At 44.2% G+C, this 60,948-nt stretch overlaps 1 protein-coding gene across 1 annotated transcript; it reads left to right on the forward strand.

The window, feature by feature from the left end:
* The first annotated feature begins 22,096 nt into the window (after positions 1-22,096).
* On the forward strand, positions 22,097-59,168 carry Lancl1 (LanC like glutathione S-transferase 1). The gene is made up of 9 exons (XM_057761484.1): positions 22,097-22,489; positions 26,082-26,199; positions 39,586-39,793; positions 49,379-49,514; positions 50,049-50,195; positions 52,326-52,508; positions 54,246-54,422; positions 54,956-55,028; positions 55,554-59,168. Exons 1-9 carry the CDS (start codon positions 22,409-22,411, stop codon positions 55,628-55,630), a joined length of 1,200 nt encoding a protein of 399 aa, XP_057617467.1. The 5' UTR covers positions 22,097-22,408; the 3' UTR covers positions 55,631-59,168.
* The last annotated feature ends 1,780 nt before the right edge of the window (positions 59,169-60,948 follow it).

Raw genomic sequence — 60,948 nt, forward strand, 5'->3', positions numbered from 1 at the left:
AGTTGAAGAGTGGGAGGAGTGAGAATATGAGCAAAGATCATGATGGTGACACCCACTGAAACAGTCTACCTGAGCTAATGGGAGCTCACCAGCTCTAGGAGGACAGGGAAGGAACCAGCATAGGATCACACAGACCCTCTGAATGTGAGTCACAATTGTATGGCTGGGGCATACTGTGGGGTCATTGGCAGTGACACCATAATTCATCCATACTGCTTGTACTGGCTTTTTTTGGAACCTATTCTCTTTGGGTGGATGAATTGCTCAGCTTAGATATGGCAGGGAGAACCTTAGACCTTCCCCAAAACAATGTGCCTTAACCTCTCTGAGGAGTAGATGGGGGTGAGGTGTGGGGAAGTTTGAAGGCATGGGAGGAGGAGAGGGAGTGTGAACTGGAATTGGTATGTAAAATGAGAAAATATTGTTTGCTTTATTTTTAAAAAATAAAAGAAAAATAAAGATTAGAAGGACATTTGGGAAAGTGTGACTCTATAGTCCACTAAGACTTCCTAAACTTGATAGAAAGATTTTTCAGTAATCCCAATTGGTAAAACTTCTCCACGATTTTTTTGTTATTGCCTAGAAAATATGCTCACTATTTTACTAATTTCTGTAGATTTGATATTCAATTATAAATGACAAATTACAAGAATAGGGGTCATGAAAAGAGAAGATAGACATAGTTACAAACCTAAGTTTTTAACCCACCTTTCCCAAGAGATCGTCCTATTATTGTTTATAAGATGGATGGGAGCTGTTGGTTTATTTCTCCTCCCAATGTCTCCCGAATCTCCGAAGGCAATGGTTCCTGCATACACAAAGCAATCACTATCACAGCAGGCACAGCGGAAGCAAATAGAAGAGGCAGACAGCATGTTAATAAGGGGACTATTGACAAACTGCAGTTTTTCTAACCTGGGAGAAGAAATGTGGCCATGAACACGCTAAACCTACACTCAGAGTTAGATCTCTTACACTGTGGGTCTGATGGTAAATGATGAAATATAACAGATACCCTAGCCGGGCAGTGGTGGCCCACACCTTTAATCTCAGCACTCAGGAGGCAGAGGCAGATGGATCTCTGTAAATCTGAGTCCATCCTGGTCTACAGAGTGAGTTCCAGGACTGCCTGACACCCTGTCTTGAAAATCACACACACACACACACACACAAAGAGATGCTCTAGCTTGGCTAAGGCACTGGATAATTTGCACTGACAACCGACTCGTCTCCCCTCTACGATAAAGGTACATTCTTATCTTATGATTTCAGCCCAAAAGTAAAATCATTCCCAGAATGTGAAAATTATGAGTCATTCCCATTTTCTTTTCCTTTAACCTTGGAAGATAGCCAGACTGTGTAGCTAAAAAGAATAATGCAAGCAAGCCAAAGACAAAGGTTATGGGGCAAACCGGATATTTAATAAAGAAAGGAAAAGGTCATTTCAATGCAGATTCAATTAGTTTCGCAGCCAAAGGTTCCCCATAGGTGCCCAGCACAGACCTGTGAGTTGTACTGAGTGAGCAGAAGATGCCCTTTTTCTGAAGAACTGGGACATGTCCCCATGGTCCACGACACAGGCAGGAAAACTGATTTAGTGGCCTAATTCCATTCTCAAAATTTGAAACTCAAGTATTGCCTTGGTGCCTTCTGGGTATTTTTCTGACATTTCACTGAGGCTGAATTGTTCTCCATTTCCCTTTCTACAAATTGATATGAATGGCTGGAGCACAAACATGTGTAAAGGTAAATTTAAATTCCAAACACTTGAACAAGTAAAGCCAAACTGTTGGGGGAAGGAATTTGTAAGAGGCAGAAATCAGCTTTGGTTATAAACTCACCAAGGCCAGCTGGCCTGGGTCTGAAAAAGCATGGGATAAAACTGGACTTGAAGAACATAGCGGACAATGAGGGCTGCTGAGAAGTCAAGAACAATGGCACTGGGTTTTGATCCTACTGCATGTACTGGCTTTGTGGGAGCCTAGGCAGTTTGGATGCTCACCTTACTAGACCTGGATGGAGGTGGGTGGTCCTTGGACTTCCCACAGGGCAGGGAACCCTGATTGCTCTTCGGGCTGGCGAGGGAGGGGGACTGGATTGGGGGAGGGGGGGAAATGGGAGGTGGTGGTGGGGAGGAGGCAGAAATCTTTAATAAATAAATGAAATTTAAAAAATAAATAAATAACCTAAAAGGAGACTAGGTAGTGATGCTACAAACAGCGCTCAGAGAGAATCGAGGATATTTTATCGATCAGGTTGATGTCAACAGACAACGGAGTGAAGCAGCTATTTCATCACCACCTGCCCTCCTTCCCTAATAGACACTGTTTTCCTATCTTAATAAAATCGCTTTCATGACCAGTTCAGAGAACCCTATTGTACTCCACCCCAAAACAGATATTTGTGAACTACTAAGCTGAAATGAGATGCAGATGATTCAGATTGAGTCTGCTCTGTGACAGGGTACATCGCACCTCTGGACTATCTAGATTTAATAAAATCGCTTTCATGACCAGTTCAGAGAACCCTATTGTACTCCACCCCAAAACAGATATTTGTGAACTACTAAGCTGAAATGAGATGCAGATGATTCAGATTGAGTCTGCTCTGTGACAGGGTACATCGCTCCTCTGGACTATCTAGATATAAGACAGAAGAGCCGTTCTTCCTATTTGCCCTAGTTAGCTTCAGCTATTAACTTACCTGTGGGAGTCTCACGTGAGGGGGTTCCCGGATCAGAATGGACTGTGTCCATGTCTGTAAAAGAATCTCTTGAGTGATGATTGGCATGAGAGGACCCCATCCACTGTAGGCAGTACCGTGCCTATGCAGGAGTGTTTGGACTACGTAAGAACGCTGGCTGGGTGACTAGAGAATGAGCTATCATGCTGTCTCCCTCCATGATTTCTGTTTCAGGTTGCTGCCTTGAGTTCTTTCTCTGCCTTCCCTCAATAGCGAAGTGTGATCAGCAAATGTAAGCCAAAATAAACCCTTCCAAGTTGTTTTTGGTCAATGTTGTAAGCAAGGGTGCAATAAATACACCACCAAAAGATCCACTTGGTTATTTGGAAGAAAAGAGAGAATAGCGATAAGCTCCGGTGGTGTCCAGAGCAGAGAGAAAAGGAAGCAGACTGGACATGGTTGTGGTTAAGGAAGCAAGAATAGCAAGCACGAGAATAGTGATAATAGCAGGGGCAGGGGGAGAAACCTTGTCATCATGTAGAGAAGAAGGGGAATCTAGGAGGAGAGATGCTGGCTGGACTTTGAGATGTAAATCAAGCACTGAGAAAGTGTGACTAGGAGATGAAGGAGCCTGGAGGTCAGCATGGGCTTTGATATGTTGATATGATGACAGATATATATCACTATAGAGTCTTTCATCCCTGCTGCCAGAGGCAAGAGAAATGACTACTTTAGGTGGATGGGAAAACTTTTCATAAGTCCCTGAGAAATGCTGGCTTTTCTCTAACTACCAGAAATCCTTCCATAGTCCAGCTTGACTGAACCTAGATTTAATTTTGGATTAGGCCAATAGGCCTTCCCATTTTAGGGAGGAGGCAAATAATGGGCTACCCTATAAATCTGACAAGTGTTGTATCACAGCAATAGCAAAGGAAACTAGAACACTGTTGAACATCTCAGTGGCAGATGACAAGAAAGTATGTCTTTTATATATTTTTTTTTAATGCTGCAAGATCCCCAGCAGCAGTAGGCAGCAGAAATGCTGTAGGTCCCAAATGGTGGTAGCAGGCCATGGGGCAGCACACAGTGGACCCTGGGAGCAGCCAGTCCCAGGCAGAGATGGCTGCCAGTCCCCAAGCAGTGGCTGGTCCCAGGTAGGGAGACACATGGCGGGCGGGCAGGAGACAGAGACATGGATAGACACGACATGCAGAGTGAGGTTGAATATTTATTTAGGGGGTTATGAAGGGGGAAGGGAAAAGGGGGGCAGAGAGAGAGAGAGAGAGAGAGAGAGAGAGAGAGAGAGAATGAGAAAGAGACAGAGAAGGGGGAAGCAGAGAAGTGGGGAGAGAGGCAGAAGCAAAGCTGCCTCTCCGAGAGGAAGATGGAAAAGAGAGTGAGCTCAGGCCGGAAGTTAAAGATCAGTCTGCCTCAGTGGATGGGGAAGGGAGTGGGCGTGGCTTGTCTCTTAAAGGGACCAGGGATCAAAACCATAACATTCCCAGGTCTTCCTTATAATAAAAAGCAGGAGCTTAGACACCACAGTTTGAAGGAATTGGGGCGGCAAATTCTCAAAACTGATTCCTGCTGATTTGTGGGCGTCGTCTTGGGGGGGGAACTTGACAGAAGGCTGGGTGCTAGCCACATCCTGGCATAGCTGGTTTCTTTGTTTTTGACCGGTGTCTGTGGCATGGAAATGTCTGGTGTCAAAAAATTGGACCAGGGAACTCAGGAGGTATCTGACCTGTTTAAGGTGGATTCCTTAATTTGGCTCCCTAGAACTCACAAGAATTTTTTGGGTTTGTGAAAACAGAGGTTTTAGACACATACATTGTATAATGACTGTGACATATTTTGCACAATGAAAAGTATTTTTAAGATTATGAAAAGCATCATGAGAGGGAAACTTGATCTGAAATTTGTGTGGTGAGTCTGTTTTTTAAACTGGCAAAACCTCTCAGCTATCAAACGGTATTAGAGATCTTTGAGAAGGATAAGATTTTACTTGAGTTACTGATTTAAAAAATGACAGAGAACTTACTTGGTTGGCACCCAGAGCTACTCTTCTGGGTCCTCCATGGTCGCTGAAAGTTACACTTGACCTTTGCTGGTTAGCGCCAGGCCTGCCAGGCTCCAGAAGACCCTGTGGGCTAAGAAATCTGTAGGAAGACAGGCCTACCTTGACCTGAGCAGCTAGGCTGTCTATTCCAGCGATTCCGTCCATGTCTAGAGGTTTAGACGAAAGGCAGTTCTGTCCAATGGTCAGCGCTCTGCAGTCAAATGTTCTGCACCCATTTGTCTTCTGTCTTCTTTGGAGGAAGCAGAGTGTTGCTGCTAAGGAGCCAACCTGTCTCTTCTTGTTATGAAAAGTTTTTTAAAAATTAAATACTTAAATATCACATTCCCCAGATCTCTGAGCAGTTGAGGGCTGTTTATTAGGTATAGCTGCAGCATAGAATCTGTCTGGAAGGTTGGGTCTGAGCTGGACTACACTGGCTCTTAACAGGTAAGATCCACACTCGTAAAAAGACAGAAAGAAAGAAAAAAAACTGCTTGTAATATAAGATTAGTGGCAGAACTGACAATGGTAGAGAACAGCTTAATATTAAATATAAGGCATTTTCGTAAGAGACTTTAAAGTACATACCAGTTTAAAATATGAGACTTATGATTTTGTAGTCTGAAATAAGATGTAATGAACAATTGTTATACACAGAAAGAGTGAACAGGAATTGGGCAACGTGGATGCCTTTGATGGGCCCTATCATTGCACAAAACACATGTAACAGAATTAACAAGAAGATTTCAGTGAAAACCAGGGGGAAAGGCAGGGTATATATAAGAAAAAATGGGAGAGCTTAGTCACATGACCTGGCTCTCAGCCAAGATGGCGATAAAGTCACCTGACCCACCTGGCCCTCCGCCAAGATGGCGACAAAGTCACCTGACCCACCTGGCCCTCCGCCAAGATGGCGACAGCCACGTGTTGTATGAAAAACATCACAATTTTTGAGCTGTAAGGATTTTAAGCTTAATGAGAGGGACCTAAATGAGTGATCTGTTCTGTTGCTGAGCCGCCATGATATAACAGAAGCCGCAGGGGGGAGGGCAAAAGGTTGGAACACAAAAAAAACTGTACCATGCCAGTGCTGGAATTGAAAAAGCTGGCTGGAATTTTAAAAGCCATCTTAGTGCCTACATATTTGCCTGTACGGTGGTAGTAATTTGACAATTTCTGTAAAATGTCGGGATCAAAGGTGCCGTTAGGTGGCCATTTACAGTTTTTCTCTAAGGTATATTGGAGCCATTTTTTGAACAGAGCTGGATAAGTGTGGAGGTCTGTAAGGAAGGTATTAAAGCATGAGGCTGCAGGGCGTCCAAAGGGCATCCCAGCAGGGAGGTTGGAGTTATAGGTCTGGACGATTTGGCTCCCATGGTCAAGACTGTGAAAACACCCACAAAAAACAGCGGCACCTCAAGACTAAAATGAGAACGGCTCCCTGTTAAGGCGCGATGCAGATGGCACGAACACTTGGGACTCGTGAACAGGCGTCCACGTTTCACGAGTGGGGTGCTAATGGCCTAGCTGAATTTGGGCAAATTACTCAGAAATCAGAGGCCAGGCCACACCGTAGCGGTGTGCTGCACCATAGCTGCAGTTATGATGAAAAGAAGGAAGAAAAGGAATGAAAAAAGAAAAAGAGGGAGAACTGGAGACCCTGGGCCTCCAGGCATGGGTGAGCTGAGGGGCTGACTAAGGCCATGCTGTCCCAGGCACGGGCTTAACCAAGGATGCAAGCCGGAAGTGAATGCCAGCGAAGGGAACAACTGAGGCCCTGAAGGCCGTGGTTGGGGGAAGTTCCCCCAACCCTAGAAACACCAGGGGGTTGCTGAGAGCTCAACGGTCAATTACCCAGGTTAAAAGGGGCAGTTAGGCTGGCCGAAAGAGGACACTCATGATTAGAAGCTGGTGTTGTTCGTAAGAGTCGCGCCCAGGCAGATGGAACACGTGGGTCATTGTAAAGAAGATCTTTGGTCCTGATTCTGCCCCAGGAGGGAGCTCAGAGTCCCAGATGGTGCCTAAAGCTGGAACTCCGGCCCTGGGTGGAAGTCTGGGACGGGCCAATTATTCGAGTCATGGCACCAATTTTATAATTATTTTTTAAAAAATTCTGCAAGACTCCTGGCAGCAGTAGGCAGCAGAAATGCTGTAGGTCCCAAATGGTGGTAGCGGGCCATGTGGTGGCAGACAGCGGGCCCTGGGAGCAGCCAGTCCCAGGCAGAGACGGCTGCCAGTCCCCAAGCAATGGCTGGTCCCAGGCAGGGAGACACATGGCGGGCGGGCAGAAGAGATAGACACAATATGCAGAGTGAGGTTAAATATTTATTTAGGGGGTTATGAAGGGGGAAGGAGGGACAGAGAGAGAGAGATAGAAAAGGAGAAAGAGACAGAGAAAAGGGGAATCAGAGAAGTGGGGAGAGAGGCAGAAGCAAAGCTGCCTCTCCGAGAGGAAGATGTAAAAGAGAGCGAGCTCAGGTCAGAAGCTAAAGATCAGCCTGCCTCAGTGGATGGGGAAGGGAGTGGGCGTGGCTTGTCTCTTGAAGGGACCAGGGACCAGAACCATAACAATGTCTATAGGCTAGCAAGAAGCAGGTAGTGGAGAGCCCCATAGCTAAAGTTCTAACAGAGGAAAATTGTAGTGTGTGGCTCAGTAGAGAAAGCTACACAGTGGCCTGTAGCTACACAGCGGCCAATAACAGTCTTGTTGTTGTTATTGGGCTGCCAGTCCCCAAATCATTACGCAGAGACTTATTGTGAATTATGAAAGCTCAGCCTTAGCTTAGGCTTGTTCCTAACTTGTTTTTATAACTTAAATTAACCCCAATATAAAAGGGGGAAGAAGGCAACAAAAGGCTTCTTTAACATGATACAAAAGACAACTCGAAGAGTTAATTGCTTCAATACTTTGGGCCGTCAAGCCACTAATCCATTCATTAGCATTCTGCTGCTTAGGCAGTGAAGTCACCCTAAACAAAATATCCTGAAGCTGCGCAGCCATTCCCTAGGTCAAACCTCCCACTGCAGAAGAAGGAGCAGAAGTATGCTTGCTTATCCTGATCATCTATCAGGATAAAGTGGATCTACCTGTATGGGCCACCGTAATGTCAAAAGAACCAATTAACCACATCCTAGGTCAGGATGTGTAGCTCTGGTTATTGTTAAGTTGGGAACATAGCCCCAGCCCCTGGCCTGGGAGTTATATTGGTCTGGACTCCAAATCCCCCCCCGGGGGGGGGGGTCAGGACCACTCCCACAGGGTATTTAAGTGGCCTTCTAGAGGAGAAACATGTGGTTTGGGGGTCTGCATGGGCTCCCTGCTGTCCTGTCTCCCAGCCATGCCCTTGGCCACCAGAGAGCATCATCCTTAATAAAACGATGGGCAGTTTGATTTGGTTTGATTCGACCTAATTGGATTTCTCGCGCTGGCGGAGCTGCTCTATTCTTATCAGTTATCAATAACTTTGAACAATCTCAAACTCTGTGGACATTCAGACAAGGTAGAAATAGGCTCACATTTTTTGGCCTCTACATTCCCTAAAAGTCCATGTGTTAAAATCTTGATGCCCAGAGCAGTGTCTTCTGGGAGGCCTTAGGCCATTAGAAATGTACCCTAGAAGAGGTTCAAGGTATTCCAGGATCTTACTTTTCCTGTCTATGACTTCTAATTCATGGCATCATGACATAAGCAATTGGCTCTGCTACATATTCTTGAAAGACCCCCAGTGCTGGGGAGACTCAAGTCTTGGGATAACACGACCCCCCCAGTAACTCACGAGAGACCATCCTTGCTGCAATCACACGAGGTTTAATGATGAGATGAGACGGGAACCAGTGCACTGGGGCGGAGACTCATAACCCACACAGGGGAAGAGTTTGACCCCGAGTGACCTGGAGAAGGGGTTTTTATAGGAAGAAACCACAGCCCAATAATCCGAAAGGGGCAGGGAGGATGTCACAGAAAATCACAAGGGGTCAACTCCCTGCCTCTTAAGATCACTCAAGATCATAATCAGCTAGTTTCTGAAACACATTATTCCAAAAATACCAGTGATAATCACAAGGGGGAAACTCCCTGTTTCTCAAGATTATTCTCAAGATTACTATCTAACTTTATCTTCAGCTAGTTCCTGAAACACAGTCACTGAACTGGCTAATCCTGGATTTCTGATTCTTCTCTTCCTGCTTAGATTTTTTGGCTATTTTCTTCCTGCTTGGGGGGGGGGGGGTCTGGATTTATCCATGTCTTTCATTCCCACCACAAAAATTAAATAAGTTGAAGAGACAGTGTTTAAACTATGATCTAAATCCACCCTTATTTCTGGAGCATCAGATCTAAGCTCTCAACCATGATTCTTTACCAAAAGAAGAAGAAAAATAAGTCTGAAATACAGAGAAGGGTGGCTTGGAACCCTCCCATCAGGTAGGAAAGACCGGAAGCCACATGCGTAGGTGAGTTCACCAAGGAGAGAACAAAGCGCAAAGTGGACGGAACTGAGAACAGGTAGAGGGAAATCATGCTGTGACAAAAGCAGCCTGAAGAAAAAGAGACAATCCACGAAATCAAAATCTCAGTGCCAGGAACCAGTCATCCCTTGTGAGTCATCGGCCAAGGAGACCCCAGAGTCTCTCAAATCACCATTCCCCATTCTTCTTCATTGCCTGTCACAACTAGATGGTAAAATCATAGTACTAAAAACACCATGCACTTTGGTTGTAGAACAGAGAGATCGACAGCATGGACCAGGAAACTCTTACTGCTGGCTTGATTTCTAGCGCTGAAAGACGCTACACAGACTGCTGGGAGAAAAGACAAACATGGTCTTACCCAGGGCTGAACCACGTATGCTACACCACTGACCTGCAAGACTGCCCACTGGTGCAATAATGGCATGATGGTTGTGTGGGTAACCAATGGCCTTCTGACTGGATCTGAGGCCTGCTCCCTTGCCTAGTCATAGGCCCTGTGGGGAACCTACCTATGTTATGCTAAATGGCCATGTGGTCAGATTCCCTTATAATCTGTGCAGCTATTTCATGTCAGAGAAGCTTCTTTTTGCAGTGGGCAGTAGTGAAAGTAGACTCGTAGCTGGTCAGAGTGCTGAGAATACGTGACTCTGCGTGCTCGAACGTGGATAGGGCATCTATGTCAGCATCACACCCCTGCAGGTTCAGCCAGCATCCAGGAAGAGGTAGCAAGAATGCTATGAAATGCCATCTTCTGGACTAGACATGGCTATTGTACATATACACTCAAAGCAGTTGTAAATATCTATACAAGATCAAACCAGGTAGAATTCCAGAAAAGATAAGGAGGAAGTCTTAAGACCTCACTCCTATCAGAGGAGTTATCGACAGTTGATGGTTGTTTGGGGAAAGGAAGTCATTTTTCTTCGGGAGTATGGCCTCGGGTAAATTGTCCATGCCCTGTGGATGGCTACACCCCAAGCACAAATGAGTTGTACTAAGTAAACTCAGCAGGCAGTTATTTTAAAATAACCAAAGAGCCACACAATTATGAGGGAAATATTTTTGGGAAAACCCAGGAGTAACAGATGGTAGATATGATCAAGAAAGATTGAATACATGCATGAAATCTTCAAAGAATAAATAAAAACAGTGTTATTTACTGCATATATGTATGTATATTTATAATATTTTACATATATAAACAGGAAGAAGACAAAACCAGAAGGAAGATGAAAAAGAACCTGGAACCTAAAGAAAGAAATGGCTCCACAAACCTAAGTGTGTGGCTTCTTTCCTGCTTTATTCTTACATTTCTGTTCTCCCCAAATCTTTAGGAAAGGGCACCAGCACTGCATGCTGTAGTCACAGGATAAGTGAGATGGCCTCTTGCTCTCAAGGAGTTTAGGATCCAAGAGTAACAGAAATAAATGCAAAAGCAGGTAGCACTTGCTGCAACAGAGGTGGGTCCTATATTCAGAGTTAAGGTTCAGAGAGAAAGGCAATAAGGAGACCAATTTGGAAGAAGGTTTAGGAACTCTTGGTTTTGTTTTGTTTTGGTTTTTTTTTTTTTTTTTTTTTGGTTTTTCGAGACAGGGTTTCTCTTTGGTTTTGGAGCCTGTCCTGGAACTAGCTCTTGTAGACCAAGCTGATCTCGAACTCACAGAGATCTGCCTGCCTCTGCCTCCCGAGTGCTGGGATTAAAGACGTGCGCCACCACCGCCCGGCATTAGGAACTCTTTTGTATCAGAAGTTTTGTAAGTCGTACCCCAGAGATTCTGATGTAATTGCTCTACTGCAGGACCCTGTACGAGAAACTTAAAGACTTCTAGATAATTCCTATGTGTAAACAAGACTGACCCCCACTGCGTCAGTGGGTAGTTGATTTAATGGATCTCAAACAGCTACGCATGAGATTGTTTTAATGATGAATGGAGGTAGATAGAGTGTTTGGCACAGGACAAGGTCCTTGGACACAAGCTGCTGTTATTAGGAAGGGACTATGGGCCATGACCCCTTCTTGCCTTTTCATGTGTCTGCCAACCACAGTGAATGTTCTGAAGGTTATGAGTGTTTGGATATAAAGACTGACAGCAAACCTCCGCTGCCTCCTCAGAAGCCTCCGGCTTGGCAGCAGAGAGATGTGTTATGGAGCCTCAGTCCTACAATGGAAAGGTGTGGAGCGAATTGTTCTGCCTGAGGTCCAGGGAAAGTCACAGAACTCCCAGAAGACTTGTCCTGGCTCGTGCTTCTCCACCCTGCTAGCAACATGTTTGAACACATGGTTGAGAGATATGCTACATTGAAGAGAGAAATCCTGGGGAAAGGAGAGTGGAGTTGAAACTTAATTAACTGCCAAAAAAAGATGGGTGGTGCTTGCTGGGGCATGCCTGTGCCTTTAACCCTAGACAGAGCAGGCCTGGCTAATCTCTGAGTTCAAGGCCAGCCTGGTCTACAAAGCAAGTTTCAGGATGGCTAGGGCTACACAGAGAAACCTTGTTTCGAGAAAAAAAAAAAAGTTAGGAATGACCCTTCTCTGAGGTGTCTAGGCAAAATATGCAAAATACTGACCAGAAGTACAGGCTGGCTTAGGTTAAAGGAAGGACACAAGACCTTCCCTCACTTCCTTCCTTTTGCTCTCTCTCTCCCTCCCTTCTCTTCCTTTCTCTTCCCCCTCTGCTCCCTCGGTCCCTCTCACTCTTCAGTTCTCTTGCTTCCCTTGTCTAGAGAATACTTCAGGGATTATGATGTGCCAGATGTAACCTGGACATTAGTAGTTCACAGAACTTCAGCCTATTATTTATAGCCATGATTTTTTTTAAATATTCAAACTATACTCTTTCACATTCTTCTCTCTTTTTCTAGAACCAGAATGTTTCAAACTCTAGACAGCACGAGAATTACATGACTACCTAGCCTCGTCTACAGTTCTTGCCTACAAGAAATTTATATGCAGATTTTCCTAATGCAGAGTCAGTTCAGTCCCCCAGGACAGAAAGTCGGAAAACCTGTGTTACAAACAAGTTTGAATGGTGACGATCTATGGGCTTCAATCCCCAAGAAGAGCAAGTGCTGTGAGACCCTTTGGAATCTTTTCCTCCTTTTCTCAGCCAGTCCAGAGCACAGCCTTGAAAGCAAGCTTTTGTGGCTCAGCCCAGGCACTGAGCTAATGGAGGGAAAGGTCCTCACCGCAGCGTGGCCTGGTGGATGCCTGTCAGTCAGACCTACAACACAAATGATTCAGAACTGACATGACATGAGGTAACAAAGTGACCAGCAGATTCTTAAGTCTCCTCCCTCGTCTATGAGCTCTATTTCCAGGCACACATGGCCTTACTGAGGCCACTCCTTTGACTTCTCACCATAAACCTTAATGTGAGCCCAGTTACTTACCTTGACATCTGACCTTTTGATTCTTATAGCAAATAGAAGAGAAAAAAAGTTTAAATAACATGTCTATTGGGAAAGCTAGGAGTTTTTAATGTTTTCTTTTAAGGGCTGAGAACTGCCCACTGTGAGGCCAGTCTGTAATTTCACATGAAGCACTGTAAACACTGCGGGCTCCACCTCAGCCAGTGGGACAGGACACATCTCAAACTGGAACAACCTGAGGGTGAAGAGGGAGCACTTCACAGCATGCTGCGTGAGAATGGAAGGAAGCAAAGCAGTTTATCTACTTAGTGGTTTCTGGAAGATGCAGCTCAGTGAGCAAAGGTACGTGCTGCCAAGCCCAAGAGCCCAAGTTCAGTCCACAGGACCCATGCAGAGTAAAGGAAAAAAAGAAAAAGAACAAACTCCCTCAAATTATTCTCTAACCTACACACACACGCACACGCACACACACACACCATAAATAAATGTAATAAAAAGTTACCTGTAACGTTTTCAGATTGTGAGAAGGATTGCAGGTATGAGTCCAGGGCCATGATGGTTCTTCTTCTCTGGCTTGCTTATATATGCCATACATGTAGAAAACAAAGGTGTGTAACCTCAACACAGAAGGGAAACTTCTCTCTTCCGGCTTTAAAGACAGGAGCTGTGGGTTGATCAACATCCCTTCTAAAGGGTTAATCCAAAGTGGAAAAAAACTGTCTAAATGTTCGAACATCTTCAACAAACTTTCTGTACTCAAAATACTTTTAATTTTAATATTTCTCCCAGAGAAGCCCGAGCGCCCCTGGGTTTCATGTAACAGGGCTCTCACCCAGCAGTTACAGGCACAAGAACCCTGTCAGCACACTGGTGACAGTCCTGATGAGGCAGGGTTGTCTGTACCATAGGAAACACTGTCTCTGGGAAACTAAAAGTGCACTGCAGTGTACTTGGTGAACATCTTACATGCATGTTTCCTGTGTGGCCAACTGCACTGCCCATCATTGGGGTCAGTAAGTGGGCAAATCAGGAAGCTGATGCAGTTGTACTTAACCCCAGCTGGATATTAAACCGACAGGACACTGTTAGTACAGTTAGACTTAGATAACTGCTATTTTAGGACTTTTGGAGCTGAAAAGATAATAGACTATTCTTACAACAAGAAGAAATCAGGTGGAAGGGGGAGAATAAAAGCCATTGGCTGTGGTGTGTGTGTGTGTGTGTGTGTGTGTGTGTGTGTGTGTATGTGTGTGTGTTGTAGAGGAGATGTTTCTGAAAGAGGAAATAATATGGGTCTCATGGTCAATCTCCTCCCGTAGTTCAATGACAGAACTAACAAAGTTCAAGGGGATGCACCATAGGCAGCCACAGTGCCTTCAACAAGAGCAGCACAAAGGTGGGGGGGGGCACAGAAACGTCACTGTGATGCCCTTTTGCTAGCAGACAGGTACTATCAATTATTACTTCCACCGTCCATAAGATACTACTATCCACAAAGTAGGCATTTCCTTTGTACATCAAAACTAGACCTCCTTTCATAGCTGCCTGGGTAGCAGTCACAGCCATGTGGCTTGATGCTCACCAGTAGAGACATGAAGGAGGTAACAGATTCCACAACCAGCCTGCGCATGCCCGGGTTTGCCTGGCCTCCCCTCAGTCTGGAACACAGATGAACCTCTGACCACCATGGACATTAAGGCAAGGCTAACACACTGAGGGTTGAACAAGAAAGCAGAAATCTACAATCCTAAATGGTGACATGGAACAAAGCTAACAAAGCGTAAACTCACAAAGGTTGTAAACTGATGTATTAAGGGGTGCAAAGAAAAGAACAAACTCACAAATACAGAGTAGAACTAAACCACCTCTGATCCCATCTGTCTGCCACGTGGGTCTCCAGCCACACCAAGCACCAGCCAGAGTGAGAGAGCCAGCATGCTTTCCCTTCCAGTTATTAGTCCTCAGGTAGCAAACAAGGCCACACCCTAACGCCAGTACCCCAAAGCTATTGGCAGGATGAGTTCCCACAACAACTAACCTAAGATAAGTGCATCATTCTCTCCTTCCATGATGTGCCTGAGGTCCTGTTATGCCCAAGTTTCTGGTCCCCAAATGAATTTACAGAGCTGGATTTCCAATGCAAATTACATGAGGGTTTTTTTTTTTTTTAATAATATTCAAACTCGAGTTTGGGCTACACTTCCACCACGCCAACGCAGTGGGTGAGGGAAGGGCAGCTCCCCAAACCCTGGGAAGGGGAAAACTTTTATAGGGGAAATGCCGTCATCAGGGAGTTCAAGTTCTGTCATCTTGGGATTGGGTGAGGAATACATAGGATAAAGTAGCTTCTAAAACCATTGGTCAGTTTTTGAGCAGGAGAACCTAACAAAGAGCCACAAATTACTGATAAAGTATCTTCAAGGACAGGATGCCTCCCAAGAATATCTGGACCATGTTAAATTTTATGGCCCCTGCTCCCTGTCTTCTTAATGGGCCATTTTTAGGGTATCTGTTCAAATTTCTGCTATGGCAGCATATTTTTGGAGATGAGATAGCCCCCCTCAGCTCATTATATGTCTTAAGAAGAAGTTCCCTCTTTAAAATGGAATTTGCGACCTATCTATCCTCCTGCAACCTCAGTGGAACTCTGAAACACAACTTGCTACAATACAGAGGGGACCAAGAGGTGAGTGACCAGCCACTCAGCAAGAAACCCCACTCTCTAGGACCTCCATAGTGGGGCAAAATCCCGGGCCCCTCCCCCAACTGTCTCTGTTTCTCTAGTCAGCCAGGAGGAGTTTCCTGCAGGTAGAGGCTGCCCCAATACCCACCCTCAACCACTGGACCCCCGCAAATTAGAAACCACATCGGGACCCCAAACTCTCCTATTTCCCGGCAACCTCAGTGGAAATCTGAAGTACAGTTTGCTATAATACTGAGAGGACCAAGAGGTGAGTGACCAGCCATGCAATGGGCCTCTAGGCCCTCCATAGTGGGGCAAAAGCCCAGGCCCTCCCGGAACTGCATCAGTTTATCTAGCCAGCAGGAGAGTGTCCTGCTGAGAAGACCCAGAGAGAGGACAAAGCGAGGAACTATAAAGCACAAGCTGTGACAGCTCAGAGTGGACCAAGAGAGTGACCAGGAGACCAGACTAAGAGAGACCTTAGACACAGACATTGACAATACAGAGCAGATCAAGAAGAATTCACAAGACGCAGACAGTCACTGCAAAGATTGGACCAAGACACAAAGACACTGCTGGCATCAACTGAGGGAAGAGATCGGAAGGCGCCAATGCAAGAATTCCCCCAACAACCTAAAAAGCAACATGGTAACACCAGAACCCAGTGGTCACACAACTGAAGACTTGATCATCCTAGCCCAGAAGAAAACAACTTTAAACATAACTTTATGAAGATGATGGAAACCTTTAAAGAGAAAATGAAAAACTCCCTTAAAGAAATAGAGGAAAAGACAAACGAAAAATAGGAAGAAATTAATAAATCCCTCAAAGAAAACCAAGAAAAAAAATCAAACACATGAAGCAAACAGTTCAAAACTTAAACACTGAAATAGAGTGAATAAAGAAAACACAAACAGAGGGAATTCTGGATATGGAAAATCTGGATAAACGAACAGGAACTACAGAGGCAGCTATAACAACAGAATATAAGAGATGGAAGAAAGAATCTCAGGTGTTGAGGATACTATAGAGTAAATCGATTCTTTGGTCAAAGAAAACATTAAATCAAAGAAATTCTTAACACAAACATCCAGAAAATCTGGGACACTATGAAAAGACCAAACCTAAGAATAATAGGGATAGAAGTAGGAGAAGAATTCCAGCTCGGAGGCACAGAAAATACATTCAACAAAATCATAGAAGAAAATTTTCCTAACCTAAAGAAGGATATCCCTATGAAGATACAAGAAATTTACAGAACATCAAATAGACTGGACCAAAAAAAAAAAAGTCCCCTTGCCATATAATAATCAAAACATAAAACATATAGAATAAAGAAAGAATATTAAGAGCTGCAAAGGAAAAAGGTCAAGTAACATATAAATGTAAACCTATCAGAATTACACCTGACTTCTCAATGGAAACCATGAAAGCCAGAAGGTCCTGGGCAGATGTGCTGCAGACTCTAAGAGACCATGGATGCAATACCCAGTAAAGTTTTCAATCACCTCGATGGAGAAAACAAGATACTCCATGACAAAAACAGATTTTAATAATACATATCCACAAATCTAGCTCTACAGAAAGCACTAGAAGGAAAACTCCAATCCAAGGAAACTAACTGCACCCACAAAAATACAGGCAATGGGTAACCTCACACCAGCAAAATCCAAAGAAGGAAAACACAAATAACAGGAATTAACAACCACTGGTCATTAATATCTCTTAATCTCAATGGACTCAATTCACCTATAAAAAGACACAGGCTAAGAGAATAGATACAAAAGCAGGATCCAGTCTTCACACTTCAACCCTCAAAGACAGACATTACCTCAGAGTAAAGGGTTGTGACAAGATTTTCCAATCAAATGGACCTAAGAAACAAACAGGTGTAGCTATCCTAATATCTGACAAAATAGACTTCAAACTAAAATCAATAAGTCAGAAGAGATGGAGAAGGACACTTTATACTCATAACAGGAACAATTCATCAAGATGAAGTCTCAATCCTGAACATCTCTGCTCCAAATACAAGAGCTCCCTCAAATGTAAAAGGAACATTACTAAAGCTTAAATCATACATCAAACCCCACACACTAAGAGAAGGAGATTTTAGCATACCATTCTCTACAATGGACAGGTCAACCACTTGTACAACCACTCTGGAAATCAGTATGGTGGTTTTTCAGAAAATTGGGAATCAGCCTACCTCAGGATCCAGCAATACCACTCTTGGGATTATACCCAAAAGATACTCAATCATACTACAAAGACATTTGTTCAACTATGTTAATGGCAGCATTATTTATAATAGCCAGAACCTGGAAACAACCTAGATGCCCCTTAACCAAAGAATGGATAAAGAAAATGTGGCACATCTACACAATGGAGTACTACTCAGCGGGGGAAAAAAATGACATCTTGAATTTTGCATGAAAATGAATGGACCTAGAAAACATTATCCTAAGTGAGGTAACCCAGACCAAGAAAGATGAACATAGTATGCAGTCACTCATAAGTGGATACTACCTATAAACAAAGTATATTGAGCCTATAGTCCATGACCCTAGAGAAACTGAGTAACAAGGTGAACCCAAAGAAAAACATATATAGATCCTCCTGGAAAAGGGAAATAGACAAGATTGCCTGACAAAATTGGGAGTAAGGGGTGTGGGGAGAAGGGAGGGTGGAAGGGGGAGAGGAGGTAGAGGGGAGGAGGAGGAGAACTTGAGAGAATGGAATAGTCAAGATGGAGGAAGGACATAGATGAGAGCAAGAAAAGAGATGTCGTGATTGAGGGAGCCATTATGGCTTTAGCAAGAAACCTGACTCTAATGAAATTCCCAGGTATCTACAAGGATGACCCCCAACTAAGATCCTAAGCAATAGAGGAGAGGGTGCCCGAACTGGCCTTGTCCTGTAGTCAGACTGATGAATATCTTAAATATCACCATAGAACCTTCATCCTGTAACTGATGGAAACAAAGGCAGAGATCTACACAGAGTACTGGGCTGAACTCCCAAAGTCCAGCTGCAGAGTGGGAGAAATGAGAATACGAGCAAGGAGGTCAAGACCATGATGGGTTCACTCACTGAAACAGTCTACCTGAGCTAATGGGAGCTCACCAACTCCAGCCAGACTGGGAAGAAACAAGCATAGGACCAAACTAGTCCCTCTGAATGGGGCTGACAGTTGCATGGCTGGGGCAGACTGAGGGGCCACTGGCAGTGGTACCAGGATTCATTTCTACTGCTTGTACTGGCTTTTTGGGAATCCATTCTCTTTGGATGGATACCTTGCTCAGCCTAGATATAGTAGAGAGAGCCTTGGACCCTCCCCTCTCTGAGGAGTGGATGGGGGTGTGATGTGGGGGAGGTGGAGGGTATTGGAGGAGGGTAGGGTGTGGGAACTTAGATTGGTATGTATAATGAAAAAAGATAATTTGTTTTCATTTTAAAAAAATAAAAAATAAAATAATAAATAAAATGAAGTTTGCAAAGTCAGGTCCTCACAGTTCCTTCATAACTGTGACTTAGCTTTCATCCTTGTATGAGCTGTAGTATTTGGAGACTGGTGCCTTACAATAGAAGTAGCAAACCCTCAGATGACACCGGCTCTCTCTACTTGTTATTTATTTGCCTAGATTTCTGGAGGTATCCCATTTTAAAGGCAATGGTGGAAAGGATATTTTCTGAGAGTTCATATAAGACACATTCACAAATTAAGAGGAGTATTATAAAATAGACATAGTTAAAAAATCATTCCAAATTTATCAGAAGTGGAAAGTCCTTGAGAAATTCTATCAATCAAACTTGTGTTAGACACAAATGTGCTCAACCATCATAAATACAACAGTGAGCAGATAGGGACCATGATGGGTGGGATTGCAGCCCGATGCCCACACAGGGCATTTCTAACCCCAGATGTGTCAATATGACTATATTTAGAGATAATCTTTAAATCGGTAATGGAAGGCAGGACACAGACAATGTAGACTGACAGCCTGTCACATCTTCACTATTTTTCCATAATGAAACAAAGAAAGATGAAGGCTTTTGCCCAGCTTACTTCCCCTTTTATGTACATTTTAGGAAGCAGTGGCAGGCATGGTGGAAGGGTCTTCACACTTTAATTAACCTAACCAAGATCATTGCCCACAAGCTTGCCCAGGCGTTTCTAGGTGGAATCTAGCTAGCAACTATGGTTGACTATCACACCATGCCAAAACAGAGGTGGAAGATAGTCTTCTGCAAACCAAGAAAGCTGTAACATATATATAGATAGAGATAGAGATAGAGATAGAGATAGAGATAGAGATAGAGATAGAGATATATGTGCTATTATCACCTCAGACTTTGAACCTCCAGAACTTTAAAATAATAATAATAAATAAACAAATTTGTGTTGTTTGAGCTCCATGGCAAAGTTCTCAGTAAGAGCATAAAAACACAAGGAGTCATCCTTGCAGCCTGTGAGTAAATAAAGACTCAGGGAGCGTGAAACCAAATCTCCAAACCACAATGCCAAGCCTGCTTGAGTTTTATTTAATTGATAGCCTAGGAAGGTTAAGAGGTAGGAGAATATATTCGCAATATCTGAAGCCAGAGATTAGTAACTAAAATCTACCCGCCAGGAGACCAAGAAAACCTGTCAACTGACAAGAAAATAAGGCAAAAACAAACACAGTAATGACTGTCCATAGCTAAAGTCCAGCTGTCTGGCATGTGTATGAATAAAAGTCCAACACTATTATCATCAACAACAAAAACCTGAGGGTCTCAACATCAATGAAATTCTATGCCATCCATTAAAATGGTAAATTTAGAATATTAGATAATAAACCCTGGACAAGTAAGGATGGCAGAAACTGATAGGTCCCCACAGAGACAAAATAAAGTAGTCCAGGGGTTCCAGAAAGCAATCTAGCAGTGTTGGGGAAATTAATATTGGGGGAATTAATTTTGAGGATGTCCTATGATCTAGAAGTTGACTTCTGGTATATATAGAATGGTTATAGTTTAATAATAACAATAAATAATAAAGAAGGAGGAAACGAAGAAGCATGTACCTAGGCCTGGAGAGATATCTTCAGGGTATGAGTGCTGACTGCACTTCCATGAGGGTGAGAATTCAGATCCCAGCACCACATAAAAGTCAGTGTACAGACCCACAGTCCCAGCGTTGGGGGAGGAGGACACAGGAGAACCTCTGAGACCGAGCTGACCATAGCCAAGGAGCTCCAGGCTCAGTGAGACTCTGTCTCAGGGGAACAAGGCAGAGTGACAAAGGACACCACAGCTGCCTCCGGCTTCCTCACACCAGTGCCTCTGTTCCCAGAGTCCACAGTGCTGATGCAGAAGCTGATGCAGGAACTGGGCATCTCATTATGCCTTCCACGGACATATGTTTCTCAGGTCTTTCAGTCACCAACACTCGCCTTTCAGACTTCCTCCATCCTGCGTTACTCTCATCTTTGTGTCCGCTGTCATCTGTTCATGCATCGTCTTCTTGTGTTTAATGTTTTGCTCTCCTGAGTCATTTCTTTTGTAGGCGGTTAGCATGTTTAAATGTCGCTCATGTAGACTGTGATGGGATATCACAACTCAGCTTGCCCTAATCACAGAAAGAAGGGCTGATAAAAAAAAAAAAAAAAAAAAAAAAAAAAGCCTCAATCTCCTTTTCCTTTCCTCTCTTAGACATTTTCCTCCAAGTCTCCATATTCCAGCTTAATATTCACTAACTCTCCATGAATGTGCTGAGGGAACTGAGCTAGCGAATTTTCTGGGAGATCAAGTTATAAGAAGAAAAAAAATCTGGAACGTTTAAGTTAGTCTAATGCAGAGTTTGGGGTGGTAACTTCACAGCAAAGAACCAGAGACCACATGAGAAAGGGTTTCCGAACAGTGGGAGGTATGAGGCCACTAATCAAGACAGACAGGAAAGAAATGTCAATTTATAACTTTTTATTATATCCCCCCTCGTGTTGGGGGTGCTTGTGTGTGGGTGTCCATGGAGGCCAGAAGACGGCATTGAATCTTCCAGAGTTCTGCTGATTGTGGGCAGTCCAGTATTGGTGCTGGGAACTAAACTCTGGCTCTCAAGAGTTTCAAGAGCACTTGAACCCCGGGCACATGCCAGAGACAGATATTTGAACTTGACTCCCACATTCTTTGAACAGAGAGGGCATAATGTATCCCAGGTAGGACTTAATATCCAACAAAAACTTTTCAAACAACCACTGTGTTAAGGCTGGAGATGGCTCTCCATTCTTTGTCCTTATTTTTTAAAGGCTTCAAAATAGTATTGGAGCTCAATTTAGGCTAAGGAGCAGACTAAATTTCCTAAGAGGAGAAATTTGAGTTTTTGCATAAATTTCCTGATGTTTTGTCACCTGTCACTTGGTGCCTTGTCCCCAGCCTCCACAGTGCCTCAAAGAAAAAGTGTCCCCAGAGTATTTAACTCAGCCTGTTTTGTCGTGATAGTGCAGGTCGCACGTTGCTGTTTCCTCCATGGTCACTTCTGTGTCTCCTTAGAAGCGGAATTAAAAGGTCAAGAAGATGTGCGCAGAGGGAGGGTGTTTAGATTTAAAAGCAATCCTTTCCTTCTGCAGGTAAACGGGGCTTCGAACTCCTGGGATCTAAAACTGAATTTGCTTTCTTTAACAGCGTGTTTATAAATGAAGGTAGGAAACGTGGTGGCCCCATCACCTCTCCCACGCGGGGGAAAAAGCGGCAGAGAGCACGCTGTGTCTTTAAGACGCTGAAGTCGGGAGGCGGGCCTCCGCCTCAGCGTGCCTGCTGATTGGCCAGGCCTACAGGAAGTGGGCGGTGAACGCGCCGAGTCTGTTATTGTCGGCGCTGCGCGGGTGGCGAGGGCCGCTGAAGAGAAGCGGCGGCCACTGCGTCTGCTGTGCCCCCCACTCGTGGGCGTGGGACGTGGGTGGAAAACGGGCCCCCTTCCTCCCGCGGGGCTGAGAGCCGCGGCCGCCGCCGTCCCGCGTGCGTGCCGCGCCGCCGTGGGCCGGGATCCGCCCGCGGGGAAGGGGCTGCCGGCGTCCCCGCCGTCGCGATCGCGTCCCCGCACCGAGCCCCGGCTCCACTCGAGATCTCTCTTCCCCCTCTTCTGCAGGTTCGCCAGCGGCGTCATGGCTCAGCGGGCCTTTCCGAATCCTTATGCCGATTATAACAAATCTCTGGCCGATGGCTACTTCGATTCTACCGGGAGGGTGAGTTGAGCCTTCCCTGCCTCGTCCACCTCTTCCCCACCCCGGGGGCTCTAAGGACCTCACTCCCGCCCGGGAGACGGGTCGCTCAGCCATCCCCTGCCTGGGATGCGCGATCCGAGCAGGCTTACATAAGGATCTGAGTCAGGATGTACTAGGTAGGATAAAAACCGATGTCAACCTCATTAACAGTGGAAGAAATAGCCTCAGGTATTTCTTTTATAGGAACGTCGTTTGTAAAGATTGTCCGCGAAGTTCCCTCCCTAAGTGGCGCTAAGGGAGGCGAGGGACCTGGTTGTATTTCTTCCCCCGTGCCATGTTATTCCTTAGTGAGTGTGCGCAAGTCTGGACGGAATAGTTCGAGCAAATGGGCCTGTCGGGAGGATGTCCATAAATAAAGGGAGGGTGCTGAGTCAAATGTCACCGACAGGCCTGAAATCTTTTGTAATTTTACGGTTTTTTTCGAAGCTATCTTTAAAGCCGAGAGTGGGGAGCCAAAGTTTAGAAAGATCATTCGTACTTAACACTGCTTTGAGCATCACGGGGCTCTTGGAGAAGAGAGCCTGGGGTGCAGCACCAGGGGTTTGTTTCCTCCTGCCTTTCTGGCGATTGGAGTATTGGAAGGAATACATCGTCCCAGACAGGAGGCTTTCATAGCTAATGCTTTGGGTGCGCTGAAACATCTTGGTCCATTTTCTTTTGATTTTTGAAATGCTGAGCTAAAACTTACTTTGTAGCCCAAACTGGCTGGTCTTTAACTCAAAATGATCCTCCTGCCTCAGCTTCCTGGGTTCTAGTATCATAGGTGTGAGCCACCATTTCCAACTCTCAACACTAATTCGTTCTTTTATTTCTTAAAGTGTCTCACTATGTAGCACTGGCTGGCCCAGAACTTACTGTGAAGTCTAGGATGGCTTCAAACTCACCCAGGTCCATCTACCATTGCCTCCTAAGTACTGGGATTAAAGAGATGTGTCGCAAAAGACAAATCCAACTGCAAACCCGAATAGCAAGGAGACATAAGTAGAACATAGTCTGGGACTCTTACGAAGAAAGTGGCATTCTTTTTTTTTTTTTTTAAGTTCTTTAATGTTGACTCCAAAAGGTCAAACCCAGAGCCCTTGCTGCCTCCTGGTAACACGGGGCTAGGGGAGGAACTTCCTGTCATCTGCAGGGACTCTGCACACTTGCAGTTTCTGTGATGGGTTTTGGCCACAGTCAGTATCTTCAGGCAGGTCACCTCCTTAAATGTGTGTGTGCGCCTAGGAGAAAATGACTCCTGTCCCGGGCCACAGTGTTCTCACTATGGCCTCCCAGTTTCGGGCCGGCCAGGACCATGAATTATACATAGTCTGTGTTCAGACGATGGCTGTGGTCACATCGAGTTACCCCATGACCTCTGTGAGACTTACAGACCTTTTTATATTAGCATTAAAGCCCATTATACCTTACTGAATGTGTTTCAAGTCTTGTTGAAGTGCTAACCTTTTGCCAAAGTATGTGTTCATATGTGTGCAGGGAGGCAGGCATGTGTCAGGGTTAGAGGATAATGTCTGTTGCTCCCTGTGAGCTGTCCTTTGTTTGGTTTTGTTTGTTGTTGTTTGTTTTTTGAGATAGGGCCTCTCTGGCATGGAGCTTGCTAGGTAGGCCGTGACTGGTTGTCCAGTGAGCCCCAGGAATCAGCCTGTTTCCTCCTCCCCAGCTCTGAGATTATAAGCACATGCCAGCATGTCCTGCTATAAGCACATGCCAGCATGTCCTGCTATAAGCACTTGCCAGCATGTCCTGCTATAAGCACATGCCAGCATGTCCTGCTATAAGCATATACCAGGATGTACTGCTATAAGCACATACCAGCATGTACTGCTATAAGCATGTGCCATCATGCCCAGCTGTCAGTACATGACAGCATGTTCCACTATAAACACGCAACAGCATGCCCTGCTGTAAGCATGTGCCAGCATGCCTTACTCTTATGTATACTGGTTCTAGAGGTCAAATTCAGGCTGTCATGCTTGTTGAGCAAGCACTTTACTAGCAGAGCCTCTCCCTAATCCAAGATGCAAAATGTTCTTCTTTAAAGTGAGCTTGTAAGGGCCTTGATGTGGCTTTGCTGAGAACCCCCTGCCAGGCCAGGTAAGGGCGCAAGCAGGAGAGACCTGACTCCCACACTTGTCCTGTCAACCCACCCATGTGCTTGTCATGCGTGTGTGCATGAGCAGGACACACACCCAGACTCAGAATAACAAAATGGAGACTTTGGTGGTGCCTGGTGTAGGTTTGATATTACAACCTTTCCATGATGAAGCATGTTTCTCCACTTGTAGTGTTCCTCAGCCCTGTTTTAAATCTTACTGGTTTTGTGGAATCCCAGTATGAAGTCATAGCAAGTTCCTGACTAGTTGATACATTGAAGTGACTTTTTAAGGCACTCAGTCATTGGCATATTTAGTACTTTGAAAATGCTTTCCAGGTCCTTCATGAAGAATATGCCTTTGCAAGAAGGCAGAAGAGAGGCTCCACAATTAAGAGTACTTGTTGCTCTTCATAGGACCTGAGTTCTATTCCCAGCACCCACGTGGCAGCTTACAACTGTCTGTAACTCCAGTTCCAGGGGACCAGACACCGTCTTTGGCCTCCCAAGGCACCAGACACACACATTGCACAAACTATCACAAACCCATACTATATAATAATAATAAATCTGATAAAATTAAAAAGAATGTGCCGTTAGGAATATGACTTTTGAACCTCAGCTTGCCCATCAGTTCTATAGTTTCTCACATGGTGTCACTAACCCCAGGACCCCAGCATTAGAGTACACCCTTGGCACAGAGTAGGTGGCCTGCAAGAAACCATGGGGCAGGTGTGTCCCTCCAACTCCAGGAAGGCAGCTGCGGTATAAAGAAGTCAGGAGCCGAGCAAGGGCAGTCGGCCAGTAACAGGTGAGGAGGGACACAGCCAGGCCTCTTCTGGCTACACTCCATGCTGGGCAAGGGTCTCATAGCCTTGACATTTGTCCTTGCAGTTTCTGATCATCACTGACATGTTTTGCTTTTTAAATGCTGCAGCTTTATCCATCCTTAAAAGTAACAGAAACAAGTAGAATATTTCCTAAGGGGACTAACATTGTCACAGCTAGAATTCAGTAGCTGAGATTTAATGGGTGTCTATGCCTTGTGTTAAGAACATGACTTTTACCTGCTACAGTGAAACACACCTTTAATCCGAGCACTCAGGAGGCAGAGGAAAGGGGATCTCTGAGCTCAAAGCTAGCCTGGTCTTTTCTTTTGACACAGGGTCTGACTGTAAAGTCTAGGCTAGCCTCAAAGTAGCTGACCTTCTGCATCAGCCTCCCAAATGCTGGGCTTGCAGACATGCACTGCCCTAACCTGGCTCATGGTATCTTTTAAACATACTGGTATGTGCCCCCTATGTGGTTTCTGGAAAACCTAAACCTTTAGGGCTGCTTTAAGTTTTACATGATAATATTTTATTTCCATAAATAGAAAATGTCATCATGAAGGTACCATTAACTCTGTTAATGTGATTGATTTCTACTCTTTTTAAAAATGTTGTTCTTTAATTTCTACAGCTGACTCCCGAGTTCTCACAGCGCTTAACCAATAAGATCCGTGAGCTCCTTCAGCAAATGGAAAGAGGCCTAAAGTCAGCAGATCCTCGGGATGGCACTGGCTACACCGGCTGGGCAGGTATAGAGCGCTGACTAAGCCAGCATGTACACTGGTGAGAGCCAAAGCAGGCCCTGCCCTCAGCAGTTAGGTGTGGGCACAGCCTGCAGGCCCTCCTGGGGGTGCAGTGCTCCCCACCCCACAGCACACAGCCACCTTTTGTGTGAGCATTCTTTAAGCACACTGTGGGTTTTCATGCCTGGCATTGGGGTGTTTACTGTTCTTGTGAAGAGAAAAACTGGAAGTGAGAGAGAAAGCAAAGGAGAGCCAAGAAACCATGGCTACCTCCCTGCTGCAGACAGGAGGGTACTATCAGAATATTGAAGGACACAGTCTAGGGGCACAGCGTCTCCCACGCGCTTTGAATAGTAGGGAGGCTCCATTTTGAGCGTTAGGACTTTGACTCTGAAAATGGAGGTTCCTGGGCTCCACAGCAGAGCCTCTCAGTGATTCATAGCTGAAGCTAGGAATGTGCATTTTACAAACACACGTGGAAGCTGATGTGGACTGCTACCTAGAGCTGCTGTCTGAGAGACTGCTAGCAGCAAACTCACAAGATTCCGTGCAAGTGGGGATGACAAATGAAATCTATAAATTAGAGGGAAGGAGCATTAGGGCACCCCCCCCCCTTTTTTTTTTGACAGCATCTCACTGTGTAACAATCCTGGCTGTCCTGGAACACACTATGTAGATGAGGCTGTCCTCAAACTCACAGTGATCCATCTGCCTTTGCCTTCCAAGTGCTGGGATTTGAAGACATGGCCTAAAGCAGGATAACGTTGGGCCAAACAGTTGAGGTTTAAGTTTGTTAAGTGTTTCAGAAGGTGAACAAAGGAAACAGCAGAGAGTATGATGAAAGTGTGTTGTGTCAGGAAGGAAGTTATTGATGTGTCATTTATTACCTGCTCTAATTTCAGCTTTGCTGTAATTGACAGACATCTCTTTAATAAAGACCTTTGCCATCTTATTTTAAATGAACAGAATTTGGATGAAACAGAATAAGTCCCCTGCGCAGGTGCCGTGGCATGGCCTTCCCTGTCAGGTTGAGTACTACAGGCCTAGGCTCAGATGCTTTCCTAAAACATTAGAAGTTTCCATTATTTATGAAGTTTATTTTATTCTCTCTTGCCGGAGAAAGAGGCACGGGCTGACCTAAGACAGATGGCCAGACATAGTTCCAGGGCAGCTTACAAAAGGGGACTTAAATCCCTAAGTCACCCATTCCCATGGGCACATATCATTGTAAAGAATTCGCTTAGGGGAGGGGAGAGATGGTTGCTGACTGGTTTCTGGTTTGAATGACAAGCTTGACAAGGTCAGGAGAAGCCGTCCATCAAACACCCTAAATCTCCAGGGTTAGTTGAGACGCTCGAGGTCACACTTCCTTCAGCAGAGCTTTTTCTCCGAAGAGAAATGGGCCTGGTTTAAGAGTTTTGGCTGTGTTTGTCACTGTCTCAGTCTCAGGCAGCTCACTCTCCATGCTGACTCAGGGAAGCGGCTTCCATGGCAAGCGTCTGAGTCAGATTGGCACACGGAGCAGTGAGGATATCTTCAGCTGCTGGTGGGTTTCTGAGGAGGCATAAAATCTTGTAGATAAATTTGCTAATGGCTTTTGAGGCAAGGTTCCTAGTATCCCCTCATCGAACGCTGTTACAGTGCCATTATCACTCATAAAATAAATCATCTCCAGCGTTCTGATACATAAAAGGCTGTCCTGTGCCGGAATTCAGTCTGAGTTGATTAAGTTAGAATGCCGATTTGACCACAGGAAATCGTCTAAGCCTTCTATAACCTTACAGTTTATGGCCTACTGTCTAGCGACAGCTAGTTTCTTACTGAGTGCTGCATTGTTGAACAACGTGGTAGTGTGTGTCGCAGCAGTGACTACCTGATGGCATGCACCCTTGTATGTGATTTGTGTGTGTCCAGGTATTTTTCTAAAAATGATGTTTTTTAAAAACAAGGTACTTTGCAACTTAGGACCTTTTATAAACACTACCTTATTGTTGCTTGTTTTGCTAAGTTATCCACAAATTTCTTTAACACTGACTTTTATTGAACATCTGTTGTCAGTGGACAGGGAAAACTGTTAAAAGTTGTCTTTATGTTACAGTGTTGTTTATGTGAGTCAAGAGTGATTATAATTAATTAGAACTTTAGTTATTCTTATTCTCTAGTGGAAATGTGGCTGGTACCCAGTTCTGATTCAGGTAGAGTTGGGATTTGCAATGGATTAGATTCATCAGTTTAAACGCTGTGTTTCTGTTTGTCCCGTGGAGAAGTCATGAGGGAAGGTGAAGGCTGACACAGTAGCCTAGGGTGTTAACTGCCTTGCTCCTCTGCTGCTTTGTCAGTCCTCAGCCACTAGTTCCACCTCTTGGTCACGATGGCTGCTAATGGCCAGGTGGTACTTCAGCTTTTCTGGCTTCTACAAGGAAAGGGAGCAAAAGGAAAATGCATTCCCTTCCCTTAAAAAGATTTCCTGGCTGCTTCACTCAGGGCTCAAGTCCTGCACAGTGTTCTTGCTTGGTGCACTGTCACGTGGTCACTGCTGTTACAAAGAAGGTGTGGCTCGTGTAGTCTGCTACCTGGATTGCCTTAGAGAAGAAGAATGTAGACTTCCAGATAAAAAATACTCAGAGTATCTTAGAGCAATACTATCTTAGTTATGTGTCATACAGCCAGTTGGACCTGGTCCTCCCTTTTATTTTTCTATTTGCAAATTCTCTCTAAGGTCTGTCTACTTTGGTCAGGAATTTTGTAAGAGTGAATTTACGAATGTCTTAAAATATTTTTAAATCAGGTAAGCAATATTTTTCCCCTCTTCATTTACAAAGGAACTCAAAACAATTTTCTTCTTTTGGAAAAAAAAAAGTCTTCATTTCACATGTAGTGTTTTTTCCATAAAACCTATTATAGAGAAATATTTCATAGTGTGAAGTCCTAAGTACTGCCTAGTTCTCAGTGAAGCTTGAGACTAAAAAAAAAAAGGACGTGGTACTTCAGCTTTCTGCCAGGGCACCTCTGTGTGATGCATGCTTTGGAAGATAACCATTATAATTAATTACGAGCTATCCATCTGATCCTGCCTCATAGTGCCGTCTGATAGTCAATGCTGGCTCGCCCAAGAGTAAGCTTTGGAGTATCCACATGTGTACAAAATAAGTTATTAGTAAGAGTTACTGTGTCCTTGGTTACAAAACTTGAAGTAAATAAGGAGCTGACAAGATGGCTCAGGGTAAAGGGCATCTTCCCAAGCGTGGGGACTGGAGTTCCCCGGCTCCCTGTATAAACCGAGAGAGCATAGCGGCCTACTGGTAATCATCCCAAACCCAGCACTCTCTTGTAATTCTAGCACTCGGAAGGTAGAGATGGTATCCTTAGGCACAGTGGCTAGCTAGACTACCCAAACCTACCAGCTGTATGTTTAACAAGAAACCCTCTCAGCAAATAACGTATAAGGGGCCAAGAAAAATGACTGCCATCAACCTCTGTCCTTCACACACAAATCTACATGTGTGCAAACACATGCACACTCCACATAGATACACTAAAGAAAGTGGGAGAGGAGGAAAGGGGGCAGGCCTCGCTTTCCACCCTGTTCTGCTCTGCAAGGACTATCTTGGCTTTAAAATGGACTGAGAGTGTTAACTGTGGTTTCAGTTGAATTTAAATGTACCCATGAGATGCCATCATTAAGCCTCACACCCCTGGCATTTATGACCCTGGGGGAAAAAAGGAGTAAAGGTCAGAGCACTGCTACTAGTATCAGTCACTGTGACATTGACATAACGGGAGTGAGAAAGTGCACGGCCATCAGTGCCTAGTGGGGAGAGCAGATCCCATCCCAAGTGCTTTCCTTTAATCCTCTGCTCTGCCTGTGTGTATCTTCCCAGTGTGGAGTCTATAGAGGGCCTCCATGTCAGAGCTGAGAAATGGAAGCAGAGCAAGGCAAAGTTCTTGGGTTACAGAACCAGCAGGCGACTTCATGAGTCATGTCCTCTGCCTTTTGAGTGAGTCTGTGCACATGTTTCCTACCAGCTACTACATTTGTATTCATTGTGTGCGTTTGTGAGGGGAGATTCTTTTCTTCTTCGTCTTCTTCTTTTTTTTTTTTTTTTTTTTCCTTTTGAGGCAGGGTTTCTCTGTCACTTTGGAGCCTGTCCTGGTACTTGTTCTGCAGCCCAGGCTGGTCTTGAACTCACAGATATCGTCTGCCTCTGCCTCCCCAGTCCTGGGATTAAAGGCATGTGCCAACACTGCCCAGTTAGATTTTCCTAAGATGTCTGAGACAGAATAGTTTGAGCCATGACAACCTGATACCTGTACTGTACAACATTTGAGAATTGCTTATGACCAATCAGAGTTCAGTATTTTATTTTTAGAAAATATGAAAATAATTTGAGAAACAAGCCTTGTTACCAAGGCAGCAGAGGAAAGGGTAATTACTATTAAGCCTGCAAGTACATAACTAATGATTAGACATAAAGTAAATCCTGGAAGTTCTTCTCAGCATTTGCAGCAAAAAATTGTGTAGTCTCTGGCATTCTTTTGTATAAATGTGTTTTCCTATTTCTTGACCCTACAGGTACACTTAACTTTGTGTAGATTCAGAGTAAAACATTAATTGATCCAAAGAAGATTCTTCTCATTATGGCTTGTATTTGGAAAGGGTTGTTGCGAATCTTTTCAAATGATTACTCATCCATCTGAACTCAGGTGGTTGCTGCTAAGAAGCGGTGTTTCAAATGAACAGCCTCAGTTGTTCCACCGGGCCCCCTCTATAAAGTATTACACTGAAGGCTAATGTGCAGTGATTGAGGTCAGCAGGTGTGTGTACAGTCGCCGTCCCCTCCCAGCACACCGACTGTTTGGAAAGCATGTAGGTTACTTAGATACAGAAAACAACAGGAGGAGAACCATACAACCAGAGCCATAGCCAGCTGCTGGCTCTGTGATGGGCCCAGGATGTGTAGGACACTGCAGAGGTCGTAGCACTACAATACCTGTCTCTGGGCTGAGCTGCCTTTGGTTCCAGGGAAGACTATAGATCTTAGAATGCCATCCAGAGTTGAAATCACAAAAGACTAGTAAAGTGTTACTGTTGTGAAGGGTTAATGGACAGGGACGAGTCTCTGTTAAAAGTAGGCATTGACTAGGAAACCCTACTTCTCTGACAGATGCAGCAGAGAGTTAAGTAAATCCAAGGGAGGGCTGATTTCACTGATGCCTTTTAGGAAACATGGCAAAAAGTGCTAGCCTTCATGAAAAGTCACTTTTCCCCCACTCCTCACTGTGGTGATTCCTCAGAGAAATAGTGATCAACTCACACTTTAAAGGAGAAAAAGCCATTTGCACAGAGGACTCGAGGGGTTTCAGCTCTGAAAGCCATGGGCTAAGCTCCTGTTAACCAACTCAGCCAGTTAATGAGGCTGCAATTGGCATGCATGTCCTCTTCTCAAGCATTAGATAACGTTTTAACTTCGAAGAGCTGCAGCACGATCCCTAGGGTAATATTAACTTGGGCTCTAAACGCAGGTCATTAGTATTTCAAGATGCCATTCCTCTGATCTGCCAAGTGCAGAGCTGTTAGCTGCCACATTAGCATGTGGCTCTCAGTTACCGCTGACACGAGATTTACTTGAAAGAAATCATTCTGGCCAGTTGTCTTCTCTTTGCAAATTGATCTCTCTTTATTAGACACTCCTGTACCAGAGCCGGCAATTCAGCGTCTGAGCCCTAAGCGGATGTCCCTTCATGTTCATGAGAAATACCCATCTCTAAGCCAGTGAGTGCCATTGGTTATGAGTGGGCACTGGGTTCACTAGAGCCCTTCCCACCAAGCACTAGCTAGGTAACTGTGCCAGGAGCGTGGTCTGTTGCCTTTCTGAGTTACACATCGAAGTTTATGATGTTGATGCCATTGTACTGCAGGTTATGTTACTAAGGCACACGTTGGAAACGAGTATAGAGTTAGATGTCCAGAGGGTGCTGAAGTGGAGCACAGAGAGCGGGGACAGTGTTCATAATCAAATCAGAGTACATGGTAGAAAGGGAACTGAGGAGATGGCTCAGTTGGATGGATAAAGTGCTTGCCATACAAGGATGGGAAGCAGAGTTCAGATTCCTAGCGCTCACGTAAATTCTAGGTTGGTGTGACGGCTGCCTGTAATTCCAGCATTCTCAGTGTGGGCACAGATTCCCAGAGCAGTCTGGGAAACTCATCTTATGGGTTCACTTAAGAGGCCCTGACTCAGTGAATAAGGTAGAGAATAGTTGAGGAAAAACCTCTGACCTCTGACCTCAGCCTTGAGCCTATACATGTGTACACACACACACACACAGAGAGAGAGAGAGAGAGAGAGAGAGAGAGAGAGAGAGAGAGAGAGAGAGAGGTAGGAAATCAGGCTGACGTAAGCAGTGACCATTGCAGACAACACAGAAAAGTCTGCAGCTGGGCCTGCCATTCGCATTGCAGGGAACTCCACTCAGTATAGCGCCGTGCCCATAGTCAGTGTTTATTAAAAATGCCTGTAGGGAGTGCAGCTCCAGCACCACTCTCTGCCACTAACCATGTAACCCAAATTAACTACTTGAACTAGGTGCAAGGGAGAAAGAATGAAAATTCAGTTCTGTTCGTATCTCTTAGGATGTGTTTCAGTTCATCACAGCCCCAGGGTCAGGTTAAGCTGAGACCAAAATTCAGGAATTAGCTGACAAGTTTTACCATGTCTGCTCTGCTGATCACTGAGACCTTAGCTTCTCTCACCCTTGGCCTGAACTTCCCCCCAAACTCACAGAGCACCTGATAGTGCTGGGTTAGCGTGCTTGCCTGGTGAACAGGAGGTGAAGGCTCGTGCAAGGCCAGGTGGCTTCTGTATAGAACAGTTTTCTGCCCTCGGAGGTCAGAACGGGAGGAGTGATGCTGAAATGTGGGAGGAGGGAGACCATACCTCCTGTGAGGTCACTGTCTAATGGGACTGGACATGAGTCAGTGGATGCCAGGACAAAGCTGTGCTGCCATGTGACTCGGTTGTTCTGTAGAGATGCTGCTGCTGTTTCCATTTTCAGAGGAGTACTGAGGCATAGTAAATGGGCTGCGTTTCACACCGAGGATGGGGAGAGCCCGTGTTCTTAGCACTTTAGCACTCCTCACCTGTCACGCCAGTCTGATGAAAGGCTAGCAGGGCTTCTGTATTTGACCTTTGTGGCGCAGAGCGCTGCTGGACCCTGGAAGGAAGAATGTGTAATGTCTCCTTTGTGTATGGCAGCTGTGGGGGTAGGTGGGAGGAGAAAAGACCTTGTCTGAAGGGCTCGTTTGACCTGCTCACTACTCTGTTTGGGGTAATATTAAATGAAAGGTGCAGAACCATGCCTGCTTTCTTCCCGGATGGCCTGTGTGAAAAACTGGGGGATTTATGCAGCCAAGAGCGCACAGTGGGCAGCCCTGGTCTTACAACTGAGCAGATCCCACGGGACGCTCTACTGACACCCAGGTTTATGGGTACGACTGTGCACAGTAAAGTCAACAGAAAGGAACTGCTGCCCTGATGGCAGCTAATTTTGTTGGTGAAGCCCAGTCATTGACACAGAAGTTCAGTGGGAACAAAGCCAAGTGGTTATGGGTAATGGGAGTTCGCCAGGGGTTCTCATTTATGTTCCCCAAATCTGAAAGGAAGAAGACATAGCGATTGATGATGGACTTTAACGTTTCAGTGAACACCTTCAGTTAGTTTGGAATTCTCCCTTGCCTCTCCTTCAGTACTTAACTGACCTTCCAAACTCCTGAGTGCTAACCGACCGCTCCCTAAAGATCTGCACTTTTAACCACATGTTCCTACCATAACTGCCTGTAAATTTCAGAGCCCCTGGCCTGAAGGGAACTGACATACCCTGGCAAAGGTACCGCTGCCAACTGGTAGTTGAATAAATGAAAAGTTTCAGAGGTAATCTCTAGCATTACAGAGCCATGTTTGGGAGACTCGTGTGTCTGGAGATTTTATCATCTCTGTATACATTTGAGATGCAGTAAGGTCTTGAGTGGTCAAGAGACTAGAACTAATGATCTCTCAGAAACGCAAAGGCTTAGTGTTAGTTACTTCCCAGCAGCTGGCTGTCCTTACAGCACTGCTGAGGAAGGAGACCCCACATTGAGAAGTGCCCTTGAGCGCTTGGCCTTCCCCTCACCCCCAGTGGCAGCTCTGGGAAGAAACAGCAGAGCAGCCAGCATTGATGCCTCATATAGCAGTCTTTTTTGACCTCACAGTGTATTATTTTTTCTTCTTAAATTAATTATAGTAAGTATAGAAACAGTAATTAATTACAAAAAATTATAGAATTGCTAGTGGGCACTCATTGGCTCCTGGACTGACAGCTGGGGAACCTGCACAGGACCAAACTAGGCCCTCTGGATGTGGGTGACAGTTGAGTGCCATGGGCAATGGGGCCACTGACAGTGGAACCAGTATTTATCCCGAGTGCATGAACTGGCTTTGTGGAGCCCATTCCCTATGCAGGGAAACTTTGCTCATCCTAAATACAGGGGGAGGGCCTTGGTCCTGCCTCAGGTGATTGACTTTGTTGACTCACCATGGGAGGCCTCACCTTCTGAGGAATGGGTGGGTGGGTGGAGTGAGTGGAAGGTGGGGGAGCAGAAGAGGAGGAAGAGAAAACTGGGATTGGTATGTAAAATAAAAAAGATAATTAAAAAAAATTTTTTTTTAATTATATAAAAAAGAAAATTCATTATGAACATTTCAAGGCCACATTTACAGGGTGAGTCTGATGTGGCCCTAGCTTCATCAGTCCCTGCTGCAGTGGAACACTTAGCCCTGCTCGTTAGAGTAGTCGCGTTAGACCAGTTTGCTTCAGTGGAAATGGTAGTGTGGTGTCACCACGGCAACTGCTGACCCAGCGCAGGAGCTGGGCATTGTGAATGTGGCGGAGTGACTAGAAGCGTGTTTCCTGTTTAATGGGCTAAAGTGTCTATGGTTAGTGCAGAGGCTGGTTCCCTCTGCTGCGGGACCTGAGCACTGATGTCACCTGCTTCAGTTCCTCATGGCCTCCAGACCACAGACTGGCTTTGCTTTGCATTACCCTCCAGCTGCTCCTGACACACATTGGGAACCATCGCTGCTTTCCAGTTACACGGATGTTCCCTGGATCTTACTCTAGATTCTGACTGTAGATTTATAAACAAATGTTGTCTCACTAGATTTTGCTTTACCCACTTCTCTCAGATCATGCTCTCCTTTAAGGTGTCCACACTCTAGCTCCGTGTATGAGCAAAGCTGAAGAACAGCAAAGCCGAAGCCTTAACTTGGACAGCTTAATGGCACTAGTTTTCATGGAGTAGGCCACGTAAGACAGGAAATGAATAACTCTGAACCTAAATGCTAACATTAATGTTGGGCCAGTGATGCAGACGTGCCAGGAGTAAAGGTGTTTGTTGCCGAGCCTTACACCTCGATTTCCATCCCTGGACCCATGCGGGGTAGCAGGAGAGAACCTATGCCCACCAGTCGTCCTCTGTCCTCCACATGTGTGCCATGGCACGCACAGCCTTGCAGACAAATAAAATGTAATGTTTAAAGGAAAATTTTAAAGATTTTTTTTTTAAAGTTTAGTGTTCATGAGCATGTCAAAATTTACTCGGGGTTCATGAGAAGGAGGCTTATATTTTTAAATAAAATACTTGTAAAGTAGAAAAAATAGATAGCACTTATTCTAACAACTAAGTATGTTCAAAACTTAAATTAAAACTAAATATTTTCTGGAATAGTACAAAAACTTAAAAGATAGAAAAAAGGAGCCCATCTCTATCTCTCTAGTCTTTGCTTAGCAAATAGGGTACACAGAAACTTTATCTGGTGTTCAGGTGTAAATTGAAGGATGCAGCTAATTATAAATGACTGCTGTCTCCTCTAAAGACCTTGTGTGTTCTGTGATAGACTCACACATTGACAGATGCAGCTCCATGCTGAGACTCTTGACCAGTTGTGATGTGTCTTAGTTAGGCTCTCCAGTGCTACAGCGAAACACCATGACCAAAAAGCAAGTTGGGGAGGAGACAATTTCTTAGGCTTACACTGCTGTTCATCAGTGAAGGGAGTCAGGACAGGAACTCAAACAGGCAGGATCCTGGAGGCAGGAGCTCATTCAGAGGCCATGGAGGCGTGCTGCTTACTGCCTTACTTCCCATGACTTGCTCAGCCTGCTTCCTTACAGAACCCAGGACCACCTGTCCAGGCTTGGCACCACCCACCGTGACCTGGGTCCTTCCCCATTGATCACTAAATAAAAAAATGCCTTACAGCTGCATCTCACTGAGGCATTTCTCAACTGAAGCTCCCAAAACCAGTCAGTTCATGCTGTTATCATAGAGGTAGTTTTCCTCATGATGTTAAGTGTCCTTTAAAGACTTGAAGTGTATTTGAAGGTGTGTTTCTCCATGGACACAGTGGTAATCTTGCATGTGCTGCCATGCTGGCGGTGCCCACGCGGTTGCGGAACTAGGACGTTAGGGAGCCGTCATGGAATCTGCTTGTCACTCATCCCCTATGAAGTGCTGCTGCTTTTACCTCCCAGTCAGCTTCATTCTCACTGCCAGTCTGTCTCGCCCCTGCCCTGTGTCTCACCCCTACTCATGTACCATCCTCCTAGCTACACTTGGATTATCCTCTGTTCCAAACCCTACCGGGCAGCTATAATGATTTGTTTTTTAAAATAACATTAAGCTGTTGTGTTTAAAATGATGCATTTCAAATTAAACAGTCATCACTGGCTAAACCTGAGATATAGCTTTGCTACCTCTCTAGCTTTGAAAAAGAACTCTGTTCTTTAGAACTGGTCTTACAAACTTGTGGCAGTACACTTAAATAATAGTGGCTTTAATAAGACAGAAGTTTTCCCTCTTGTGTTACGAGACAGAATAGGGTCTGTCTGGCGCGGTCAGGTTTTAGCTCTCAGGGCAGTAAGCCACCATCTCTGTACATCTTCAGCATCCTAATAGAATTTCCAACTCATGGTCTACAGTTCCTGCATTGAACATGCCATCACATCTGCATTCCAGACAGGAAGGTAGGAGGAAGGACGTATACTGGTGAGAGCCTAGCCAGAGGCCATCCCCTGCTGTACACTTATGCTACCTTGAAATCTGGGGTATGGTTGTTAAGCGGAAATGGGTATACATTGAAGAACCACTCTGCCCCTCTGTTACAAGAGGTAAATCTCTCTGTTCCAAATTAAATTTATAAAAACAGTTTTCTGAAATGGAAAGAATTAACAAATAACACGTAGGCTTTCTCAGAAATTTGGAGGCAGAGAGAGAGAGTCAAACAAGCAGATGAAGTCATTGAAGGTAGCTGCCTCTGGAAGGCGGGAGTGGGGCAAGGAAGGGACCGGAGTTTGTATGTTTGCGGTGCTCTAGACTTCTAGAACAGCATTTGCACTTTGAGAAGGAGGTTTAAGGCCTCAGCCAAGGCCAGACCTGTAACTGTTTATCATCAGGGCCACAGGTTGTGTCTTGGGGCAAAGCATCCACTTTGCCTGCTATCTTTGAGTCTTTGCTATCTGCAAACACCTGTGCCTACTGTCTGAGGATCAGGCTCAAGACATTTAGCTCCAGAGAGTTTATTTACCCACTTTTTCTATTACTAAATCTAAAAACCTTGAGGAGAAATGAAATATATCTGACCGAGCCGGTTCACAAGCAGGCCCAAGGACATTAGCAGTATTCAGCACAAAAAGCCCTCTCCATCCGTGGCGCTTTGTGTAAGAAGAAACCACACACTCTACGAACAGATTGCTAATCGAAATATGACACCAGGGCCCACCCAGGACAGGAGGAAGAGGGAAATGGAACCCGGGGCCATGGAATCCAAGAAGCTAAAGAAATAATTCTATGCTCATCATAAAAGAACCATCTAAAAGATTGCCGGATTTTCACGAGGAAGTCTTGTGAGGCATAGTAGGTTTTGTTTGTTAACTGCTTAAGACAAAAGGAACTAATGATCATGAGACAGGAATCCAAAAAGGAAAACAGTCACTGAACTTGTATTAAATCATCTTATTTTCTCATGTTATTACCTGGCTTTGGTGCTTACATCACTTAATTGGAGGCGGCGGGGGAGGGGAGGTCTTGAGGCAGCAGTGGGGATAAGTGGGGAAGTGAAAGGCCAACAGTTTAAGTGGGTTACCAGCAGGTGCGTGATGTGGGTGGCGATGAAGCCCATTAAGGATGTAATTCTGGAAGAAGCTCTTGACGCTGATCATTTGTGAAAAGGAGATTTTTTTTCCTCCCACATATGTGGTTCTGTACACTTGTCTACAGACCTTGAGCATCGTCGTTCCATCTGCTCATCAACTTCGGAATTACTAACACCGCGCCACTTTGAGAGAGCAGACAAGGTTATTAACTTTGGCAAGAGATGAAAATTTGGCTTTAATATACATGTGAAATTGAATTGTCTGTAACACAAAGCTTTGGAGATTACCCATGCAAAATGAGAAGGATCTGAATTTAAAATTGTTCTCAGTACAGTAAAAAGTAATTCTGCAGACTGCATTTTTACTGCACTGAAATCCATGCAAAGATTGGCTCTATTAATTTAGATTTAAACATAGGCTGTGTGTCTTCTAAAAATGGTAAATGAGATGGAAAATGTACTTTACAGGAAAATGTTTCTGGAAATGCTTTAGGCAGACAGACCCCTTCTCCATGTCTCTGATTGCTTCTCACTGAGCTGCTTCCGAGGGGGAACTCTGTCTCCTGTGACAAGGACACACAGACATTGCCTCAGTTACTCTGTAGGCTCTAGGGGTGCACAGGAATGAAGAAGTGGGGACCACAACAAAGTTATTGGCACCCTTACATTAGTCTCCAAAATAGCATGGTGGCAGAGGAGACAACCCTTGACAGGAAAAATATTACAAGACTTGAGTGTATTTTTGTCAGTGTCCAAGGCCTTCCTACAAGGACACCAGAGTGTAGGATTTGGTGACACAAACAAAATTTCCTTTTGTTTAATGAGAAGTTGGCTTTTTCATCCCTTGCTCTAAATTGCTTTATGTCACAATGAACATATTTCTTGATCAATATTAATTAATAAGCCATCGACCAAATAAGATTAATAATGGTCACTGTGTCTATGTGTCTGTCTTGGAGAAGTCTTAAAGAATCTTCATTTCTTAATAGAATCTAACAGTGAGGAATCCAAAGACAAGTGATTCCCTCTGCATTTTTCTTAGGGCTGATCCACAGTAAACAGAGCTGAGGCTAGTAAGTCACCTGAACTTGCAGATGATTTCACATAGCTTATCCAGTTCAACCCAGATGAGTGGTAGCACAGCAGAATAACACAGTGTGTTGCCTGTCCTCATCTCCACTTGCTTTCTCTTGCATTCCAGGCATCGCTGTGCTTTACTTACATCTCTATGATGTGTTTGGGGACCCTGCCTACTTGCAGATGGCGCACGGCTATGTAAAGCAAAGCCTAAACTGTTTGAGCAAGCGTTCCATCACCTTCCTGTGTGGCGATGCAGGCCCCCTGGCTGTGGCTGCTGTGCTGTATCACAAGATGAACAGTGAGAAGCAGGCAGAGGATTGTATCACACGGTAATCATGTTTGTTTGTGAGAACTGTTGCTGAAACACCATTAGGATTCTGCATATGTTAGCAAAAGAAAATTCTGAGTTTACTTGTCTCTCAGCAGATAGATCTTCCTCCTGCATTTGGTCTTATATTCCTGCTATAGTTAAAGAATAGCCTTGTAATCCCTATTTTAGTACAAGATAGAAGACACCAGCATGATCCAGATCAAAACCCTGATCATGGGATGACTAATTCACTGTGCTCCCCAAAATCAGCATCTGAAAAGGAAGTGGATCTCTTCTTGTATGCCAGGGAACAAAAACTAATTCCAGACTGCCATTCTAAATGGGTTGCGTGAGCATCTATAATCCCAGCACTCAGAAAGCTAAGGTGGGAAGATCCTGAATTTAAGGTCAACCTAGGCTGTGTACTTAGACCATCTCCAAAATCCAATAGTAATAAGGATGATGACAATGACAGTGATGACAACCATGATGGTGACTACCTTTTTTTGAGCAATGACATAAAAATCTAGATTATCATTATTATCATTATCATCATCATCGTTTTGAATATAATTCATGGCAAACTATGCACTGGTAACTTTTAAAGAATTTTTAACTTTTTTCCAAGTAGACAACATTTATTGTCTTTGTAAAAGTTATTGAGCACTCTTTTGAACTCTTGAGAAATGTGACCAGCATGCAGCTCCATGTAGGACTCTTGGGCTCTCACTGAGCAAATGAAAGTCAGCAGGTAGAGTTGCGTTTCTGACAGTATGATCATCCCAGAGTCAGCTGTGGCTTTTATATGCCCACTGTTCTTTCTTATAATTGCTACTAGGCAGGCATAATTATTGATTTAGTTTGTTGAGGAATCCCTATATTAACATAGATTGTCCTTCTGTGTCAGTGGGTTTACATTCATAGGCTCAACCAACCTATGAGTCAAAAGTGTTGGGCAAAAAGTTTATGTTGTTATTCCCTAAACAGTGTGGCTTTTTACAGAGTGCTTTATTTATAACAGAGATGTTCAAAGTATAAGTGAAGATGCTCATGGGTTGTATGCTAATCCCCCATTTTATATGAAGGATGAGAGTGTCAGTATCTTTTGGGGGTGCCAGAACCAATCTCATGGGTGCCTAGCAATTACTGGTCTGTGTGTATAATTCTTCAGCAGGCTTTTTGAACTGTTCAATTTACGATTGTGTTACAAAGAAGGAATTATTCATACCTGTGTTGGATAATGTATGTATAACTTGCATAGGCGATTACACACAGAAGTTCTCCATTCTCCCCAAATGCCCTGTACAATGATACTTTCTCTTTATAGCAGTTTTTTTTTCTACTTGAAACTATAAGCACAATAGGGAAGCAAGAGAATCTTTGCTCTACTATAGCATTTTATGAATCAATATAATAAATCATTTTCTGCATTGGCATTTTAATACATAATTAGGCTTATAGCTATCAAAAGCTACAAATGATGTAGTCCAGCTTCAAATGAAAATATGACATTATCTAGTATGAATAGAAAAAAAGCTATAGCAAAGAATCATTTAATATAAAACTATATAAGACTTAGAGAAATCTCAAGATGGTCCCCAGCTAAAATCGTCTCCATGCTGGCTAGCCGTCATAGTGCTGAAAGATGCTGCACAGGCTGCTAGAGTAATGACATTATAGTCATAGTCAGCTGTGACCCTGTATGTTGTACTCCTGACCTACAGAGCAGGATGCGCCCACTGGTGCAATAGGCATGACTCCAATAGGGTAACCAACTGCTTTCTGATGGACTTGAGCCCTCCTCACCAGGAGGAAATTCTTATCTGGTACTATAAGCCTGGTCAGAAGCCCATGACTGGGAAGGTCATATGTCCTTTTAGGGAAGCTACTGCTGTTATTTGCTAAGGACATGATGTACCTGTCACTTGACTTCTAAATATACATTGAATACAAGTTCCTCTTGAGCATTGAGCCCTAAATGGGCCATCATGTCACCCCTCCCATCTCAGAGACTACCAAAGAGCTGGAAAGAATGTGAGAGCCCCAGGAAAGGCTTGAGTGCTGTGGAATTCTGCCTAGTGTGTGTGGCGTGACCGGAGCTCTCTTTAACTCTCAGCAGTTGTGATTGCCTACAAGATACCTGTAGAGCAGCGGCCATACCTCCCCTTCAATGGCCCCACCAGCCCTGAGCATCTTCTCAGCGGTCAGTGGCTGTGGAGGGCAGGGACAGCTTTTCAGTGGTGCGGCAACTGGTAAGATGCCAGTGCATTTGTGAAGAGCCACACCCACATTCCTGAGGGTAAACTTCATTAAACTCGGGGGTTCACAAAAAATAAAATTAAAATATGAATTAAAAAAAAACTGTCACCAGAGGGATAGGTGATACAAAGCAATAATTTTTCCTAAAAGTTGAAGTAAAGTGTGTTCCTTCCAGGGCTGTTTACTGATGTAAAACTGTTAGATGCTCTCTTATGTCTGAAACACAGACACTGTCTTTTTTATTTATTAGTTTTTGCACAGCCAGTTTAAATCCATTAGGCGTGTGAGGTCCCTGAGATCATATTCTTCAGTATGACTGTGACTTGACATCAGATAACATTGTAGTTGTTCCAGTGTGTCACACACAAGTCATCTTCCCTGAAATACAGTGGCCAAGTAGGAATCTGCTTTAAGAACTTTAATTGCATTCAGTGGAAGCAAGTGTTGAAACAGATTGGAGTTTGTGCTCAGTCCTGGTTACACAAAATGAAATACCTCTCTCTGCCTACAGTCCTCAGGAGCTCATGTATAGGGAAAGCCCTCCAACTCTAGGCTGCGGTGTTTTGTTTGCTAGTAGCATGCAAACAGCCTTGCTAGATGAGTAAACTAATACTTGTTTATTGCTTATTTGATTCCTTGGTTATAAGCACCCTTTGTGATTTACATATTCTTAAAAAAATTATGACATTTTAAGAATATTTTATTTATGGCCAGCAAACTCATTACAAAGAATTAAAATACAGAATGTGAGATCAGGTGTGGTGGGTCTCATCCATAAACCCTAGCACTTGGAAAGTTGAGGACTGAGTATTTCTACAAGTTGAAGGCCACTCTGGGCCATATAGTAAGTTCAGGTTAGCCTTGTCCACAGCCTAAGATTGTCTTAAAACAAAAGAAAATGTGTGTGTGTGTGTGTGTGTGTGTGTCTGTCTGTCTGTCTGTGGTTACTTCTATACTCATATACGTATACAGATGTGACTCAAGGGAAGTCTGTTACAGTTTGTGGCCACAGCTTTGACTGCCTGGCTTCTTACTGCATGGTCACTGTCTGAACTTGCAGTGCTTGATCACTTTCTACATCTCCTCCCTTCCTCTGCGTGGCAAAAATCCCTCCACTTGAGTTTCTTGTCCAGAATTATTTTATACTTTCAGGTATTGAATCAGCGTGCCTTTTTCCTGGTGTCAGGTCTTCAGGGGTATCACACTCATGTCTTTCCTGTGTTCTATTGATTGCACCATCCCATTTACCTTTCCAGCATTTTCTTGGTGTACTGAGCTCTCAAAATCAGGATTTTGAGTTTGAAAGAGCAAACATGCCTTTAATATACAAAAGTAAGGTTTCGACAAAGAAACTGGAGTCTAAAGAAATAGTTTCATTAGGTTTTAGTTCTTAAACTTGCCTCTGAGGATCTTTGGCTTCCAGAATGGAGGAGGATGGAGGGGTTGGAGGGGATGAATGACAAGCAGTGACTACAAACAGTCCTGTTGTATTGCCAATGGCCTGGGTGAGCAGCACCTCTCGCTCGTTCTCCGCTGTTGTAGGTCCTTTCTACACAGTTAGGTGTCAGGAGCACAGAAGAGAGCCTCGCCTGTTTCATAGTTAGTCACCAGACTGGCAGATCTTAGTATGCTGAGGCCGGTCCCTAGGATGGTGAGGAATTGACTCTTTGGACAGGGGAGGTGATGTGTGTCGTAGTGTATGAATCGGAAATTATTATCAGCTTATCCAAACAAATAACCAGAGCCTCAGCGATACACTTGTGCGCTTGAGAGTTTCCAAAAAGACATAAAATAACCGTTATGATTTTCAAATGACCTCATTATTTTATCTTAGAATGTAGCATGTGAAGCGCACAGCTTCATGCCCTACTTTTAGTAACCAGAACCAGCTAATATGTGCTGATAATCTGCTTTCAGATCCAGAAAATAAATGCACCATGTCCTTTGTTAGCCTAAACGCTAATTTTAGGCGATGTTGGCTCTGAACAGGGTCATAACCAGTTAAACTGTAGTACCATTTGCCTCGTGCAAATGAATTTGGTTTTACAATGTTAATTGTATATTGCCACCTAGTGGTAGTGTGGGTGAGAACACTGGCATTTTTGGAATTCAGTAGTTCAATTTCTATTTTAGTAGGATCATTGGTGAATGCAGTAATCTCACAATACTGCCTAGAGCAGAAATGACAGCAAAGTTTTCCTTTTTGAATAGTTTCTTCAGTCCCTTTGCAAAAAAGTAAATCAAGTTGGTTTTTATTTCCAAAGTCTATAGGATTGATACCTTTGTATTAGAAGTTGATAAAGTATTCTGACCTGACCTCGAGGCATGTGTTCTGGCCACTGCAGCAGCAGATTTTGTATGTAGCAGACCGATTTGGCCCCAGTGTTATTCGGGTACAATTTCTGTTGGGAGAGAAAAAAATAATGGTTTTCTTGGCAAATGCTTTTAAGTTCTTTTGAGATTGAGGGGCTGGCTGAGCTCCTCTGCCCGAGGCCATGTAGATTACCCTTCCAGATCCCTCTCCAGAGGGAGCGTGTGTGTAGCCCGGACGACAGTGGACTGACACCGCCTCCCCCACTGCTGGGCTTATGCTGCAGTTGTGCCAGCGCGCTCGGCTCCTGTGAAGCTGCTGTTCCTAAGAGCCTTGAATTGCCTGACTGCTAGGCATGTGTCATAACAGAAGAACGAGGCCTAAGAATCTGCGTAGCAACCTTTGTAGAATCACTGGAGAGTGATGGAGAGTAAATATGCCAGTCATTTGTGTTACTCAAAGGTCTGCATGGATACATACTGAGAGACCCCGAGAATCAAGATTGTTGGATCACAAGACACGTAAGACACCTTAGATAGACCTCTAGAAATAGCTCACCTCCTAGAAACGAAAACAAATAAGCATACATACATACCTATGTACATACATACATACATGTATATCCCATGCAGCCTAGCCAACACCAGTATTTGTAGTAGTAACCTTATTCAGTAGCCCAAAAATGCTGCCAATTTTTCTTTCAGTTTGTTACTACCAGGATTGACCTTGACATACACACACACCACACACATATACACACACCACACCACACACACACACACACTACACACACATACACACACACCACACACATACACACCACACACACATACACACACACCACACACACATACACATATAGTCACCACACACACACACACACTGCCATTTGTATTTTCTTTTGAGTACAAGTAAAATTGGAGGCTGAGGATGTAACTCAGGATGATGCCCAAGACACTGGGTGTGTCCCTAGCACTGCAACAATAAGGTGGTGGGGGTTTGGGGGGTGGTGAGAAGTCTAAAACAACATATCCGCTGTTCCACCACTCAGACAACCCTGTTAGCATTGATCAAAGCTTTGACAGAATTACAGTATATTACAAGGAAATAGAAACTTCTGGCCATGGTAACCCTGTCACTTTATTTCCTATAATTGTGAAAAGGAATGAAGAGAAAATACGAGCTAGCATTTATATGTTTTGCTAATTTGAGGTACATCAATTTCTTGTGATATGCCATTCTTTCGAAGCCCCATTTTTTTTTGTATCAAAGACCAAGTGCTCATTAAAAGAAAAAAAAGTACCAGAAATGGAGAGATGGGTCAGTGGTTAAGAGAAGAGCGAGCTCTTGTTGCTCTTGCATGGGACCTGGGTTCAGTTCCCAGAGGTCACATGGTGACTCACGCTCTCCATGATTCCAGCTCCAGGGAATCCATAACTTCTCTAACCACTGTAGGTACCAGGCACAGGTATAGTGCACATGCATAATTCAAGTGAAACACTTAGAAAATGAATAAATCTTGTTTTTGCTTAATTTTTAAAAGCACGAATCCTTTATGCCTTCCCTGAACCTTTCTCCCATATCTGTTGGCTGTTTTTTAGTCACAAACTCATGTCATTCTGGCCACAGGACAAGTCCTTCTCATTGTAGGCAGCATGTGCCTCTCTCTCCCAGCTCATGATAGAAGTGGTAGAGAAGGGAGGTGAGGGAGACATTTGCTTCCTCACAAACAATCGTCCAGCACAGCTGTCGTCCCTTACTGTATGTCCTGGTGTGCATCTGGCCTTGTGGGAGCAGTTATCAGGGATCCGTGTGCGTTTCTTGTGGTCTTGATCTGGGTATATTATTGGTCTCCAGAGGCCATAGCTGTATATCACCTGAGCTGCACCCTGACTCCTGACTGTGTGAATTTATTTATTTTTTTTTTACTTTTTAATATTTATTTATTTATTTATTATTAATTAATTTATTTAATTATTAAAGATTTCTGCCTCTTCCCCGCCACCACCTCCCATTCCTTCCCCCTCCCCCAATCAAGTCTTCCTTCCTCCTCAGCCCAAAGAGCAAGCAGGTTTCTCTGCCCTGTGGGAGGTCCAAGGACCACCCACCTCCATCCAGGTCTATTAAGGTGAGCATCCAAACTACCTGGGCTCCCACAAAGCCATTACGTGCAATAGGATCAAGAACCCATTGCCATTGTTCTTCAGTTCTCAGTAGTCCTCATTGTCCATTATGTTCAGCGAGACCGGTTTTGTCCCATGCTTTAAAGGACATTGAGACTATAATTCGTGATTCTAGAGAAGCTAAATAAGAAGGTGAACCCAAAGAAAAACATATAAGCATCCCCCTGAATATTAACCTTCATCAGACGATGAAAGAAGACAGAGACAGAGACCAACATTGGAGCACTGGACTGAAGTCTCACGATCCAAAGGAGGAGCAGAAGGAGAGTGAGCACGAGCAAGGAACTCAGGACTGCGAGGGGTGCACCCACACACTGAGGCAATGGGGATGTTCTATCGGGAACTGACTGTGTGAATTTAAAAGCCTGGGCAAGGGCCTCATTCTACTGTATGGGCCAATCTTTATTAGGAAGAGGAGCACATGGTAGCCTCATGACCTGCTCTTGTAGCTCAGAGAAAGCCAGTGTCCTAGACTAAGTATTAGCAGACAAGAAAGGCTGTACCCAGCCTACACCTTGTCAGTTCATTCCACCAAGAAAGCCATTTTCTCACACTCTTACTGCTTTTGTTAACCAGTTCTATGGATTTTGATAGAAAGGGTTGTGTCCCTATGACTGTTGATCACTGGTTACAGTATTTTTCATATACAACCATTCGTTCCTTGTGACTCGTAATACTGCAAACTTGTTCAAACATTTGAGTGTAAAATCAAATTAGGCACACACACTAAGCTCACAGTCCAGCACAACCACAGATAAGAGGCTCATTTTTAGAGATGAGACTAGAGGAGCAAAGATGAAATGTGCTTAGTATTTCATAAAATACCAGATATTATTTGATGTTCCAGAAAATCCCTGGTGTTTCACAGTAATATCACTTTGTCGAGTTTTGACAAAAATTTAAATGTTTTAATAACACTTTATTAAATGTGTGGGATCACATTGAAATTCACAGACTAATTTAGAGAAAATCGAGTTATAGTTTCAAAACTCCATGTGATTAAAAAGTTTAAAACAGCCAGACAGTGGTGGTTCATATTTTTAGTCCTAGCACTGGGGAGGCAGAGGCAGGCAGATCTCTGTGGGGCCTACCTGGTCTACAGAACAAGTTCCAGGACAGCCAAGGCTATACAAAGAACCCCTGTCTCAAAACTTAAAAATTAAAAAAAAAAAAAACAACTCTAAAAACCCCACAACTCATATAAAGGTTCATTCTCAGAATTGAAACTGTCTGTAGTCTGTGGAGCCTTCCAAGCGTATTTCCCCTGGGGTCTTCCCCTACTTCCTGGTTGCCTGGAGTATGGTTGACCAGCTGTACATTTTCCCTCACTGAGCCTGCTTCTGGGCTAAGTACACAGAAGTTAGAGGTAAGTAGGGCTTAACCCTCTCCCGGAACCACAGTGCCTCTAGTCTTCCTCAGAGTTTTAACTCCTATGGGTTCCCTATGCTGTTGCTTCACCTTGATACTTAAGGTGCCTATTTTCTGGGCTGTAAGACAACCAGAGAGAGAAACAAGGCCTTACCCATTCCTTAGCCTTCCAGCCTCGTGGTGGAGGTACCGCTGGAGCCATTTTTATTGCCACAACTCTATGGTGTTTCAAGGTCCCTGCCAGCAAGCAAGCTGCAGCATTCTGCTCACATACCACACTCAGTTGTACTGCCAGCCTGAAAGAGTCAAGAGTTTGCCCTGGCAGGATGGCCCAGAAAGCCGGCAAACAGCGCAGCTTTTTTCCTGCTACAGCTGAAAACCGAAAAGCATGCGTTCAGCTTTTCGTCAACACTGTTTAAGTGTTTCTTGGCAGGACCTCTTAGAAGAGCTGCAGGGTTTTGCAGCTAAAGCTGAGTCAGATGAGAGCACTTACTTGCCTCTAGCAAGCAGAGCAGACCCGAGAAATTGCTGCTACCAAGAAAACATGCTTTCCTTTATTCTTTACTAAGCTTTCTCAGGCTTTCTGTGGATTCAGTTATCCACATCTGGGCGCCATCTGTAGTGATGGGCAAGCAGGCCTGCTTTTCGTCCCGCGCGGCTACCTTTACACCCGAAATAACAGCACAAACTATTCATTTAAACACTGCCTGGGCAATTGTATCTAGCCTCTTCTTGGCTAACTCTCATATCTTCCTTTAACCCATATCTAATAATGTGTGTAGCACCACGAGGTGGTGGCTTACCAGGAAGATTCTCACCTACATCCATCTTGGGCTGGAGCTTCATTGCGACTGCCTGACTCTGCTTTTCTTCTCCCAGCATTCTGTTCGGTCTACTCCACCTATCTAAATTCTGCCCTATCAAAAAGCTAAGGCAGTTTCTTTATTAACCAATGAAAGTAACAAATAGACAGAAGACCCTCCTACATCATATTTGTGGTTGTATGAACACAAATCTAGAGATACATACATTCTCATATCTATACAACTTGGTGGTCAAGGTTGTTTCTAAGAATAAGAGCTAAAGGGCGCTGTGCCGTTTGCTTCATGCAGTCTCCTTGTGGCAGACCAGGCTGCAACGGAGATGAGTGGGATGCAGCAAGTGTTTGATTAAAGCCTGTGGCACTCTTAAATGTCATTTAGTCTAGGCTAAATGCTGGGATGGCAGCCACTCCTAGCTCCTCCAGTCCCCACTGCTTGAGTACAAGTCTGCATACGTGAGAAGCTAGGCAAATTCAGATAACCTCAGGCTACTTGTGCTTTTTCATTATGTTTTGCCAGTTCCATTGTGAACTTAATATGGGGCTAAACTGATTTTAAATATGTTTGTTTATATATCGGTGTACATATTTTTTAGCGGACCGCTTTACGTGCTAATGTCTGATCCCTGTCAGATGATCACAGCCACGTGTTTCTGTTCCTAGGCTTATGCACCTAAATAAGATTGATCCCCATGCACCAAACGAAATGCTCTATGGCCGCATAGGCTACATCTTCGCCCTGCTTTTTGTCAATAAGAACTTTGGAGAGGAGAAGATCCCTCAGAGCCATATTCAGCAGGTAATACAGCTTCGTGGGCATTAGGGGGTGTTTTTTAGGCATCTTCTTACACACTCTGTCTCTCTAGTTAGCACAACCCATGTAGAAAGACCATGTGTCTTGACCTCTATAGGTCAGGCACACAGCCAACAGCTTCAGTCAGTATGTGGGAAGCCCTATCAGGAGCAATAGAAGTCAGAAGGCTGTCCTTCTCCATTTGATACTTCAGAGGCCCTTTCTGGGGGAGATAGAGGGCAGATCTCATCTCTCAGATGCAAGGATCTCCTTCGCTGTCTAGAGAAGTTTGTGCTTTTTTTTTTTTTTTTTTTTTTGAAAAACATGTAGGTTTTTTAAAATGATAGTAAAAAGAGTTGAGGGTCCTCCTGAACCATCTTCTAGGCAGAATATGCATTCACACTTCTTAGAAGGGAGCTGTATCCTGCTGTCTTATTCCCTACCAGTAATTCAGTACTTCTTAACAAAAAGTTTCTTGCCTCTGCCAAGCACACTTTTTGTCTAATTGTCTTGTTATTTTGTTTGGCGTTCTCCCTGCAGATTTGTGAAACAATCTTAAGTTCTGGAGAAAACCTAGCTAGAAAGAGAAACTTCACAGCAAAGTCTCCACTGATGTATGAGTGGTACCAGGAATATTACGTGGGAGCTGCTCATGGCCTGGCAGGAATCTATTACTACCTAATGCAGGTAAGGGATGCCTAAGGAGAGACGACCCTAATACTGTAACCCACACGTACACTGTGTTGGGTAGTGGGTAGGGAGCGCGTCCCAGTACTTCTTCCCCTCTGCCGGTCACTGTCACACCCCTCACAGTCACCTGACCTCAGAAGGTGCTGTAGCCAGGGTGCACCTTCAGTTGTGAAAGCATAAAGACACCATCCCGGGGGAGGTACCAGGTTCCCAGATGAGCATGAACTCACCAAGGGCCCTTAGAGCAGTATCTCAGCCACTAATTCCATATGAGTGCTCTTTGCTCCACTCTCAAAAAATGCCTTGAATTACAAGTATCATTCCCTATTATTATAAAGCACAACCTAATGAAAGAAGTTCTAGGAATAAAACCAAATGAGAACACACTGCCTAAGGTTCACCAAGGGAGTGAAGCCAAGAAGACTTTCTGGTAGATTTTGTCTGATTTGCCTGAAAAAAGCGGAATGTGCTATGCCCCATAGTTCTTACATTCTGACATTCTTGGGAGATATCAATCAAACTTAGAAAGACTGAAGAAAAACAGAACTTAAGAGGTCAGAAAGATAACTCAGAGGGTACCTTTTAAGGGAACAATTGGCATTTACAAATGAGAATTTGTGGCAGAAGAAAATGGATTCTTAATGGCAGCAGAGGTCTGTGGCTCCCCTTGACAAAATGCAGCGTCACATAGGGGAGGTGCTGCACTCATGCATGCAGCATGCATGTGTGGGCGTGCACGGTGCTGTCTGGCTGGAAGAATGCAACCTGTGCTCAGCCCACGATTGCTTTTAAATAGTCACAGTTTGGGAGCGGCGATCAGAGGAGAACCTGTACTTACTTATTTATTTACTTATTTATTTATTTATTTATTTATTTATTTATTTATTCTGTTTTCCATTAGAAGTTGTATAGTTAGCATCTTTTTCTGGACTCCTCCCTCAGTGACTCTTATTTCTAGAACTACATGTAAATTAATCTCTTAAGCTTTTGTGAAGGCAGGCTGTGTCTCCTGACATTCAGGCTGAGTTTTAAAATCATACATGACAGTGAATGGGTGGCCTTGTTGACCTGTCATTAAATCTGATAGTCAAGAGATATCTGCCTTTCTTCTTTTTGTTAGCTCTAATAAGAAATCTGAAAACCACAATATTGATTTTTCAATTTCCAGGTTATCTTTTCGAAAAGATGAAGTTTTTAGTAATGAAAATCCATTTGTGAACGTGGTAGATAACAATGTAAAATTGGACAGTATTACTTGTAGGCCATGGTGGATAATTCCTGGAGAGTGATTTACTCTGCTTTCAATACTTTCTGTTGAATACTATTCTTTATGTCCAGTGCTGTTCTTACATATCTTGAAGAACACAGAGCCCTGAGAACACACTGCATCATGTATTCTAGTGCCGTATCCAGAGAGGAGCATCCAGTGCTGTGTCCTCCTCACCCTACACACCCTACCCCGTGCCTAGTACAGTACTTTGAATGTATCTTTTAAAGAATGAGCAAGGCATTGAATCAAGAACAGGATCAAAAAGAGAAATAACAGTATCCCAAGTGATGACTATGTGCCCTGCATCACACTGCCATATAAGTTTATATATCATCATAGTAGAGTGATCCATATACGAGTCATTTCCAATTTGGTGTTGAGCCACACTGCAGTTCTGCATCGGGTCTCAGCCGCATGCCCTTCCCTGTTATAGGCAGCACCCACCACCTCTCTGTCAGAAAGAAGGAGCCAGAGTTGGTGCTCAGTGCTTCTGTGCACTTGACAGACATCTGTTTCACTTCTGTTTGCAAGCACTGGCTTAGGAAAAGTACTTGTACATATGTCCATAACAGCGGATACTGGAAATGGTGTGTAAAGAAGGCTTTAAGACTTAATTAGCAGCCCAATTATGGTTTGTTCCATTACTTTAAAATTATAAAACAGAAAATGAAAACAGTATCCAGCAACTGAAAAATAATGGAAGAGATATAAAGCCTTTTAATGACTTCACATTTCCTACTAGTCATGGTTTTTTGGGTTTTTTTTGTTTTTTTTTTTTTTCTGGTTTAAAACTCATTTTGAGGTCTGGGAATATATTTTTCTTCAGCAGAACTAATAATTCTGTTTCTCATTTTTAGCCCAGCCTTCATGTGAGCCAAACAAAGTTACATAGTTTGGTGAAGCCCAGTGTAGACTTTGTCTGCCAGCTGAAGTTTCCTTCTGGCAATTACCCTCCATGTTTGGATGATACCAGAGACCTGCTTGTCCACTGGTGCCACGGTGCTCCTGGGGTCATCTACATGCTCATCCAGGCCTACAAGGTACCTCATGCCTTCTTATTTAACAGGAACTGAAGATACATACCAGACGCTTTTGTAAGTTAACACAATTCTCATAATCGTTAAAGGATTATGAATCAGCTGCTGAGTCTAAGGCCATTGTGCTGAATGGGTTGGCATCCATTAAGTGGGCACCATCTCATAACACTTCACTACCACAGTAACCAAGGTGACAGCAGAAGTGGCAGAGCCTGGATAACTACCCCGGAAGCATGGCTGTAAACAGAATATTCTTACACTTTGCTCCAACTGCTGAGCAGATAGATTGTTGACCCTTCAGAGATCAAGTTCTGAACATGTAACCTAGGCATTCCTCTTCTAGGCTTATGCCAAAAGAAAAAATTTCAAAATAATTGAAAGAGAGACATGCAGCTGCTGTTCCTAACAGCTCCTTTAGTGCCAGAATGTGAAAATATCAAAACATCCGTCATCCATCAGGAGATGAATGTACAGATAAAGTCCAGCGTGTGCATGTGGTGGAGCAGAGTCTGCTGAAAGGACAGTGGAATAAATGCTGTAATACTCTCAACTTTGAGAAGATGCTAAACAAAATAGACACTCAGATGCAATGGAAAGAGGAAATTACACTTATATGGAGTGATGACTAGTAGGAAAATTTATAGAGACAGGAAGTAGAAGGTATCAGGGTCAGGAAGTAGCGAGCAGGGAAAGAGGGCCTATTGCTTGAAGTCTAGTGATAAAGATGGAAGTGATTCTGTGTGCACAATTTCATGACTGTAATTAATGTCACTGAATTGTGTGCATAAAATGCAATCCTGGTGCTGGGAAGTTGGAGACAGAAAGATTCCTAGGGCTTCCGGACAGCTAGTATTGCCCAGTCCGTGACCTCCAGGGTGAGTAAGAGACCCTATCTCAAAGATTAAGGTGGGGAGCAATTAGAGAAAACACCTGACTTTGACCTTTGGCCTTCATCGGTACCCACACGTGCACTCATATAACACACACGCACGTATAATAGCTCATAGATTCTCCCTCATGGTGAAGGGTGTCAGTCCCTCAGCAGCTGTGGTGCGTTCTTTGGAGAGGGACTGGTGCTGAGAACAAGTGGGCAGTCGAGTGCAGCTGCTGTGTCGTCACACACACATTTATAAAGCATGGACCAAACACACAAGATCAGACCCAGGCATGTTTAAAAGCAAGCTAGTTGTGTTAGTATGCTTTTCTGTCTTTGTGATAAAACATTGACTATAAGGAGCTTGGAGCAGGGAAGGGTTTATGTGGCTTATAGGTTAGTCCACCATAAGGGAAACCAAGGTAGAAACCTGGAGGCGGAACTGAAGCAGAGTCCCTGAGGGATGCTGTTTACTACTTCCCTCCCCTAGCTTGCTCACCCTGCTCTCCATACAACCCAAGACTACCTGCCAGGATGGTACCACCCACAGTGGGCTGGGCCATCCACACCAGTCACCAGTCAAAGAAGCACCCTACAGACATGCCCACGGGCCATCTGATCGGGACAGTTCCTCTTCCCAGGTGTGCCTAGGCTCGTGTCAAGTGACAGCAACCTCACTGTGATATAAGTCAACGTTAAGAATTTGCCTGGCAGTACCACACTTTCTGTCACTGAAGTCCTTATTTCTTGTTGCCATGCCTCCTCCTTTGATTTCCTGCCTTGCTGTTCCTTCAGAAAGGGCTACCTGGAGAGTTTTCCTTTATGCCCCAGATGATGGGACTCATGTGTGTCCCTTGACTCTGCAGGTGTTCAAAGAGGAGCAATACCTCTGTGATGCCTACCGGTGTGCTGATGTGGTCTGGCAGTACGGACTGCTGAAGAAGGGATATGGGCTGTGCCATGGCGCTGCAGGGAACGCATATGCCTTCCTGGCTCTCTTCAACCTCACACAAGATGTGAAGTTCCTGTACAGGGCCTGTAAGGTAAGGGTTGGGTCTATCTGAGTCAGTTCCTTTATATTATGTCCGTGAGCTTAGAGGTAACACGCATGTTCTTTAAGAAAGGCCTTCAGGCCTTTAATCCCAGCACTCGGGAGGCAGAGGCAGGCGGATCTCTGGGCGTTCGAGGCCAGCCTGGTCTACAAGAGCTAGTTCCAGGACAGGAACCAAAATGCTACGGAGAAACCCAGTCTCGAAAATCAAAAAAAAAAAAAAAAAGGCCTTCAGGAAGGATTCCGCTATGTTCACATTCCTGTAAAGGGTAGATTCTGCTGGGACGTCTGGGGGGAAAGACGAGGAGGCATTTTGCTGATTGTTACCATCGACAGCAGTGGCTCTCACTGCCGCTGAATTCCTCCCAAGCTATGCACCTGCCTTGAAATCACCAGTTTCTCAAAATTAACCCCTCGTCTCTGACTTGGTAGTTTTGGAATTTGACAAAGTAACCCAGGATTTTCACGAGTTTCTAGGGTTTCTGAGGAAATCACTGCAGTTATTGAACTTCATCTCATTTTCAGTTTGCTGAGTGGTGCTTAGATTATGGAGAACACGGATGCAGGACCCCGGATACCCCCTTCTCCCTCTTTGAAGGTATTTTTCACACATACCTTACCTTCTTATATCATCAACTACTACTCTACTCGGTGAAAATGTGTTTGAATTCCATTTGTAGCAACAAACTTGTTTTACAGTTTATTGTTAAACATATACTTCCTTATTTCCTGATAGGTCAGATCAGTTAGCAAGGCTGGGATGTAGCTCACCTGTTAGAGTGTTTGCTTAGCGTCCGTGAAGCCTGAGTTCCTCCTCCACACTGCATAGATGGGGCATGTTGGCACACACCTATAATCTCAGCTACAATCCCAGCACTCCGGGGATGGAGACAGTAGAGGCAGGAGGATCAGCAATTCAAGGTCATCATCTGCCATTTAGCCATTTTGAAACCCTGTGTCAAAAATTATTAATTAATTAGCAGGCATGCCACCTCAGACTTTAATATTCATAGCTGTAATGTTGACCACCATTTATGAAACCAGGAGGTATATGCTAAGTCATGGATGCAGAGCCTCAGAGAGGGCAGTGGTGTGATAACTTGTCCTTTTTCTCTTCCTCTAGGGATGGCTGGAACAATCTATTTCTTGGCTGACCTATTAGTCCCCACCAAGGCCAAGTTCCCTGCATTTGAACTCTGAGCGGAAATTGTGTCCCCTGCAGCATGACCCCTCTGTGTCTTCCAGCTTGGGCTAAGTGTTTCTGTTGCTTCTGAAGGAGCAGAATGAAACTGTGGACTTGATGTAGTTGGGTTTTTATTTCCATAATTTGTCTTCAGCAGTTCAGCGCCTTCCTTTTATTATTTACTTTTATTTAAAAGTATAAGTGAAGCTGGGCGGTGGTGGCACACGCCTTTAACCCTAGCACTCAGGAGGCAGAGGCAGGCAGATCTCTTCAAGACCAGCCTGATCTATAGAGCGAGTTCCAAGACAGACTCCAAAGCTACACAAAAAACCCTGTCTTGAAAAACCAAAAAAAAAAAAAAAAAAAGTAAATGAAAAGCCATCTTAATTTTCTTCCAAAAGGAATGATGATTGACAGGTATAGTATTTTACTGTGATTTACATGTATTGGAGGAAACATTACTCTTATTTAATTTTATGAATGTAACTATGCATCAGTGCTCTGTTGGCATACAAAGGAGTTCTACAAGAGCCCTGAATGGCATATAACAGAGGTTTATTTATTTGAGGATAAACTCAGAGGAAGGGTAGCGATCCACAGTTCTCTGTATGCGCTGGAAACTACAACCGAATCCAGCAGAATAAAGGGTCATGCATGCTTTTTATCTGCATTTATAGTACATGAGACCACGCCCAAAGTGTACCCGTAAAGGAGTTCCCACAGCACCGTTCCTTAAAATATTTTCTAAAAGCTCAGTAACCATGCCTGGTAGCCTCCATCTACTGAGGAGACTGCGGCAGGAGGATTACAAGTAACGGCCAACCTGAGTGGCTTAGTGGGCCCATGTTTCAAAGCAGAGAGGAGAGAGAGGTCTAGGACATAGCTGAGTGGTAGACACTCTCCTAGCACACAGGAAGCCCTAGGTTCTGTCCCAGCACACAGGTGCACACACACACACACACACACACACACTCAGTGCCGGTAGACAGGAATTTATGTAAATAGCCAGTGTTGAACATTGCCTTCTATCTCTTCTGTTGAATATTTTCCCTCCTACAGCGAGTAGTTTTATAACTTGGTTTTCTCGAAATGGTTGATTAATATAACACATGCTTCTGAAAGAAAAACTTAAGAATTACAGGTTAGACTTGGAACTATGTCTGTGCCCTTTTTTTAATCTTCTAGTTTCCTGTCTGAACTAGAAATACCACTTTCAGTGAGCCCCATGGGCACTGTATTGTAGCAATGTTACCAAAACTTAAAAGTGGTTCTGATGTGTGTCCTGACCTGAAAGCTAATTCACCCCAACAGTTCGTTGTTTTCTGCTAATATTTGGAAATGTTTAGTTTAAAAGAGTTTGTCCTTCAGTGTTCATATGAAATCTGGGAAAAGATTTTCTGTGTGCATTTGCTCAGACAGGTTTCCAGCCTGACTTTCAGCTCCTTTAAAAGTTTGGCTTAGGTTCTCCTTGCTCACTGACTGTGCCCGAGAGCCACTTGTCACCCCTTTCTGTCAATTGATTTGAACGTTGATCTTTTCTACTTATGATTATGAAGAGGGTGGGAAGGGAGATGCTATGACCAAGAGCTTCTAAGAGAACAGAGCTTTGGACAAGCATGCTTGTTCTTAGGAAGCTTCTGATGTTACAGCCTCCATGCATGGAACAGATGAGTCTTGCGTGTCCCAAGCACAATAACCCGTCAGAGTCTGAGATCGTGGAATCCATGAAGACTCCTCGGTGCTTTATACTCTGAACAAATGCTTTCAGACTCCTTGGCTCCTCCCTCCGTCCTCATAGCCCAGACCCTTTGTAACTGACTTGGAACATTTGCCAGCTTTACTACTGCAGGGTTTGAGAATATTTATTGTGAATCAAGTCGCCACGGAGCATGTGCTGGTTGCTATGAGGAATATCTGTTATTTTCCAGTTGATACCAAAATAGCTAATATTATGGGAAATTTTCTGTCACCTACAGTAGTATCCAAAGAGCAGCTCAGTTCTCAATTCCTAGGGTTGGACAGGTTCTTCTGTGGCCCCTGTCCATCAGGGCTTGTGTGTCGTCACCCTGTGAAGTGCTGTGGAAGCCGTGTGCAGACTGCCTGGTGGTGTCGGTGTTTGTAAGGAAGAGCCATCGACAGCAGAGCGCGCCCATCCAGCAGGCTGTCCAGCTTTAGAGGAGAAAGCCCACTTGGTTTAGTTACATGGTGTATTATAATCTGCCTGTACTTTCAGCTGCTGTGGTTACTTCTTAAAACAAAAAGAACCAGTGTTTTGGTCAGTAGAGACTAGATCACAGTGCTTCCCAAGCATCCTGATGAATGCAGCCCCAGAGAAAACTCCAAGTAGGAAGTGTCTTGAGTAACAGCCTTGTTACTGTCTGAGCTGTCTTCTGCATATTGCCATCCAGTCACAGACCCATCAACGTGAGCAATTCAGCTTCCCGTCCTCACTGTAGCTTTTAAAACACTGCACTGGTGGAGTATCTGTGCCGCTTTTGTACTTAAGAGCTACAGGAGTTTTCTGGGGCTTTTTAACTCAGGCACAGTACAAAGCCCCAAGCAACACCACCCCTCTGAGGAAGAGACTGTAAGAGCTGTTTAAAAACCTCAGAGGTTAGTTCCCGAGAACCCAGTGGCATTGCTATTCTCCATCCAGAGCCTGTCCGCCCGTGCTTTTCTTCCACTGTACACTTCTGTGCTTCGCTTTTCACCATGGCAGCCTGACCGTGACTGGTTCCATAGTTCCTGCCAGGCCTTCATCTCATCCCATCTGTCCGTCTTCCGTGCTTAGATTCATCTGGCTCCTTTGTCGTAAGTCATGTCACATCCGCTTGACATCAGAAGTCCCCATGAAGCTAGAGTAGCTAAAGGGGGGCCTAAGGGTATTTTTTCCTCCTTATTCCCATTTCCATGATTGAGTGAACTGCAGCACTCTGGTGCCATTGCCTTCTCCCGCCTAGTTCTGAAATAAGCAGTGTGAGTGGGAACATTGATTTATGTCCTTCTTAGGCTCCTAGAAATAGGTGTAGTCCCTACTTACTCATTCTGAACTCCAGTTCTAGCACGAATAATAAAAACCCAGGGAAAGATATTGGGGTTCAGCCTGAAGACCAGAAAAGCAAAGCAGCAAAGCCACTAGAGAACTCTTACCTCTATGAAATCTTCAGGCTGAAAGAGTGAGTTTCTGTCTCATCCCGCCTTATATTCCTCTCTAGTGCTGGGATTAAAGCACCACCACTGCCTGGTCTGTATGACTGACGAATGTGGCTGTTTTGCGTTCTGATGTTTAGGCAAGCTTTATTTATTAAAATACAAATGAAATATCACTGCATCCAATTTCTTTTCTGCTTCCCTGAAACATGTCAGAGCATGTTTCTGAGTCCTCTGTACCACTGGGCTGTAGGAGACCTGTTTACATCCAATAAATAAGCTGGAATCAGTCTTGGGGACATTCAGGGTTCATCCCAAGGTTACATTGCCACTTACCGGGAAGGGCTGGAATCGTATATGTATTGACTGACTGACTGACCTTCAATAAAATGTTACTAGGCCTGAGTATCGCCTGCTGTTCTTTACTTCCGTTTGAACATTAAAATTATTTCACTGTAATGGTAAGTAGTGGCTTTTCTTTTTTTGTATAAACTTGCTCACTCCCTGGGATTTGTTCCTGTCTTTACTTGATGGTTCACTCCTTCCTAGTAAAGCGTTTATAGAAAGAAAATGTTATCGCATCTGATCATGATACAATTAGGAAGACTCCCAGGTTTTGAAGCGTGCCGTGCATTGCCCTCCGCGTGCTTCTCTGCATCTACCTGTAGTCAGTGACTAACAGCCCTGCTCTGGGAATTCGCCCTGCTCACAGGTCTAAGGGGCTGTGAATTGACGTCAACAAATGAGGCATAATTGTGGGAAAGATCTGCCCAGTCACCTGGGAGACTGCCATTTCTCGTGACACACCAAACTAGCACGTCAGAAGTTTGCCAGTGTTCTCATGAAACGTGTGGTTTCATCTCTGAGCTACAAATGCTAACATGACTGCCATCTCTCCCCGCTGTTGGCTGAGTAACTCAACACCTAGGATAGGCGTGACCATTTTTTTCTCCTTCAAGTGAAATGAAGGTTGCATGGTGGTGTCAGGTCTGTAGATGCTGGCAGTGAGGCATGGAGGGGCAGAGCTCCAGCAGTCACCAGATTCCATAGTGACCCTCTTCTCTCTTTACCTCTCCCTAGAAAGTAAAAATACACAATTATCATTGTATTAAAAATAATAAAAGTAATTTGGCTCTTTCCACTTACCTATAACTTGTTTGTTCATATGTTTTAAGGATCGTTTGTCCCTCCCATACTCTCAGATCATTAGAAAATGGTAATTTATGTCACTTTTTCTTTTCCCACAATAATCCCCACTGTGGACTCAGGACCCCAAAGGCCTCATATGTTCTGTCCTTACAAGGTTCGTGTAAACTTACCCTGTAAATCTCCCTGGAGAATTGTCTGCTTCATTCTCTTTGGCATCCACACACTCTCCTGGCCAAAGCTGTGGTCAGTTGAAGCAGGATACTGACTTTCTTGCAATGGAGAATACACTGGCTTCACAGTTCCATTCTGTGAACTGATAAACAATTTTCCAGGAGCCTGTGAAATGCATCCTTGGGGACATTTTACAGTTTCGTTAGTAATGAGAGAAAGCACAAACAGGAAGCCAAAACGTGGACTAATGAGGATAGAGAAATGGATCTTAGCAGGGCCACTTGGCATAGCCAGCCAGCTTCATTTCACATCTCCACATTACGTTAACTCTCCATCAACATGCAAATTGCAACCATGGTGACATTAAGTCTGTAGCTAATGTTCTGTCACTCCACAAATAAATGTTGGAGAAAGCCTTTGTATGGCAGTTAATGGTTATAGGGGGAAGAGGAGAACTCCTTATGAATCAGTTTGTAAAGTACTATCAAAATTGTCTAATTTCTCTGGTGGACCTGGGAATGAAGGGAAGTATTTGATCTAAAAGAGCTGATAGGGGCTCGCTGTAAGCATATGGCTAACACTGGCTCTTTTCTCAGAAACTGGCGTTTAACAGTTTCCCGTGCACTCTCACGGGTACGTTTTGCACTGGGTGTTGGGTGCTGTGGGCATGCCTGTGCCATCGTGCTCTGAGCAGTGGGTTATCTTGATCGCTTGCATGTATGTAAGGTAGGTTCTACATACACAGAACAGCCCTTGTTCTGGCAACTCTAAACTGAAGAACAGTGATTAGCCAAGCAATTGCAAAATGTTCTGATATTTGCCCTGGTGCCAACTGTTCTCTCCGTTGCTTCATGAAGCCTGACAT

The sequence above is a fragment of the Chionomys nivalis genome, chromosome 2, assembly GCF_950005125.1.
Source record: "Chionomys nivalis chromosome 2, mChiNiv1.1, whole genome shotgun sequence".
NCBI classification, from domain to species: Eukaryota; Metazoa; Chordata; class Mammalia; order Rodentia; family Cricetidae; genus Chionomys; species Chionomys nivalis.

What these genes read in the sequence shown, in the direction of transcription:
- Lancl1 (XM_057761484.1), top strand. Translation starts at nt 22,409, where the DNA reads ATGGCTCAGCGGGCCTTTCCGAATCCTTATGCCGATTATAACAAATCT. An exon ending in CTCAGAGCCATATTCAGCAG is followed by an intron (nt 49,515 to 50,048) that starts GTAATACAGCTT and finishes TTCTCCCTGCAG; the next exon opens with ATTTGTGAAACAATCTTAAG. An exon ending in TCTATTACTACCTAATGCAG is followed by an intron (nt 50,196 to 52,325) that starts GTAAGGGATGCC and finishes TCTCATTTTTAG; the next exon opens with CCCAGCCTTCATGTGAGCCA.